Source organism: Caenorhabditis briggsae (genome assembly GCF_000004555.2).
Source record: "Caenorhabditis briggsae complete genome, chrIV, whole genome shotgun sequence".
NCBI classification, from domain to species: Eukaryota; Metazoa; Nematoda; class Chromadorea; order Rhabditida; family Rhabditidae; genus Caenorhabditis; species Caenorhabditis briggsae.
The window spans coordinates 8,141,595-8,212,119 of NC_013487.2; the positions used below are offsets into that span (position 1 = coordinate 8,141,595).

The 70,525-nt window shown below is 37.2% G+C and overlaps 12 protein-coding genes across 12 annotated transcripts in view; 6 read left to right on the forward strand and 6 right to left on the reverse strand.

Annotated features, from left to right (window-relative positions):
- Cbr-trxr-1 overlaps window positions 1-2,743 on the reverse strand; it is a gene marked incomplete at both ends in the record, with an annotated part of 2,870 nt that extends 127 nt beyond the window's left edge. Inside the window, 5 exons of the mRNA XM_002633019.1 lie at window positions 1-327; window positions 379-834; window positions 881-1,293; window positions 1,342-2,010; window positions 2,686-2,743. The exon at window positions 1-327 is cut by the window's left edge and continues 15 nt beyond it. Of these exons, the coding sequence (XP_002633065.1) occupies window positions 1-327; window positions 379-834; window positions 881-1,293; window positions 1,342-2,010; window positions 2,686-2,743 (1,923 nt within the window). The remainder of the gene's footprint in view (window positions 328-378; window positions 835-880; window positions 1,294-1,341; window positions 2,011-2,685) is intronic.
- A 612-nt stretch (window positions 2,744-3,355) lies between these two features.
- CBG05746 lies at window positions 3,356-7,616 on the reverse strand (the record flags this gene model as incomplete). The annotated part of the gene is given in 15 exon segments (XM_045235574.1): window positions 3,356-3,490; window positions 3,535-3,928; window positions 3,974-4,062; window positions 4,109-4,212; window positions 4,261-4,351; window positions 4,401-4,528; window positions 4,574-4,845; window positions 4,893-5,270; window positions 5,314-5,612; window positions 5,657-6,061; window positions 6,093-6,314; window positions 6,325-6,462; window positions 6,506-6,716; window positions 6,769-7,049; window positions 7,509-7,616. The coding sequence occupies 15 exon segments, from the start codon at window positions 7,614-7,616 to the stop codon at window positions 3,356-3,358; spliced, it is 3,255 nt and encodes a 1,084-aa protein (XP_045093161.1).
- Window positions 7,617-20,387: 12,771 nt separating this feature from the next.
- Window positions 20,388-25,649, forward strand: Cbr-prkl-1 (the record flags this gene model as incomplete). The annotated part of the gene is made up of 8 exons (XM_002633017.1): window positions 20,388-20,600; window positions 20,762-21,004; window positions 23,614-23,751; window positions 23,800-23,859; window positions 24,580-24,689; window positions 24,739-25,282; window positions 25,333-25,491; window positions 25,536-25,649. The coding sequence occupies 8 exons, from the start codon at window positions 20,388-20,390 to the stop codon at window positions 25,647-25,649; spliced, it is 1,581 nt and encodes a 526-aa protein (XP_002633063.1).
- A 4,941-nt stretch (window positions 25,650-30,590) lies between these two features.
- CBG05742 lies at window positions 30,591-32,279 on the forward strand (the record flags this gene model as incomplete). Its single annotated transcript, XM_045235575.1, has 5 exons — window positions 30,591-30,738; window positions 30,785-30,842; window positions 30,887-31,290; window positions 31,336-31,645; window positions 31,778-32,279. The coding sequence occupies 5 exons, from the start codon at window positions 30,591-30,593 to the stop codon at window positions 32,277-32,279; spliced, it is 1,422 nt and encodes a 473-aa protein (XP_045093162.1).
- Window positions 32,280-33,532: 1,253 nt separating this feature from the next.
- On the forward strand, window positions 33,533-35,116 carry CBG05741 (the record flags this gene model as incomplete). The annotated part of the gene is made up of 5 exons (XM_045235576.1): window positions 33,533-33,721; window positions 33,874-34,008; window positions 34,038-34,589; window positions 34,633-34,872; window positions 34,976-35,116. The coding sequence occupies 5 exons, from the start codon at window positions 33,533-33,535 to the stop codon at window positions 35,114-35,116; spliced, it is 1,257 nt and encodes a 418-aa protein (XP_045093163.1).
- Window positions 35,117-36,338: 1,222 nt separating this feature from the next.
- On the reverse strand, window positions 36,339-36,761 carry CBG05740 (the record flags this gene model as incomplete). Its single annotated transcript, XM_002633014.2, has 1 exon — window positions 36,339-36,761. The coding sequence occupies one exon, from the start codon at window positions 36,759-36,761 to the stop codon at window positions 36,339-36,341; it is 423 nt and encodes a 140-aa protein (XP_002633060.2).
- A 3,222-nt stretch (window positions 36,762-39,983) lies between these two features.
- On the forward strand, window positions 39,984-40,889 carry CBG05739 (the record flags this gene model as incomplete). The annotated part of the gene is made up of 1 exon (XM_002633013.2): window positions 39,984-40,889. One exon carries the CDS (start codon window positions 39,984-39,986, stop codon window positions 40,887-40,889), a length of 906 nt encoding a protein of 301 aa, XP_002633059.2.
- A 516-nt stretch (window positions 40,890-41,405) lies between these two features.
- On the forward strand, window positions 41,406-44,493 carry CBG05738 (the record flags this gene model as incomplete). The annotated part of the gene is made up of 11 exons (XM_045235577.1): window positions 41,406-41,659; window positions 42,157-42,451; window positions 42,498-42,639; window positions 42,683-42,772; window positions 42,814-42,985; window positions 43,026-43,265; window positions 43,307-43,634; window positions 43,676-43,796; window positions 43,839-43,953; window positions 44,001-44,229; window positions 44,251-44,493. 11 exons carry the CDS (start codon window positions 41,406-41,408, stop codon window positions 44,491-44,493), a joined length of 2,229 nt encoding a protein of 742 aa, XP_045093164.1.
- Window positions 44,494-44,635: 142 nt separating this feature from the next.
- On the reverse strand, window positions 44,636-46,824 carry CBG05737 (the record flags this gene model as incomplete). The annotated part of the gene is made up of 10 exons (XM_002633011.2): window positions 44,636-44,914; window positions 44,963-45,229; window positions 45,277-45,362; window positions 45,409-45,659; window positions 45,705-45,902; window positions 45,955-46,099; window positions 46,148-46,243; window positions 46,307-46,415; window positions 46,463-46,569; window positions 46,617-46,824. 10 exons carry the CDS (start codon window positions 46,822-46,824, stop codon window positions 44,636-44,638), a joined length of 1,746 nt encoding a protein of 581 aa, XP_002633057.2.
- A 560-nt stretch (window positions 46,825-47,384) lies between these two features.
- On the reverse strand, window positions 47,385-48,918 carry Cbr-npr-12 (the record flags this gene model as incomplete). The annotated part of the gene is made up of 7 exons (XM_002633010.1): window positions 47,385-47,441; window positions 47,522-47,620; window positions 47,701-47,800; window positions 47,847-48,196; window positions 48,247-48,486; window positions 48,539-48,793; window positions 48,844-48,918. The coding sequence occupies 7 exons, from the start codon at window positions 48,916-48,918 to the stop codon at window positions 47,385-47,387; spliced, it is 1,176 nt and encodes a 391-aa protein (XP_002633056.1).
- A 14,154-nt stretch (window positions 48,919-63,072) lies between these two features.
- CBG05735 lies at window positions 63,073-63,306 on the forward strand (the record flags this gene model as incomplete). The annotated part of the gene is made up of 1 exon (XM_002633009.1): window positions 63,073-63,306. The coding sequence occupies one exon, from the start codon at window positions 63,073-63,075 to the stop codon at window positions 63,304-63,306; it is 234 nt and encodes a 77-aa protein (XP_002633055.1).
- A 5,316-nt stretch (window positions 63,307-68,622) lies between these two features.
- On the reverse strand, window positions 68,623-69,656 carry CBG05734 (the record flags this gene model as incomplete). The annotated part of the gene is made up of 2 exons (XM_002633008.1): window positions 68,623-68,966; window positions 69,068-69,656. 2 exons carry the CDS (start codon window positions 69,654-69,656, stop codon window positions 68,623-68,625), a joined length of 933 nt encoding a protein of 310 aa, XP_002633054.1.
- Window positions 69,657-70,525: the final 869 nt, after the last annotated feature.

Consider the following 70,525-nt stretch of genomic DNA (forward strand, 5'->3'; position numbering starts at 1 on the left):
ATGAATTCCAATGAGACGATCGAAGTCAGCCTTCTTCGCTGCCAACTTCAGAGCAATTCCAAATCCTTGAGTGACTTCTCCTGCATTTGGAGTCAGAATATGAAAGCCGACGACTTTTTCTTCTTCGTTTCTCAAACAGATCAGTTTCAGATAGCAGTGATCTTTGTCCATTCGTTCGGGAATCGTGTACTCGAGTGGATTGAACACGTTGTGATAGATGATGATGTTTTCCTTTCCGTACTTCTTGATCGCATCTTCTTCGGCAAGGCCACAACATCCGTATTCGAGTGGAGTGAAGACAGTTGTTGGGATTTGTTCGTATTCTGTCTGAAAATTCAGAGTATACAATTGTTTCCAATTTTCTCGCTCAAAACTTACCAATTCATTGACTCCTTCAAAAATACGTCTCATCAAAACTCTTCCAGCTTGAATTGCGACTGGTGTCAATTCCGGAGTCCCCTCCAACACATCACCGATTGCATAAACCCATGGAATCGTCGTCGCCTGTTCACGTCTTCCAACAACCTTTTTGCTTTTTGCTCTCTCTACTCCAATGCTATCAAGTCCCACTTCATCCGTCACAGCTTCTCTTCCGATCGCATACAGAATCGTGTTGTATTCTTCCGATACTTCGGTCTCTTCACCAGTTTCTTCGTTCTTCTTCGGCCAAAATACGCGATATCTTCCCGCCTTCTCGTCGGTCTTTTCTTCGATTTGCTCGATTCTCGTCGGAACCCCAGATTCAAACTTGATACCATAGGCGATCATATGTTTGCGAATACGTTCTGCCATGTCTTGATCGAAACCACGGAGAAGAATCGAACGTACCATTACCTGAAAAGTATCAATTAAAAAAAAAATAGAAAGAGAAAAAGCATACAGTGACATCAAATCCTAGACCATGCAGAAATCCGGCACATTCCAGTGAAACGTACGATGCTCCAACGCAAAGTGTTTTTCCAGGAGAATACGGAAGTTGGAACAAATCGTCACTAGTGATCGTGTACTCTTTCACACCTGGATAATCTGGATACTTGGGGCGGAGACCAGTAGCAATTAAGAAGCGATCGGCAGTAAGTTTTTCGACTTTCTTCTTTTTATTGGTTGCAGAAATTTCGAATGGTCCGGTGAACTCTCCATAGGAATTGATATAAGTGACCGTCTTCTCTCTTAGCTGAACTCGATATCCCCAATTCAAAGAAGCGATATGGTCTTGTACAGAGTCACGCATATGTCCCCATTGATGTTCGATTTTTCCTTCTGGCAACTTCCATCCGAACTTTTTAGCGTCATCTAGAATCATATATTAATGCGTTTGAAAATTTTCTGAATACAACTTACGAATCGAGTGACCCAATAAACTTGCTTGATGCATCAACTTCTTTGGAATACATCCGACATTTACACAAGTTCCTCCGAGTCCCCAAGTTGTTCCTTGTGGTGAAGGCTTCACAAAATCCAGACAAGCAACTTTTTTACCGAGTCTTGCTGCTTCTTTGGCTGCTGCTAGACCACCCGATCCTCCTCCAATTACAATTAAATCGTACGTATGATCACGAAGCCACTCTTTCAAATAGTCTTGCTTCAACGCCTTCAGCTCCTTGAGTCCTCCAACTGCATTTCCTTTGATGTAGATTAGTGGCCAGGAATCGTGCAAAGTCAGATATTGGATTGCTTTTTTAGACGATGAGCTGACTTGGATTCTTTGAATTTCAGGAATTTCGAGAGGTTTTTCAGTCTCTGGTGGATCTTTCAAAGTTTTTAGAATAGACTCGATTTCCGAAATTTGCTTTTCCTCTTCTTCGTTGTTTCCAGAACAGAAAACTGCGAATTTAGCATCATTCGCCTGCTTCAACGCTTCCTTCAATGGAATTCCAGTGTCATCAACATTTCTTTCACCTGGTGGTGTTTTTGTTTCCGTCGGAGCACGACGCTTCGGCGGAGGCATTCCACTTGCCACTGCCCCCATAGGCGGGCTGTCACTTGTGGATTGATTAGCCGAAGCTGCTTCTGAAAAATCGAGATTTAAATATTTATAATTGTAAGCCTATAGTAAAGACAATGAAAGAGAAGACGAACTGATTATATCAGATTGCAAATTTTCAAGCTTCAGACGGTTTTGCACGAAAAATTGGTAGCGAAAAAGTGCCCAAAGCAAACATATCTGAACGAAAAATACTTGAAATTATTTCAATTTTGCGACTTTGATTTTGCGACTTCGACTGCGATTTTGCGAAGTACGGTTTTGCGAATTTAAAGGCGCATACTCAAAACTAAAAAATGTAGTCCGAAAATACAGCTGCGCCTTTAAGAAACCTTACGGTTTTGTAGTAATTGTAAGAAAAATTAGATGTTTCAATAATTTACTTTCCAAGACGCCTTTTTTGCTGATGAAATAAATGCTGATAAAATCAATCAGCAATCGGGCCGAAAAGCAAACAAACATCAGTTGACTTCGCGAATTTGTATTCAAAAATCATCAAAAACCCTCCGCTCTCACAACCGAGCATGGTTGCATTTTGTGACAAAAAAGGAAAAATTCAAGGAATTCCTTGATTTAATTTTCAAATAAAAACCTGATTTTCTCACACAGAAAGTATATTGAATTCATCAAAAAATAGTTCGAAAAATAGAAATCGATATTGCTCATGAAAGCTTACAATCAGACACAAACTACAAACTAACCATCTCCTCGCCTCGGATTCCGTTTGAAGCAACCGAATAAATCGGTCAGCGATTTCATTCCATCTGTAAATGATTCCTAAATTTAATAACATTGGAAAAACTAAACAAAAGATCAATAAATAAACAAATCAGAGACAACAGGTGACACATTGAACACAATATATGAAAAGGAGAAGGGAGAATGCGCAAACCGGATTCCTAGTCAAAGGAAGTTGAGGAAATTGAAGCCACTTACAAAGGTCTGAATCCCATGATGATGTTGCGAACATAGGTTTTTTATTAATATAATAATTAACAAATTTGTATTAGAAACACTTAGCAATAGCTTTTTAAAAGTAAATCCTATGTGCAAATGTAACTTGAGAACACCAAAGATAAAGCATTCATGTAACTTGTTTGCTCTTGACGATCAATAAACTGAAAAAAAGAATTCCTCATTTTCAACTATTGAGGAGGGTTTCTTGTGTTTGACGGGAACTAACAAGAAAATGGACAAAGAAACAAAGTTTAGTGGAGAGAACAAACCCATAAAAATACTGAGTCCTCAAGAATGCAAACAACTTTAGATGTCACACTACGACATCTGTTTCTGAGAAGTTTCTTGAATTGTTGACTTTAAAATCAATCAAAATTTATTTAGGTTTGGAAAATAAAGTTTTGAAAACATGGGTTAGCGACACTTGGTGGAGCTGTAGACCGATTTAAGAATCGGGAAGGATCCCCGTCCACAAATTCCAGTATAGTCGTCCCCATTCACAGAATTCAAAGCAAGTCCGCCGAGTTGTTCGCGTTGAATATAGCCGATCTGAGAAGAGAACATTAGTTTTTAGATTTTTTTTAACTTTTTACCTTGTAGCGGAAATCCTCAATAAGTGGAATATGAACAGTTCCATTGGCATGACTAGTGGATCCAGTCAGAATTTCATAGTTTTGCTGATAAACTGCTTTGTTTCCAACGGCCACACAAGTTTCTCCTTGAGTCATTTTAATCTTTTCGCCCTCCTTTTTTCCTTCTTGCCATCCAAATGGAGACAGTTCTAAAACCAACTTTTCTGGCTTCAATCCGAAATTCTTCCAAAGTTTCACAAATTTTTCTGTTGACGGGAAATCTGGGTTAGAAGTGTTAAAGAAGAATGGAAGATCCACTTGATTCTTATCAGTCATTCGAATGGATACGTGAGAGAGACGATTGAGCAATGAGATACTGTAGTAGCTTGAAGGAGTTCTTGTGAATGGGGAAAATCTGAAAATTAGAAGTTGGAGGATCGACTGTGACTCTGAATTTTACCTTGCAGAAAGAGTTCTATTACATCCATTTGATGCCTTGGTGTTCTCGAACTTCTTGACCAATTTTTTCACAAAATTGCTGAAGAAGATCTGAAAATTGGAAGTTATTAAGTAACTTCCAAATAGTGGGACCTACATGATTTCCTCTGCGAATCGCCTTTTCACAATCCAACTGGACTCCAGAGAACTTGTACTTTTCCATGACACTCATCACATTGTTGATAGCAGAAGTCATGTTATCTCAAACAAATATAATGAAACCAAACCTCGAGAGAAAAAATGTATTACCTCCAAGAATATGGTTGAGATGCTTCTCGGAATCTCCACAGGAAAGAGATAGAACCATTCCACATTTCAGCATCTTTGGGCGCATAGTAGTCTGTAATGTTTGGATAGCTTTTTTACAGATATCGATATTTTTTGCTCACCAAGTTTCTCAGAACCTGCTCCTGTTGTGAATCCTTAAAAGTGATGTTTCCACCCAGCGAGAGTTTGGCTTGCTCCACAACCACTTCAGTGCATCTCTCGTATGGAACGATATCGGTTTTGAAAAGAGCTGAACCATATGGTACATATCCCAATAGATTCCATCTTCACTTACGCATATTCTTTTTCAAATCGAAGCTGCAACTGACAACAAAATCGTGTTGAGCACACTTCTTGAAGTCGTGTTGTTTCAAACACTTCTGGCAGACTTGAGCACGGGAGAGAGAATCCAGAAGAGGGAATGAGGTACGGTTGTTGCAAACAGCACTTGGATCATCCTGATGAATATTGTGAAGAGCCAATCCGCCAACACCTTTCATGGAAGCCCAAACTGCTTTAATATGAGAGCTCAGAGTGTTTTCATAAGCCACCATTTGATCGTATCGTCTGAAATTTGAAAGGCTGAAATCTGAAAGGTCATCGATTAATCTAACCTTAAGTAAGGAACGTCAGCTACATCAACCCAATGAGTGATTCCTGTGCCTGTCTCTAGACTCTCACAAACCTCTTGCTGGCTATGAATATCAGACTTCTTCGATCGCAACATTGAAACGAAGACTGGTTGACCGAATGGAGCTAAAGCTGAGCTTCGCATATCAGCGAGAGATTGCATTGAGAGAGTAGATGCAGTGAGGGAGAGAACAATTTTAGAGCGAGATACTTTCTTCTCAGCCCAATGGTTGAAAAGGGATTCCCATGTCATTTTTGGATCTTTCATTGATGACGTGGCACGGAGTGGAGATGAGTGTCCGGTGAATGGAAGAGATTCTGAGTGAAGACGATGCGAGTGAAGGACGATAAGAGAGACGGTTCTGAATTAAGAGTTGTTTGCGATTCAATAGAGAAAGAACCCACTGATTCAGATGCTCATAATCATAGAAATCCGAAAAACTGCTCTGTGGAGTAGCTGCCACAACGAGCTCGAATTTCTTTTCGACATCTATCGTAACGATATCATCAATCAACGCTTTCAGATTCTTTTTATCAAAATCACTGGCCATTTGTTCCAAAGTCCACGAGATTTCGAGTCCATCAGCAGTAGACGCATACATAGATTTTACAAGCTCCTCAGCAACTTCCTTGCGACGGAAATCATTACCGAGAAGGAACTGCCAGACTCCAGTGACCTGTTTTGAACCAAGAGAAAGAATAAGCTGAAAATCTATTGTATATTTTATTCAAATGGTTCTAATCTAACTTTTGGAGCAATCTCAACAATTTTTGTTCTCCATTGATCAATTTTCTTAACCAAGCTCTCTGCTTTTTCAGCAACGACCACATTGTTCTTCAAGTCCAAATCAAAATAGTGAACTACGATGTGGCTACAGTAATCCGATCTCAAATTGTCAATTGGGAAGGTCTCTTCGACTTGTTCTGGATCCAAGTAACAGAGTCTTGTACATTTCGCTGGATTGGCTGGAATTGTGTTACGAATCAGTTGCATGGCTAGGCGATGAGCTGGAAGAGGATCGGTTCCACAGTCACCACGTGGATCGTCTGTTAGGGCATCAGAGATTCCGAATCCAGCGAACTTCTGTCCGAGGATCCATTTAATCTGAAATATACTTTTGAGTAGTTTCAATGATAAAGTCGTGTACCTTCTCTCCCATGGCTTTCATTAATGGCAGATTGACATTCATCCACATTTGTCTATAAACAGTGATCTCATTCATTGTTTTCCAATCGTATATCACTGCTCCTCTGGCTTTGCATGCATCTTGATAAGCTACTCGTTTACCAGCTTCCACAGCATAAATTCCATGAGAGATTCTCAATGGATCTTGTGATTCTTTGATCTCGAACTTCCATCCTCCTGCTGTCAGTCCAACTACAATACGAGCTGGAAGAATTCCTTCCTTGACGAGCCTGAAATGAAAAATGAAATTCGGGAAGAGAAAATTCAACTAACTCATCAACAGTTCCTTGAATCGTTTCCTCAAATGGAATTGATGTGTTCGAGAAAAGTGGGTTGATTTGAGTGATTCTAGTTGGCTCTTCGTTAGACTGAAAAAAATATTTGTTTTAAAAAGTTACTGAAAACCCTCACTGGAAGTTCTCCCATATCCAAGAAGATGTGTTCCACCAATGGATTGATCTCTTGGAGTCTTTTAACGGCTCCATAGCCGAAAACACGCCTTCCAGATAATCCAAACACCAACATCATTGATTTTTCTTCAGACATTGCTTCCAAGAATGCAGTGGAAGAACGGTATTCCAAATGGATTCCATCGAACATAACAAGAACTCCGTCGAATCTTCTGAAAGTGTATATTCCCATCGCCATCTACAGTATCCGAATTTTCAACTCACTTGCTCTTCACATGCTTCATGAGAGCATTTGCAGTTTTCGTGGCAACAACTGAGTCTTCGAACGGCGCGGTCCTTACAAGACGAATGAGAAATTTGGCATTCGGATGATACTCTCTCATTCTCAAAAATGTCCGGATGTTGTCCATATCGTATCCAGAATCTACATCCGTAACACTGTATTGAGGATACGGTGGATAGTCTTTGTCAATTGAAACTCTTCCATAGACGAGGTGAGTACATGTAGTGATGTTCTCAAGAAGGTTTGGGGAGAGGCGTTGCTTCTGAAGATTATATTTATTTTTTAGTAGCTGAAAGCATACTTGTAATCCGGGCCTTTGCCGGGCCTTCGCGGGCCCTGCCATAACTTTTTTCAGAATCAATTTTTTTGAACCAACTCAATCAGATATGATAGAGCTCCACGAGTACTACAAAACGGTATTATTTGGAATACTGTATTTTGTCTATGAACAGAGTTACGGAGCAAAAGGGACAAAAAAACAAGCCCGGCCCGGCCCGGCCCGGCCCTGCCGGGCCCTGCGAGAAAAGCCACTTTATGATCTGTAACTTTGTTCATAGATAAGATACAATATTTCAAATAATACCGTTTTGTAGTACTCGTGGAGCTCTATCATACCTGATTTAGTTGGTTTGAAAATATCGATTCTGAAAGAAATTATGGCAGGGCCCGCGAAGGACCGGCAAAGGCCCGGATTACAAGTATGGCTGAAAATAATGTTCACCACTGGTGGGTCAATGAAACAATAGTGTACTGGTCCATTATCCTCTACTAGTTGTCCGAGAATCCCTACAACAAGTAGGGAAAGAGAGAAGAGGATTCGAAATTCCATCCCTGAAAATTGAGAAAATGTTAGACAATGAAAAGATAAGGAAAACTAAGGAATCTTCTCGGATCCTTTCTTTTTATACTTGACTTTTTTCCTCTGATCGGTGAGAGCCGAAAGCGGCAGATAAGAAGGCGGAGATTGGCTTTCCTACCACATTGAACTTTTTTTTGGTTGATTGATGTGATTCTTTTGATAGAGCAAGATGATGGAAACCAAAAACAAGAAACTTCTCTGCAGAATAAAAAAGTTTGGCGGAGGAAAGAATCCATTGGCTCACATGATTTTTTTGTTCGAGGGTTGATGAATTTGATCTTGATACGATTGATAGAAGGAAATATCAGAAGTTTTGGGAAACTTCACATTTTAAATATAGAGTTTGAAGGGCATGAAAAAAACTGAATCGTGAGATCTTAAGTAAAAAAAATATGGAGACGTTTGGTGGTTACGAAGTACGGTACTTTTTCTTATTTTGATTAATTTATTTTTCGAGGTCTTGTAAATTCCGACTTTTGTTTTCCAGAAATATTTTCTTTAAGTATCAATTAATTCTTACCCAAAAACTGCTACCTATTCTTTAACAAATTCCCTCCTTTTGAACATTTCCATTGTTGCTCCTAAACATTTCATAACCACCCTCTTTTTCCTTTAACCTCAATATTCTTTTTGGTATCCCCTGGGGACCAATGTTTCAATATTCCGTATGTTGACAAACCCTTTCCTTTTTCTCTCTGACAAGAAACACTTTTGTCGCTTTTTACTTTTTAGTTGGTTGTCCCTAGACAGGGGAGAAGGATAATTCGTCATTTTTGCCGCCTCACAAGTTAGTTTTCTGTGTCACACGATTTTTCATCCCCCCGGTGTCACAATTATTTTTGCTGCAGAAGCGAAAAAGAGCAAGATATGAATCCACTGGGAGCATGGAAAAAGATGGGAATGAATTTAAACTGATCTGAAATACAGTTGCGTTGTAGCATAATTCCAACTGATCAGTAGGCTGCCGAAAACCTGTAATAGAAGGGACCCTAATTTTTAATTTTGAGCTCGTTTTGTTTGATTCCTGTCAAAGATATAAATAATTGTCAACGGATGAATGGTTTATCATTATAACAGAAGTTTTTTGTTCGTTGACTTTTTTTGCAATCTCGCAAGCCAAGAAAAATAAGCTCAAACTTGACAACGTGGGGCCCTTCTATTACAGGTACTACGGTAAATACAGAAGCTGATTTATTCTTTTAGTCGTACCTATGTTGACAAAGTTCCGTTTTTTGATCACTATAACATTTTTCATCAAGAAGATTTAAAAAAAACACCAACTCTTCCATACGACGGCGAGCCTTTTTTTTCGTCCGCGCCTCCTCAGCTGACATCTCAAATTTGAACCACTTTAGTATCCCATTTCGGTAATACTTGGCGTCTTTCCCCGTTTTCCCATACCTAAATGAGACATGGCATTACTGTCATCATAGAGTTATTTATGTGAGTTTGCAACAGCTGCCGTTGGTACATCGACAAGGAAAAGGGGACATGCCTCGAGCTTTTTAGGTTAACAACATGGTTTCTAAATTTCTTTTGTAAGATTTCCATTTTCCCTATTTATTCCATCCTGAAAAACATTGATGTCAAAAGACTGCTCCAAGAAATTCAAAGGACCACCCATTGTGCGAATTTGTTTCGTAACTTTGTATGTACACATCTCGTTAGCCGGACCACCAAATTCCTTGGGATTTTACTCTGGAGAAATCTGATTAGGAACATGACGGAAGAAGATGATGGGCGAGAAAATAGGGGGAAGAAGTTGCGTAATATATCTTTATGTGTTCCTCGAATTTTCTTGTGTTCTTATATAACTCCAGAGAGATTCAATCGAGATATTGTGGGAAAGAAATAGAATGTTTGAAAAGTAAAAATGGTTTTTCAAAATACTTATGATTCAGATTGCAAGGTTGCTGTAAAATGCCTTTCAAGTCGCAAACTTTCGAACAGTCTACCGTAAAACCTGTAATAGAAGATCCCCCTATTTTTTTTAACTTTGAGCCAATTTTTCTCGGTTCCCGTCAAAGATAGGAAAAAGTTGTCAACTGATAAATTGTATACCAGAATACCACAAATATTTTATCAGTAGATTTGTTTTTGATATCTTAAGAAGCCAAGAAAAATCAGCTTGAACATGACAGGGGCCAGTCTATTACAAGTTTGACAGTAGATAAACTTTCTTGCTTTGGTACATTCTGTGTGCTTGTAACTTTTTCTGATATTGTTAGCGTATTCGGTGCAAATCTTGGGTTTTTTTAACTATTCAAATACTCTGTCAGATTTTTGTAGTTTCTTGAGAATGGTTCACTTTAGTGGTTCGTTCTGGAACTTTGCTTTTTCCAAACTCTCCGCCCACTGTTTCCTAACAGATGATTGTCGAATACTCTAAACATTGGATGTTTTTACACTCCAACTTCTCATCGACTCTTTCATCTCATTTCTCGACCACTTCAGTTCGTTTTTTATGATTCGCCGCCACTTTTCTCATAATCTTTCGGACACCTGTGGATACTGCAGTTGGTCGAGATGAAGAAAAGAACACATGTGAGTGTCTTCTGACGATTTGAATTACAAAAGAATTCTCTATGTTGATAGTAGTTTGACTGGAAATCGAGAATCTAAAGTAAACATATTTCAAACTATTACCTTTTCCTTTCTCCCGTCCTCATCAATTCGCTCCGCCCCATCAACTTTCTTCGTCTTTTCTATTCTATTTTCTCCTCCTTCTTTGGTTCAGGATTTTACTCAACAAAAAGTAGTTCAAATTTGAAATCTTTTTTCCGTTTCCTCTTTTCTCTTCAATTGTTTCCGCGCGTACTTTTGCCGCAAGGGACTCTTTTTGTCCTTTTTGTGTTTCTGGTCTAATCAAATTTGACTCTTTGACATGATGAGTTTTTGATGATGGTTTTGTAAAGTAACCTAAATTTTATTTTCAGAGAACCTGCCTATCTACCGTAAAACCTGTAACAGAAGGTCAACTTCTAACTTTGAGTCAGTTTTTTTGTTTGCTGTCAAAGATATGAAAAAGTTGTCAACTGATAAATTGTTTATGATAAAATTCCAGACATTTTATCAGTTGGCACATTTTTTATATCTTGCTTACGAGCCAAGAAAAATAAGCTCAAACTTGACGGTGTGAGGGTCCTTCTATTACAGGTTTTACGGTAGTTTTGCTTTTCTTGAACAGTAAACTTTACTCCTTCTGCTCTATTTTTGGAATCATTTGATTATCTGAACTGGGCCAGGTCTCAAAAAACATATGCATGACCTATTCGAACACCGAGGTTCCTAATGAAATGTCATTCTCACAGTATTCGACATTCCCACGAATCGTCGCTTGGGAAAATGAGTTTTTCATCAATCTATTAGGTTTTTGTGATCTCCCAAATTTTCAAAAACCCTATTCAAAATTTGTTTCATACGATAACTCATCTTCTGTACTTTTCTGTCACAATTCATCAAGAGGGTAGAACCGCCTATGAAATACGATCCATTGTGCCGATGGTTTTGCACAATGTGCATCTTCTTCTACCAACCAGAAGGCTTGAAAAGAGTGCGAGGTTTCGCGCGTGTGCTCTCTCAGCTGAATATGTGCGTGTTATTTGTTTATCATTTTCGGTGCAAAGGGGAATCCGAATGCAAATGAGTCGTTTTAAGTTTGCATAGTTTGCATACAGGCAGCTCACGCGTCGTCATGCAAAGGAACAATTGTGTCTTGTTCGCCGCCAACTGACTGTTTCTTTCAGTTTTTGTTTTTTGTCTTTAAGAAGCTTTCTCAGTTTTGAGCTTTTTATGAATATGATCGTCATTAAATGATTTTACAGACTGATTCAAGTAAAAATGGTTTTCTTAATAGCACTGATATCATCAAAGCTTCCGTTAGATCCTTGAATTTTATTGGGGAAATGGCTCAAAGTTCAATTCATTCCTGATCCATCGAGCTGGGAACCATTAATAAGATTCGCACCTTTTTGACTATTTCAAGACTAAATATTTTTGACCATTCAGAATGTCAATTTTTAACTACCATAAATGATCTAATAGATCACGCCCTATACGTGCTCATCGAGCTCAAATATCTCGCTTCCTTCAAAAGATATAAAAATCTGTCAACTGACAAATTATTTATCACAATATCACCAACAATTTATCAGTTGACAATTGTTTGATATCTTTTGAAGGACCTGAGATAATTGAGCTCCGTGTGCACGTATAGGTTCTATCTGGTATTCAAGACTGCTCACTGTATCCGTTCTGAACTTTTGATGTTGAAACCCTCGAAAAACGTAATTTTCAAGAATCTTGAAAAATGTTGCAAATTTCTCACCTCTCACCCCCTATTTTCACTCCAACTCCATAAATGAAATATCAAGTTTCACAGTGCGCGCAGTCGCAAATTTTATGTGCAAATTCCGGATTTCGAGAACTGAAGTGTTTCTTCTTGCATGGATATTCCCGCCATTCTCGAAATGATGAAATTGAAATTGAAATCAAATCTCGTTCTTATCCCGTCAAGCTATCGCAGCAGCCCGAGAGGCGGCAAAGATAGAGTAACATCAGAGAGATGAAAATGACCTTCTCAAGAGTCAAAACTGTGTCGGTCACTTCAAAAGAGCTCCCCTTGATCTTCCTTGCGGTAAATCCGCGCGGAAGAGAAAAAGAAGAAGAAGAAGGAGAAGGGCATGGCATATCCATATTCATTATAAAATGTTGACGTATCAGATGGATTTATTAGTAAGTTATACTCCCCATATTGATGATTAGAATCTGAACACTTTCTCTTGGCGAAACAATAAGTTTGAGAGTAATTTGACAACTTTGGAGGAGAAAAGTTAATTAAGAAACCTTGAAACAGGATTAGATCTCTTTCTGCGATTTAGGCCATTGTCTCTTTCTACTCATAAGTTATGATGTATGTGGGGACGCTTGGATTGCTAATTAGTGTTTACAATGTGGTCCAAAGTGTCCATGATCGGTTATGTATGGGCACAACAACAGGTGCCTCCAAAGCTTCCGAACGCTTTAGAATTGAGAGAGTGACGATGAATTTTAGATTCATTTAGCTTTGTGAGTGGGTAACATTGGATCATTCTTCTGGAAACCCATTAGAAGTTCCAATATTCTTTTCACTTTTTCGTTGTTTTTTCTTTCTTTCCAACTATTAATTTCGGAATGATGCAGCCTGAAGGAACCATAACTGCCAGATGTGTGTCTGAGGTTTTGCTCCCGAGGAGCAAGCATGAGAGCAACAAGCAACAGATGCTCTAAAAGAGCGGACCATTTGTTTTGTGAGTGTATAAACGTCTCAGTCTCTAACTTCAGAATATATGAACAATCATCATTCGAACCGTAGGAGGGAGTGAGGGTGTGATGATTTTTAAACACTCATTCCTTTCAACAAGAAGAGAGAATGAATATAGTGGAAATGTGTGTGTTCGGAAATCATTCCAATTTCCGGTCAAGTTCCTGCTTTGTTGCTCTAGAGAAAGAGTTATGAGTTATGATAGGAAATGAATCATTCTGCGTATCCGCATAGATAACAAAAATATACATCAGGAACGCTTCGACGAGTTTTCTCATTATTCAAGTTTCTCTGTAGCTAGTAGTAAGTTTTTTCCCACATACTGTATGTGACATACACTATCATAATTAATCAGAACTTGGTAATTTATATTTCCCTCGGAACCAGTGGGATCTGTTTATTGTTAAAATAGTGGGAGATTGTTTGACTTCAATTCTTCTGGTCTCGATGACATAATTTTTGGAATCGATTTTGTAATCTAGAATACTGTATTTCCTCTAATAGAAGCCCACCACAATCGTCAGTTTTGAGCTCAATTATGTCGATTCCTGTGAAAGATATCATAAATTGTCAACTGATAAATTTGTTACCATAACATTTTACCAGTTGAAAAAATTTTGATAGCTTTAATAGGTATCGAAATAATTGAGCTCAAAGTTGACGGTTTGGATGGATTTCTATTAGAGGAAGTACGGTATAACGAAATGGATTTTTGAGTTTCTATATTTATCCTTAAATTCTTCTAAAATCTGCTAAATCTGAACAACCTTCTGTTCTTCAAAAAGATCTAGACATCAAGTTTTCGACCTTTTCCGTTCTTCCATTTCCATCTTCAACTTCTTCTTCTTTTTTGTCCATTTTCTGAATCAGAAACCTAACAAATATAAGAGAAAAGAGGGCATGTGTCTATGTGTGTGTGTGGCCGGTAATAAATCGTCTCTAGGAGGCCAAAAGAGAAGGGAAGCGCAGGACCAGCCAAAACATTCAAGATAAAATCTTCGGAGGAACGAACGAACACCCCGCACGGGTTGCGGAGTAGGAGGCGTCTGCAATGAATCCCTCGTTTTCCATGTTTTATACATTTTCGACCTATCCATTTAATTTCTCTTGTTTTATTCACTTTTAATGTCCTATTAAGAGTTGTGTAGTAACGCCTTTAAGAGTGACGCTTCGAGTCAAAATAAACTCCACTGAAAACTTAAATTCTGAAAATTTCTATGATGACAGAGTTTTGCAATTTTACAAATTCGTGCACATTTTGCATCAATCCTGATGTTTATTGTTGGCTTCAAAAAATTCTTTAAAATCTTATTAAAGACATTGAAGCAGAGATTTTTCTTTCTTTCCAGACATTATCTTTCATTGTAAAACCTTCGAGCCAATTTTCATAGGTCCCTGCCAGAAATATTAAAAAAGTGTCAAATGATAAATCGCTTATCGTAATATCAAAAGTTTTTTGTCAGTTGACATATATTTAATATCTTGCATAGGAATAAAAATAGTTGAGCTCAATCTTGACAGTGTGTGAGCCCTTCTATTATAGGTTTTACAGTATGTACAAACTTCTTCTTTATTCCTTCTGAGAGCAATCAAAACAACAGAAAAACATACTTTTTAGAAATGGGTTGTTTTCTTTTCTAAAGAATGATGATGATGGGAAGAGATGGGTCTTAACATTTTTGGGGTGGTTCCTTTTTCTTTGGTAATCTTTTCCCTTTTTTCTTTCTGTTTCTCAGGTTTCTAAAGACTCTTATTTTTCTGGTTCATTTTTGAAACTCTTCTCGACTTCTTATTTTTCCATTTTTAGATATATTTGCTTTTCGAACACAAAAAAAGCAACGAGAAAAGTTTGTTTTGAAACATTTCTTTCCTTTCCACAAAAAAGAAATTTGAATGAGAATAGATTTGGAATTTGAAAAATATTGCCTTTTCCTTCTTCTTCTCCCTTTTTGCACACTTCTTTTCTTGCAGCTTCACACCGTGCGCAATAAAAAAGCAAAATTTTATTTTTCGCCGCAACGGAAAAAAAATTACGATGCTTCCCCGCTTTTTCACTTTTTTTCGCGGCGTAGTACTAATGGATACTGTATCAATGGTACTATCAAAATACAACCGGATCAGTTTTTTAGAATACTTCAGAGTTCTATGAAAATTCTTTCAAATGAAACCATTGATGTTCAGAACGGAATTAAGAATTCCGGCCATTTTCGGAATCAAAGGTTTTTGGACTATGATAATATTATGTCAAAGGCTTGGAAAGTGGGATTCCAAAATTCCAAAAATTTCAAAATCTGGATAATCCAATAATTTGAACCTGGAATTCTCGAAATTTTCCTTAAATTCGGAACATCCCTGAATTGAACGTTTTTTGCCTATATGACCTTATTTGGATTCATTTCAATTGTTGAATATGAGACTTAACCCCTCTTCTTACCAGAGCTGACAATGTTAAAGAAATTCCCGTAGAAATTCCCGTTCATTTTGTCTTTTGAAATTCTATTTTTCATCAGCAAAACAATTTAGATATTGGATATTTCCGTTTATGTTTTCCATTTTTTGCAAAAATAAAAATAAGATCTCAAGTGTGAATTTCTCACGATCTCATTCAAGAGCATCTTGTTTTTTTTGACAATGGATATCCATTTTTATTCATGTTTTGCCAGTACAATAGATATGGAAGAAGAAATTCTGAAAATATTCTACGCCAATAAATCGAACCTTGTTCAACTTTCCTGCTTTTTGAACTTGATCGTAACCCTTCCATAATACCCTCATCTGATCTGGCGTCAATTCAAACGATCGTCCGTTTACTTATCATTTTTCAATTTGTACCTGAACATCTCATAGTCTGATTGACACATTTATCATTCCTTGACAAGGTGTCTCCTTCTTCATTCTTCTCGCCAAAACTCTTCAAAATTTCTCTTCACTGAAAGAATAGACACCAGAGAGTCGAAAAGTTTAAAACATATAAATTTCGGAATGAATGAATAGAATAAGTGGGTCTTTAGAGGACCCTCCTCCAAAATGTGATCAATGTGTCATTCAAATGAGAAGAAGAAGAAAGAAGTAAAAGAAGAGGAGCACAAGGAGAAGAAGAAGAAGATGGGGAGGAAGAAAAGAAGAATTGTTACAAATAAATCTATTTGGATTTCTATTTCTATTCGAGACCTAGTTGTGTCATTGTTCTTCGTATATGAATTTGCCAAGGACTCAAGCACTTCAGTTTTTTTTTGAATAATGAGCAGTTTTTTGCCCAACTTTGTATTCCGAGCTCTCTTGGTTTTGGTGTCCCTAACAAACTCGTAGAACTTATCAGTTCGCTGACTATTGTCGCAAACCGCTATTGTTTTGGATTGAATTGAATCTGTTTTGAGTGACACCGAGTGATACCGTACTAAATGAGTAATAGGCTTGTTTTGAAGTTTAAAATTAAGACTACTTCGAACCAATGGTCTTGTTTTTTTTTCAAACATTGGTTAGTATAAAAACTGTGAGCGTTTGCAACATGTACTCTTGAATGGCTATAATTCTGAAGTCCTAGCAAAAGTTCCGGCAAAACTTATAGAGCTCTGCTAGTTATGTCCTACAAATTTTGCTAGATTTATTTTTTGTTAACTACCGTTAACACTCTAATAGAACGCCACCTCTAGCCTGTGGAAGAAATCAAAACGCAATCAACTGCCAAAATATTGGTGATAACATGACAAACATTTCGTTAGTTGGCTGCTTTTTGTTATCTGTTACAGGAATTGAGATGTATGGACTAAAAGCTGACTGTTTGGGTGGTGTTCTGTTAGATTGTTTTGTGAATCAGTTGTTGTAAATCAGTTGCAGGAAGGAGTTAGGAAAATATGTCTGTGTAGGTCTCAATATGCATTAACTTTAAAAAGTGTTAAACGCCATAATTCTGAAAAATCAAAAAATACTCAAAAATTTCAATTTCCGAAACTTTCTAGTAGTGGAGGAAATCGCCGACTTTGTACTGAAAGCGGTTTTTGGTTCTGAAACTGATATCCCTCGGCTGGAAGTGGCAAACGGAATTTGAAAATTTGTGGAGTTTCTAGATAGTCCCTTTAATCTATTCTGAAAGTTCAAGTCTGCAGTTACTGTAAAACTTGTACTAGAAAGTACTTCTCTTTTGACTTTGAGCCATTTTTTTGGGTTCCAGTGAAAAACATCAAAAAGTTGTCAACTGATAAATTGTTCATCATAATATTAGAAGTGTTTTGTCAGTTGATAAATTTTTTATATCCTGTATAGGAGACAGGGAGAGTTCGCTCAAAATTGACAGTGTGTCTTTTATTTCAGATTTTACGGTATCCCTCTTGAGTTTGCTTTTTTTGTCAACTTTCTATTCTGAATTTTTCCCTTAATGGATATGAAAATCAGCAGGGGCTGCTGAAATTTCAGCTTCAAAGATTGCTAACTTTGATTACGTTATTCAAACTTTCTAGACAGCTCACGAACATTCAAATTTATCACCACATTTTCATCAACAAAACGACAAAGTCAATATCATAATACCATCATTATACTCTGACTCCATCTTTCCCTCTCCATCACACCCTCTCATTCTCCCTATTTTCCGTTTATTTATATACTATATCAACTACTTATACGGCGAAGGTGAGGGTGGAGAGGGATCCGTCTCCTATCACAATGTGTTCTTCCTCCAAACGTATGCATACAATCAGAGAGTCCCTTCTCGTTCCGTTTTGGCGGAACGTATAACTATACCTATACCTCTTTTTATTATTTTTTATTGAAAGGACATCGGAGATATAAAAAAGAGTGTCATCATTACTCATGATCATCGATTCCCTTTTTTCTCTTTTCTTAAAACATGTGTACCTTTTTCCTAGTTCTGATTCTAAACTTTTGACATTTTTTGAAATTTTCTTGTTCATAGTTCAACTTCACACCATGTGTTCACTCTTTCTCAATTTTTTAACGGTCATCGCACATCACATAACTTCTCATAACACCAGAAATTCCTGTCTTCAATCCTTTTTTCTCATTTTCCTATCTAACGATTTTCGCTTGAATGAAACATGCGAGACGTAAAAAAGCATGAAGAGTGAAAACTGTTATGGGAACCAAGATCTTTCCAATTTTCTAGGTCATTTAGATTGTCAAGTTTAGTTTCAATCAAAGTAACTTTTTGGAGAATGGTTTTAGATTCTCAAGGTTTTGTAATAGAAAGAATTTAACCCATTCCAAAGTGCAAAAATGTTATTACCTAAAACATAAAAATAATGTTATTCTCTCTATTTTTATTCCCTGGGTCTTCTCATGCACACCATCCCGGCTGTCTTCCGTGATGCGAGGTGTCGGGGTCGCCACCCGCACATGCGCATCATCATTCTGGCACCGGCGCAAAAAAGTGTCAAAAACGATTTATTGTCTTCTCATTCGGGGTCGGTCCCCCTTTGTTTTCATTTCCACGCTTCTTTTTTCTCGTTTCGGTTCGAGGTTATGAAGGTCATTTGACTCTTCGTGGGCCTAAAAAGATTGTAAGGAGGTCCTGAATTTTTTGGTGATACTTTCAGATCTGAGGATTTTCTAGAACAACAAAAAATCACACCATGAAAATTTTCGAATTACAAAAAGATTTTCCTAAACCTTCAAACTGATTTGTAGTGAATTCTTCCAGTTTACCGAAAAACATGTATCAGGAGGGTTCATTTAATAGAAGAGCCCATATCAAAATGCGTTGTTCGGAAAATTAACGATTTTATGATCTCTCAGAAATTGGTTTAAATTATTTTTTGCTCAAAAATTCTCAATTTTCATAGAATTGGTAGATTTTTCATGAAATTCGAACAAGAATTCACCGAATTTTCCAATGAAAAATTTTGAAAAAATGGTTGTAAAAATAGAACAACCCCTGTAATAGAAGAGCCCGCCAGAGGTGCCTTGGAACAATAGAAGAACCGGCCCTTTCAATACAGATTTTACAGTATTTGCTCAGAAATATTTACATTTAATCACAATTGAGGAAACATTATTTCAATTTTTCTGTTGTTTCTCATTATCAGAATCATTATGTTTTCAGATTCTTTCTAATTTTATACCAATTTTTTCCCCAATTTTTCGAGAAAGCAAAATAAAGAAACATTTATTAAAAACCCGACCTAGTTTCTGAAGTTCCCAGAAGTCTGTTATTATTACCGCGCATCAATCATCCATCCTGTAAATTATCTAAACTCTCATCTGAAACTTCAAACAAAGCATCTAAGGCTACCGCTAACTTTCGATCTTACGTCTTTTCTTTACCTCGATTAGGCGAGAGGACCATCTTTGGTGTCTCTCGAGGGACCATAACCTCTTCCCAAAACGATAACATCTTTAGTACCGATGTATCATAACACCTGTCACCCATACGCACACACATACACAGATAGACCCTTCTCGACCAGAGAAGGGTACATAAACACATGCGGTAAGAGGAAGAAGTAGGCTCCGCCCCATTCTTCTGCTTCTTCCTGCGTCTCGCCCCTCTTTTTTCTTCTGATAGAATACCGAGAGGGATCCCTGTAGCTTTTTCGAGGTTTCCATGTGGCAGTTCCGGGGGACAACGCCCAAGATTTGGTTCCACTAAAATCTTTGTTTTAGAATTTTTAAGTTTTCTCATTTTGACCATTCTTACCGCACGACAAAGTGCATGACTCATTTTTTGTACGATTTCTGCGCATGCACTATGTTGCATACATATTGAAATTTTTTCTCATCAAGTTTTTTAGAACTTCCTTTTGAGACTTATGGTCGTTTTGCGCAATTTCTACAGTCTGATGGGCCATTGGTTTTTCATTAAGGATGTTCCTGAACCCTTTCTAATTCATTATAATGTTCCACTGTCACTTTTCCGTCATTACCGGTATAATGACAGAGACAAAACGGGCGGTACAGACATACAAGGCCATATCAAATTAGCATAAACACACGTCCCGATCTTTACTATACCTTTATTCTTGTTCTTCTTTTTCCAAACGGGACGTCTTCTACTTTCGTGGGTAGAAGGGGATTTCGGAAGATTTCTCTAATTGAATCAACATTACGACGTCCTTTTTGTGAAATGTGAAATGAAACGGTCAGATGTCGAGTGCTAGTGTTAGCGGGGTGGATATACGGGGCGGACCGGTCTAGTTTTTAGTGTTGGTGGTGATGGCTTTGGCAGAGTGATTGACATTTTTATTTGGAAGAAAAATAGAAGGTTAGACTAGGAGGAGACTGGTCTTTTTTCTCACTTGCCACTTAAACACACCCTTTTTAAAAAATGGATTTGCATACTTTCTGTGTTTTTTCTCCCTGAAAAGTTTCCCCCAGTTTCTGACTAATCACCTATTTTCAACTACTGTGATCTTCACTCTTATCTCTTTCTCAAACTTTTTCTTTTTGCTCTTTAACTCCCTGTACCTTAACATTCTAATTTTCAGATGAGTGACCGCATTCGGCGTCGTCGTCTGGACCCATCAGAGCAACAGTTTGCTCCACAGTTCATCTCTTCTCGTCGTGCTCAGGGTGGCCTCTCACCTGCATCCAGAATCAGAATCGCTGCTGATGCGCATCGTCACTCAACTTCTGACGATGACAGTGGATGTGCCTTGGATGAGTACGCGTGGGTGCCAAGTGGTTTGAAACCGAATATGGTGAGTTTTTCAAATTCGAATCAGGACCGAGAGGTCATGAAAATACCTGTAGCCAATTATCGTGTTCACAACCTGTTGTTCATACAAAACACCCTAGACAACAGATGTTTTTTTGCTGATCCCGTAAATTCCCTTTGAATTCAAATTTCATCTAATTACAGGTCCATGCCTACTTCGCTTGTCTCCCGGAGAACAAAGTTCCTTTCATTGGATCAGCTGGAGAGAAATGGCGGCAGCGTCAATCTCGTTATCAACTTCCACCACAGGATTCAGATGTCAGATACTGTGAAGACTTGAATGCAGAAGAGGCAGATACGTTAAGGATGTTTGAGAGAACTCGGAAGACGGAATGCCTGGGAAGCGGTGTCGTACAGTATGCTCCTTTCGATACCAAGTGTGAGAAGGTGTGTATTTTTTGCTATTGGGATCCTTGGTCTATTGATCAAAGAATTTTCTTCCGAAGCCTAATGACTGATATTTGACCCATCAAGCGCTTGAACCAAACCGTAAATCTTGGCCAAACTGTGGCGTATATAGAACCATAAACAACCATTTTCTTTTTCTTCTTTTCCGCACCCTCGAAAAGTCATAAATCTTTATGCGAGCGCCGTCTTTCCGCGCACCATCTCTCTGCTATGCTTATGCTACAGAGATGCTCATCATCATCTTCACGACTGCTTCTTTTTTCTTCCCCTTTTTGACTTACCGCCGTTCTCCCGCCCAAAAACATCGCGAGAGAATAAACAATGACGGAAATTGGAGAAAGGTCATGCTCATTAGAGGGAACCGTCTGCTCGAAAGCAGATAGTTCCACTTAGAGAGTGCGGCAAAAAAGTTCTGAAGAAAAAAGAGGAAGAGGTTGTTGACCTCTTCTTACGAGGAAGCCAGCTGCACAGGTGCTAGTTTAGGGTGTGTTGAAGGACATGAAAAGAATGGGAATTGTTGTGTGGAAGATGGGAATAATAATGAAAATTATTAAGAGTACCGTAATTGAGAGTACTGTAACAGAAAAGCCCCCTAGCTTTTAGGTTTGAGTAAATTTTTCACAATCCCTGTCGGAGATATGAAAATGTTGATAGTCAATAGTCAAAACTGAAGAACTTCATCATTGATCTATTCTTGAATTTAAATGTCTTGAGCTATTTTACCCGCTTAAAAATGCTCTTTCTTAACTAGTTTATAGCTTCCATTCAACCAAAAACAATCACATATTTCTTCTCCATTCCAATTTCCAATCTCAATCCCCAACGAACCGGCTGTCTGCAATCATCATCATTGCAACATCTCAATGCGTTCCAAAACGAGAGTCATATAGACAATATGCAATTATTGTCAAATGTTCATCCATCTTTCTTACTGAGAAGCTGTTTGGGGATGGGGAAGAAGCAGTCACTGCTAATTACCTATGCATCGTTACATGTTTATTAATAGAGTAGGGAAGAGTCAACCACATTGTTGTGGGGCTAGATTTTTGATGGGATTTTGAGGTTTCAAAGCAATGGATTCTATTGTGTTGAGCAGAGGGAGTTTCTCTTGTTACATAACAATGTTGCATCCTGTGATCACTGTAATGTACTCCCTTGTCCGACTGCTCACTTGAAACGTCCGTCGAATTATAATCTGATTAGAGTGTCCCCCGTGTTAATCTAATCCCGTCATGGGTAGATGGTAGGTAGATCAAACAAATATCCGCCTAGCGGGTGAGGCTTTTTGATCTAAACATACTCATAAATGGATTAACAGGAAGAGCAAAGAGAGAAGTCAATTACAGGGTTTTTTAGGGAAATGAGAATGAACAGATGGTGGTCTTCTTCCTGTGAGGAGTATCATGATACCATCTCATCAATCACTTTTCTGTGAGAGAGGAGAGAGTGTCTCAGTGGTTTTCGCGCATTTGATACCCTTCCCTGCCCAAGTATTGGGTTCGAAGGCCTAAATTAGGAGAGATGGAACATCTGCCTTTTGTAAAAATGGTTCTGTTTTCTGGATTGAATGTGTCACTGCCAATTGCTACTTCTCAACTAATCGCGCGTGTCAAGAGGATTCCGGGTGTCTGTACTTGGTTGTTGATAGTTAGGAGGACAACTACTGCTAGCAATTATGAACAGGAGAATTATCGCGAATCTTGGAATTGGGGATAAACAAAAAATTAGAGAGTCAGGGTGATGAACTGATTTGAGAGGAGTGAATCAAAACCACGACTCCTGGTTTCTTCTCATTTTGAATTATTTTACATCATTATCTTCACTAGTAAGACCTTCCGGGTGTCTTTTACCCGTGGTCTAATCCTTTTCTTATTACGAAACTTCTTATGCATTGTTGTCTGTTTCTTGTCACATTATTTAACAGAGGTCTTATCGACCTACTGTCAAGTCTGCTAACAGTAAGCAACAGAATTTTCAAAAGTCGGACTCGTATTATTACGAATAAACTGTTAATCCCGTATTAGCTGGAGATTGTAAGACGGTCAAGAAGCAGAACAGTTGGAGACGCCATCTTGTATTTACATAACTATAGAAACACATGGAGAGAAGAAGAACTGAGACGGCTGGACACGGGTAAGGGCACTTGACCATATAATGTTGCTACTTATCGTGTAATCTAGTCTTTCTTTGCACTTCTAGAAGACACCTGCCGGTCCCAAGATCCGACGAGGTTGATGGATGGATAATGGGGGCAAAGAAAAACGGGGGAGGGAGTTGGAATCGAATTTAACTGTGATTATCCTACTGTCAATTGGTTTTTGAATCTGGAAAAACGCAACAAAAATTTTGTGTGACAGATTGAGATTTGATGATGAATTTGAATGGCACGTCACATTAGGGAGATAGAAGATGTGTTCCCTCCGAAGATGCTTATCGCCTCGTTTTCATTCGAAATGGAAACACAAATTAGGGGAAAGAGGAGCCAACACAAATTAGGTCCCAGAAACTAGTTGTGGAACTGAGATTGTATCTTGATAGAATTGGGAAAGGGGATTTCTAATTTTTAAGAAATCAAAATTAATTTTCAGTGTCCAAAGCGAATTGACGAGGGAGAGATCAGTGTGATGGCTACGAGAACTCAAAAACGATATCATCCGGCTTGCTTCCGATGTCAAACTTGTGATGTACTTCTCGTCGATTTGATCTATTTTGCCCATGAGAATCAGGTAAGCTCCCACGAATTTATAATGACGGATCTGTATCCTCAATTTCAGATCTTCTGCGGCCGTCACCATGCCGAACAGATCAAACCAAGGTGTGCAAAGTGTGATGAGGTTTGTTCTTTTTTTCTCATTTCCCTCTCAAGACCACCATCAGCAACTTCAACGATTTTTACGGATTATTACACTGTTTTGCTTGAGTTTTCGATACATCTGGTGGTGTGTGTAGAGCAAGGATTTTTATGATAGGCGATTTGGTGAAACCAAAAGTTTCTGGTGTAGAGGAAGAAGAATCGCAACTTAAAAAATAATTGTACTAGGGTACAAACAGACGAAAACGAAAAAAAAAATCAAGGGGAGTTTAGGAAATGGGTAGTCTTTGAGCTTTATCAAAGTGAGAAACCCTGGAAAATACCGTAAAGCCTGTAATAGAAAGGGTCCTGACTTTTAACTTCGAGCCAATTTATCTCGGTTCCTGTCAAAGACATGAAAAATTTGCCGACTGATTAATTGTTTTTCATATTAACACAAAAATTTTATCAGTTGATATAATTTTTATATCTTGCATATCTGGCAAGAAAAATTCGTTCAAACTCTACAATGAAGGGGTCCTTCTTTTGCAGGTTTTACGGTAAGAAAGTGGGAAAATTATCATTTCAGTATGAACAAATAGTTTCTACTCTTTATCTATTTTCGAACTTCTGGCTCCCACTCAATCATAAATTTGACCTCCTAGGTTGCTCACTTCCAGATGTTCCGAAGTCCCAATCCTGGTTTCAAATTACAAATTTTAATCCAATTCCACAACATGTTCAACAAATCTCTATTTTCCAGGTCATCTTCGGGGACGAATGTTTGGAAGCTGAAGGTCGTTCATGGCATTTTCATCATTTTCAGTGTGCTCAGTGCAATGATGTTCTGGCTGATCAAAAATACATGCAGAGGTTTGAACTTTAGTTTCTCACACCATATTCTAAAAATTAAAAATTCCAGAGCCAACAAACCAGTTTGTCTGAAATGTTTCCATTCCTCATCATCAACCATTTCCTGTACAACATGTCGTCTTTCATTCTCTTCTGACACTCCACATATGTCACAAGGAGATCTTCATTGGCATGCTTCTGCAGAATGTTTCTGTTGCTGTGTATGCTCGAAGAATTTGCTCGGAGTCAAGTATTCCAGAGTCGGAGAATCACTCTTTTGTGGTTACCAGACATGCGGTGGTGAAGATGAAGAACTTCTGGATGAGGACCGATTAGGCTCTCCTCATAGGAAACTTTCGCAGAAGTCAACTCGTGTTGTGAGAATCCCGGCGTCTCCCAGAGTGGCTCCACGTCTTCCACACATTGTACAGCAGAATCAGAGCTTCGGGAATGCTACAATGCCGATTCAGAAGCCAAGTATGGTTGTACAAGGACAACGTCCTAAGCCACCACAAAGAGCTCCACCACCACCACCCTCGGAGAATATCTACGAGACAGTGCTTCCATGCTCTTCAAACAATAGCCCGATTTTCGATAAAAAGTTTTCCCATGATGTGAGATTTGGTTATCACCATTTTGAACAATTTGAACTAATGATTTTCAGATGGTGACATCTCCAACACGTCGTAACTATTATTCAAAAACACCTAACCAGTTATCAACTGGATATCCAGACATGGACGGATACAGCACTTCTTCATCTGACTCTGATGATGAGCAATTGTACATCTCGAATATTATGGCTGCCGCTTCCTTGAGCAGAGTAAGTTTTTTAAAGCTTTGCTGAAATTCAGAATATGTTTTCAGGTTCCTCCAAAAGCCTCATCTAGAAAATCAAAGAAAAACGAGCCAATGATGATGTCAGGAGGGGGTGTCCGTATGGCAAAAAAGAAGAAGAGTTCTAGATGTACAGTATCCTGAACTCATCCTTTTCAAATAATATTTTCCCTTTCCATGTGATCATGTGATTCTTTTCTTAATTTTAAGTATATGTCTTTTTTCTTTTCTTTCTTTTTTCGTACGGTGAAATGACCCATCCTTTCTTTTTTTCAAACACTAATAACTATCAATATAATCTACAACTTTTGTTCCATAATTCCCATCCCATCCGAACCATTTTTCACTTTCCTCTTTACCATTATTCCTGTATTGTATCAAATTAAATCCTTGTTTTTTTGGAGAATACTAATAAACGTATTGATACCCATCATTGTTCTGAAATCAATCTGAAATTTGAAACTCCAAATCTGAAAATCTGAATTCCAGATTTTTCCTAAATTAACGCTGTAGAATATTCATCTAAAAGGACATCTGTCTACCTAATAAAATCATTGATACGGCTTCAGATAAAATATATTTTATTGACTCGTCTTGGATCATAAAATATTAGCAGGTGTGTTATAACTCACAATCAGGTGACGCAACCAGAAAATTCAGGTCAAACTCATCTCTTCTAGGCAGATTACACACCATGTTAAACACAATATAAAAACCGTAAATACTGTAATATGAGTACTGTGGTTCTATTTTTCAAAACTTATCTGAAAGTGTGATTCAATATATCCTCTTCTTCTTCGAGGTGGTTAGAAAGTCTAATGCCAAAATGGACCGAAGATTTTAAAACAGACTGATTAGAAGCACAAACGAAATTAACAAAATTTTCGGAAAGAAAGAATCAACAAAGTTTTAGGTGTGCTAGTATCATACAACATTTATGATATTTGGCGAATCTTTTGATGTAACTTTCTCGAGCCCATAATGAAACCAAAAAAAGAAAAACAATTCCAGGGTAAATCATTTATTGAAAACATTTTACAGAATTCAAATTTATGACCAAACACTCTTGTTTTTGACCACAGTTTGAGTTATTATTGTTCAGGGGTTTGACAACTTTTCAGAGCAAGTATTATTTTTTTTTAAAGATTTATTTTCCAACTTCGAGATATGACTGGAAGGTAGGGTTTCCATTTGGGCGGGTGAAGAAGCGGGCTACCCGCTACCCACCCGGGGGCTCCCACCCGCGGCCCCACGCGGCCCCCGCAATTAAATGCGTGTGAATTTTAATAAAATTTTTAAGGATAATCACGTACTTTCCAAGAAAAACTGAGTTTCTCAAATCAAAAAACTACGAAAAAGATAATATTTTCCTCACGTAAATATTCGCGGGGGGTCAACGGGGGGCCGCGGGGGGGGAGCCCCCCGGGTGGGTGCGGGCGGGTGAATACAACGAGCAAAATTATTTTTCCCACGGACAACAGACATCCGGCAATGGATGAATACATTTCGAAAAAAACTCGGTTGCAAATTAACGACGGAAATGGAGCTCATCCAGCTTCCGAGCGAAAATTTTGTTCAATGGACAACGGACCACGGACTGTCCGTGCATCTCTGAACCGGAAGGACAACGACAAGAACGAGGACAAAAAACGTCGAACTCTAACAACATTAAGGATAGCCGAAGGATGAAAAGCGCGCGAAAGAAGAGAAGAAAAAATAAATCACAACAAAAAAGAAAGTTCACAAAGTTCTGAAATGACGATGCCGACTCGATGTGTTATGTCCAATGACATTCGGAACCTGAAATTAAACATATTTATGACGATTTTCTTTACATTATCGCTACCCTTATGAATTTGCATGAAGATGTCTGAAGTCATCAATGCAGCCGGCGTTACTGGAATCTGGTATTCTCTGCAATAGTAATTATTCGAAATTTCCGGAGTTATTTCAAAACTCGGGGGGTACGACGTGTTAGAACTTTTTTACATAGGACTGCTACAAAATAGAACTGCGTGAAATAGAAGAGCAAAATAGAACTGAGCGAAATAGAACTGCTACAATATAGAACTACCCAAATTCAAGTTATAGCTTACTCCAGATGAAAAAATTTTCTGAAAAACACATTTTCTTCCAGTTAGGTCCAATACGTGTCAAATTCCAATCGATTCATGTCATATATTACCCCCATTTCTAAAATAATGAGTTGTATTTTGTAGCAGATCCATTTCGCTCACATCAGTTCCATTCCGCTCTTTTCTATTTCACGCAGTTCTATTTCGTGGCAGTTCTATGTTGTAGCAGTTCTATTAAAAAAAGTTCTGACGCGTCGTACCCCCCAAAACTCCCGTTTCATTTTTGAAAATGACGATTTTCACGATTTATTTTATTTTATTTATTCATTTCTTCGTGAAAGCATGACACGCAAAAGTGAAAAAAGGAATATCCTAAATCGAAAAAGTCGAAGATTTTTTTCTTCGTTTTAAAAAATTCTGAATCCCCCCATTAACTGAAAACTCAGGGAATATTGGGCAAGCAAACGGCAAGTTGCGAGCTATTTTGGCAAGTTGTTGAGCAGAATCAGCAAGCTGCAGGATGAATTAGCAAGTTGCTACTGCTTGCTAACCTTGTTCAAAGAGGGTGGTACATCAGCAAGTTGCCTCATGCATGAAACAGTTTTAGCAAGTAGCTACTTGCTTAACGTGAAAAGAGCAAGTTGCCGATCTCTTGCTGCGTTCTGATGACATTCAAATGTTCTCGGTTATTGATTTTACTTTTGTCCTATTTTATCCTATTTTCCGCTTGTTTTTATTGTTTCTCAAACTAACTTCACAACAAAATGGAAGGAAAGCTTGGAGGTAATATCAAAAATGTGTATTGTTCGAAAAAATTAATATCTTTTCAGTTTTGGAATCACCCATATTTCAGAGCCGAGAAATTGTTGATGACGATTTTCGAAACTATATACTATTACATTAAAAAACGATATCATTGAAAATTTTTGTCTGAAGAAGTAGATTCGTTAGGAAAAGAAGATTTCAATGAAGGTGAGTATGTTTAATCATACTTATTTCAAACGGCCGATCAGTTGAAGAAACTCTTCATAGTCAAAACAATATTCAGAACTTTTTTCAGTTATCACAGTATCTCTCACGACCTTTGCAACAAGCAGACTATGAAGTTAGATCATGTTTCGAAAATACTTGACAAATAAAGTAAGAAAAATTTTTTCAAGCAGTTCATCAAATCTTATTTTCAGAAGTTCCTAAGAAATCGTTTATGATGCAAAACGTCGAATTTACTTGAATGTCGAAATTGATAGAAGTTTCTATTAAGATACACATTTAGGAGAGCTCAAAACGCAAAGGAATGTCTACGTCTTTGCAAGAAATTTCCTCAGATTCTTGAAAAAATTTTTGCATTTAATTTGAACATTGTCCCAGTATCTCTTTATTTGCACCCTCCACCTATAGTTATTTTCTCATTTTTCATACTTTTGTTTTCTCATATTGTTTCTTTAATAAATATGCTCAGTAGCTTAAGTGATTCGTAATTATGAAAAAAAGGCTTATTTCGGCAAGTTGCCATCTAGATTTCCTGAAGAACGGCAACTTGCTCTATTGTCGAATTAAAAAAGTGACACCTGAGAATTTGAAAACTTTTGATTTTTTTGATCTACGAAAAAGTGCGGCAAAAACGTAATATTTCAGATTTCCGCCTCGTTCGAGCTACTTTCGCGTTTAAGTTTAGTTTTTTGCTGAAAAATAGATTCTAGAGATGCTAGCGATCATTTTTATATCAAGAAATTTCAAAATTTTGATCAGAAAATCCCACTAAATTCACATAAATAAATTTTTTATCTACAGTATCCGTTTTCGCTCCGCCCCCTCGTAAATCGACACGAGCGCCGTCTCCGAGATTTTCAGGTGTCACTTTTTTTAATCCGACAATATGAAAAAGCAAGTTGCTGACCCGAAAAAACTGCTTGCCGTTTGTCAGCGGCAAGCAGTTTTTTCGAGTTAGCAACTTGCTAATATTGGGCAGCAACTTGCCGAAAAATTCCCTGAGAATATGAGGGAACTTTTCATTGTGTTCCGCTACTTCTGTCATCTTAACGTGAATCCGACTAATCCTTAGAATGTTGCACCAAGCACCAAGCAGTTTCTGCCACTTGAACATCTGAAATTAAATAACGATTTACCTTTTTTGCTCCCGAATCCTCGATTTCCTCGAAGATAGGATTTCCGAAGCCGGGAAAATTTCGAAACTTGAAAAATTTTTATTTTCTTACCTTCCATTATGTTCCGTTGCACCTATGGTCCTGATTTGAATCGTGCCAATCCCAGCGCTGGAAACTGTCCTCGAAGTCCTCGAAATTGGTCATGACGTCCAAACATCCGCTGCAACTTGAAAGTTTTGAAACTTTACCAATTCCCGTTTTCTCACCTTTGCCTTTTCCGTTTTCTTGATTAAAATTCTGTACATCCTAAAAACCTAGAAGATTCTGCAAGATCCTGAAACTTGAACGTTGGAAACTCAATACTAATTTTCCCGTATTATTCTTAACCCTGGGCGTTGCCCTCATTTTGTTAGGCTTTCACGGAGGTCACATTATTTTTAAAGAAAAGAAGGAAATCACGTAAAAAATGGTATGACATAATTTTCTGAACATCATATGACTCAACGTAAAAAACAGAATCAATTGACACTAGAAGCACAAATTGAGTCCAGTGGTTATGAACCAGCTGTAAAACTGTAAATGGACCATTCAGGAGATTACTACTTCACTTTCACTAAAACCTCACACTTTTTACAACATCCTTGCTTTGTTATTTTGCTGACTAAAAGCTGCATCCTGGGAAAATATCTCACAAATGACACTGGTTTCCTTAAATACTATTTTTTTTTCTTCAAGAGAAAACGAGAACAATGTTCAAGAATCGACAGGTTTTTTCGAAAAATTCAATTGGCCTAAACGATCCCGATTGCTTCAAAATTTTTTCTTGAGAAATCGAAAAGATTTCGAGATCCGATAGTCTGTATAAAATCGAGCTTTTTGATCTGTGAGTTCAATTCTATTTTTCAATGGAACACACCAGGCTATTCTCTGATGGAGAACCGATTCGCTCTGAAATTAAGACCAGTGGGAGGAGTACTATAAATTTTGTAGTTTTTCTTATCATTTTTTGGATTTTCATATTTCTGATTGGATATTTAGTTGGGTCCAGAACAGGTATATCATCTAACGTTTCAGTCATATCTATTAATTACAACTTCAGAGGAACCACTGAATGAAGTTACTGTAGTACACTATGATCCATATATAAATTATGACAAGTGAGTTGCAAAAACATAAATGCTGAAAACTATCCTTATTTCAGTTTTTCCTCTGTTCCCATTTGTCGTGTTGAGAGTTGGAACAACAAAACGACAAAAAGTTTCCCATTCTACGATCTTTATAGATACTTTGCTGATAAAAAAGTAACAGGATCTGAAGGATTATCCGATGGACAGCTTCGTCTTTTAACTGCATTTCTTTATGAAGGATACATTGTAGTAACGCATACAGCTGAAAATCCCAAAGGCGTAGGAAAAGGTGTTTACTGTTTTTACTACGATTGCAACCGAAATGAACTCCCTGGTACAAGATTTCAATCGTTTGTCTTTCCAATGACTGCAGTTCATTGTCCAAGACGAGAGGGAGCTCAATATGTTTCGTTGGGTTTCGAAAAGGAATTGTCACCCAAAGAAGAACCAATTCCTTTATTAAATCGAATGTTTGAATGTAAATTTTTAAAATTACAGATTTTGGAACACTGATGCTTTTCAGATCCACCACACGAGGTCGGAGTATGTGTTGGTCAAATTTATGGCGATGAGAAGAAATGGTTAGAGATCATTGAATACGTAGAGCATCATAAATTAATGGGTGCTAATATGTTTTATTTCACTATTCTGGAAATGGATGGGTACACTAAACGAACAATCGAAGATTATCAACGACTCGGACAAATTGAAGCAACATTTGTAAATATAGAATATGAAAAAATTAACTGGCTTTTTCATATGATTCAAGTTCATGTAAGACTTTCACTATTTCTACATTTGATCTCATTTATTTCCGGAATGTTTCTTCCGCAGTAAGTTTCATTCAAAATGGGTAATTGGAATCGATATTGATGAGAGATTGGTTATGACAAAAGTACCATTGCTGAGCTTTTTGAAGTAAGATCAAATCTCAAACCAAAATTCTTCCCACCCTGTATTTTTAGTCAGCAGGATCCAAACACATGCGAGATTAATTTCGGGATTCGTCGAATTCAGAAAAAATACGATGATCCTGAAAAGTATATTTCTACAAACTACACTCGTTCTTCTCTATCCTTCTATCGGAATAATTTGACAATAACACATCGATGGGGAGCTTTCAAATCACTCTTCCAGCCAGCGAAAACTCATGCAATTCACTTTCATTGGACTATCCGACAACATGAAGGATGTCGTGTAAAGACAGCAAAACGTCAGGAAGGATACATTCGACATTACCGAACAACTGCCTCTTCAAGTCTTTCTGGATCTTGGATTTCTATTTTCAAGCCATACAATATCACACAAATGGACCCAGAATTTTCCAGAAAGCTGGAAGAACGGGTTATCCGTAAAGTGGAGTACCTGTATAAACTTCATCCAGTGTTTTGTGAATCGATTGATGAAAAAATAAGGACACATTTTCCGAAAGATTTGCATTGTGTTAATTCTACTGTAATACTGTAATGAAACATATAACAAGCAGTGAATTTCAAAAGTTTTAATTTTCACATCAAAGTACTGAAATTTCAAAAATTTTTGTGAGCCACGTGAATCCTTTGAATCTCCCAAAAGATGGACCGTTAAGTTTTTGGGAGCAATGTGTTTTTTCAACAAATATAACAGAAATATTAACACTTTCTGAATATTTTTCTAAAAATTAAAACTTTTGAAAATCACTACTTGTTATATTATTAAAAATTGTGTGTTTTTTCGCTTAATCTCTGAAACTGATGACGCAGTCACTTTGAACAGAAAGTTCAGAAATTTTGACCAAAAAGGATGTCGTGGACCGGGAATTAAGAATTTTCGGACTTTTTGTATTGTTTTTTTTTCGTAGAGTTTTTGCTGTCAGAGCGATCTCAATGACTTTATCAATCTTTCGAAATAACGATAGAATCTCCGAATTGATCCGCATTGCAATTGGGTTCATTTTGAGTAGGAACTTTTTTTAATTGCCAGAAGCCAGACAATGTGAAGAAAAGTGGAGAAAAAACGAAGTATTCCTCTGAATGCAGTTCTCTGGCATTTTCGGAGCAATTTCTCGTTTTCTGTGAAAAACTTTTCCAGATAAAAACATTTTTTTATACCATTGACCGTGAAAGACGGTCCCACAGCGACAACTACAGTAACCGAAAAAATAGTTTTCAGGATTTATTTTTTGTTTCCAGTCGATTTTTTCGACTTTTAGGGAAAGATAACAGGAAAATCGACAAAAAGATAGTAAAAAACAAGGAAATAAATTACAAAAAAAGTAATTTTTTAGTTTATGGTTGCTCTCACTCTGGGATCTTTGATCAACTAGCTCCAATAGCGCTCCAATATAACAGTTCAACTTTGTGATCTTCTATGTCGGATGGATTCGGATGATCTGAAGCGATAATGGACGGAGTTTACAGGATAAACTGAGAAATCTTCTTCAATCTGAAAAAATAATAGGGAGATCGTAAAAATTTTTGATCTACCAAAAAAAATTTCCCGCGCGCGCTTCTGAAAGTGAGAATCGTTTCCTCAATTCAAACCAGTCATTCTTCTTCTTCTTTTTCTCGTTTAATGACACAATAATCTTTCTTTGTTACTGTTCTTTTTCTTTTGATTTCTCCTTTTCCCAACCCAATCGTTTTCTAATTTTCAGCCTCCATCCCTCATCCTTAAATCTTCTGTAAATAGTTTCCTGTACAAATACAGTCAACTTCTACTACTAACAAATTACTCGAAAAATGATGCTCAAAGCAGAAAAGGAGCCATCCAGAAGGCGGCAACTCATTGGAATTCTGATAATTGGACTTGTATTGCTAACCACTGGATGTCTTTACAAACCGCTTCCCGAAGGATTTACGATTACTAAATGGGATCGAGTCGTGATGCATGTCGTTGAGCCGGCACTCCGAGTTGCATATTATTACCCGGTTGGTTTTTATTTCAAGCATTTTTTGGATTCGTAAACTTATAATTCTAAACTTTCAAACTTTAGAACTTGATCTATTTTTCTCTGTTTCAAGGTTTTGAAAAATCGAGTTTTCACAGTTCCAAGTCGTATTCGAACAACCATTTTTTTCAGAGCCGAATGTTCTCGAAAGCCAGCGACATGATCTTCTGGACACGTGAAACACTGAACGTTCTCACCAAGACTCTGGGAATCTTCACAACCAATGATCAACTAGAAATCAAATGGCACAATTGGAATGGAACACCCGTCAAATCCTATCGCCCGTTGGACAACAGAACCACCCCGACGGAGCTGTGATATTCATCCATGGAGGTGGATTTGCACTTGGCAACGTGGATATGTATGATTCGTTGATTGGAAGATTAACGGTTGAGATGAAAACATTGTTCATTTCCATCGAGTATCGCCTATCCCCAGAAACTGTATTTCCTGGAGGAATCATGGATTGTGAAGCAGCCATCGACCACTTCTTCAAGTATGCACCAAGACAATTTGGAGTCAACACTTCGAAAATTGTCATTATGGGAGATTCAGCCGGTGGGAACTTGGCTACAGTAATCACACAAAGACGGGCAGCACGTCAAGCTTCACCAAAATTGGCTGGCCAAGTTCTGATCTATCCACTTCTTCAAATGGCTGACATGCAATCTATTTCGTACCGATACTTTCGTTCCAGACTACAAGGATATGCTCTTGTGGATCCAGAATCTGTGGCTTTTTATTACATGTTTTATGCTGGAATTGATATGGATGAGAAGGCTTATTTGGTTCCGAGTGTGACTTCCAATGGACATATTCCAAGACGTCTCAGACCTCATGTTCAGAAGGTACGCTTGAAAACGCTCTCCATGTAAACCAGAACACTTTCAGATGCTCTCCCATAAATCTGTCATCGAGTCGGTCCACAACTATAAGAATCACAGTGTCTCTGAGATTTCAGAAGTAGAATGGAGTGTTGAGGCACAAGAGTTGCTGGAGCCGTTTTTGGCAAATCCAGACTTTTCGCCGTTGATGAGAGAGGACTTGTCGAATCTCCCTCCGACGATGGTTATCACATGCGAATTTGATATTTTGAGGGACGAAGGACTCATTTATGCGCATAGATTAAAGGTGAGCTTTGAATTTTTTCCCCCTGAAGCTTACTATTAGCTATTACAATATCTATAAATTTCTATTTCATTAAATTCTAGTTTCATTCTTAATTCATTTCCAGACATCCGGCGTCCTAACAAAAGCAATCCACTATGAAAACGGTTTCCACGCAATGCTCAACTTCCACAGCGAACTCCACGAAGCCACAAAAGCAGTGAACGACATTGAACAATGGACACTTGAAACAATTGCTCATGCCTGAATATCCTTTGCCTACCGTAGTATTGTCTAGTAGTTTGACGTTTATTGCTTCAAAAGCATTTATTACCGAATTCATTTTTTTCGAATCTCTTCTGTCACATCTCACACTTTGCTTGTACATGCTTTTTGATCTCTTCTCTTTTCATCTTCTTTTTACAGAATGAAATTCATGCATCTTCTCTGAGCTCTCGCCACAAAGTCAGAAACAAGTGCACTGTAGTTTAAAGGCGCATGCATGCGAGCGTTCAAGAAGGATTTGAAACGAAAAGTCAAAATTCTGTTCAATTATTGTTTCGCGACGAAAAAGCAAGTTTGAAACCTAATATTTGAGAATTATTTTTAAACCCGATGACAAACCGATGACAAACCGATGAATAAGAACAAATTTTACATAACTCGTCTTTGAAGAATCTTCTCTGCAAAAAAAAATAATTTTTTTGCAGAATTGGACGCTAGCGAGATGTAATCCTTAATTTTCAGAGAAAAATTTCAAATGATTCACTCTGTATTTTTATTTTTACAATTAGGATAACTATTCCGATCATGGCCAATAGAAAAACGATATACTTAAAAATAGATTTTATATCTTTCACGATGAGCTCGGATTCTGAATCTTACAGCTGAGAAGGGAAACAATTTGTTTCATTACTTTCTGTGGTAATTCGAAAAACAACAGATATTGAATTTTATATAATTTTATTATTAGAAACAAAAATTAGAAAACAAAAAACAGAAAACATTTAACGGTACTTGGTCTGGTAACGTCCTCTCTTGGCTTTTGGCTGCTCTAGCTCCTCCCACAATCCACTGGATTTTGCTTTTTGAGCTTCAGCGATTCTTTGGTTTCGAGCCTCCATCAACATCTGCTTGACACTCTTCACTCCTTCTTCTGCTTTCTTTTCGGCCTCTTTCTTCACTTCACGTCGTACCCTCATCATTCTCTCCATTCGATCTTTCTCTGTTTTTTTCACTTCTGGCGATGTTTTGGTTGGAGCGGAAGTTGGAGCATTCTTGAAGTTAGATGAAGACGTGGTGGTCACTGGTTTCGATCTTGGCACAAACTTCGCTGGATTCGTTCTTTTGGAGGCAATCAGTCCCATCAGTTCGTCATACGAAGGCGGCGAATAGGATGACGTTCTCTTTGAGTTGAGGACGAGATCAGTTCTTTTTTGTATCATGGTGTTACGAGATTCAGAAGGAGTGACACGACGTACGAAATTCTTTTAATGTTGAACAGAAGTTGGATGTATGGATGGCAGGCAAGAAGACGATCCAGTCATATTGCTTGGCACTGGTTGAGAATTCTTCGGCTTGGAAATCGGTTCGGTGGAATTTGTAGAAGATCCACTAGACGAAAATGATTCCATACTCCAACCACGCTTACGGCTCTTCTCATTCGCTTTCATTGACCCCTTCTGTTCCATACTATTGATCTTTCCAATCACTCTTCGCGCCATATTTCCGACTTGTGGACAATGAATGTATCTGGTAACCAACTCCTCGATCTTCTCTTCCTTCAGCATGGAGAGCGGGTAGTTTTGTTCCAGAAGAGTCTGGAGACCGGAAGGCACTGGGTTGAGGGCAGAGTCCAGATCGTAGGCGATGACGGCCACTTGATCACACATATCATTGTCAGTGAAGGACATATTGTTGAGTTGTTTTTGAGTTTTAGGGATCTGGAAAAAATACGATTGGATAAACGAATTAGAGGATGGTGAAGAGAGAAGAAGAACAATATTAGAAAATATTCTAAACTTTAGAAGACTTGATTCTGAGGGTACAGGCATCTAGAAAAAATCGATTCGGTAGAAAAGTACTGTAATAAAGTAAAAAGGAAATGGGAGAGAACCGGATGAGAATGAAGAATTAATGACTAACTATCCAAAAATATTTCCTACGTTAGGTAAGGGGCGGGGCTTAGCTAATCATTAGGCTCCACCTCCAGGGGAAATTATGGTCCCTGGGAAAGTGAGAGAAATAGTATGAGAAAAGGAGAGTGAGACAGGGTCAAGAGGAATAGGGAGAAGTAAAAGATAAGAAAGACAATGGGATGGGGGATCCAGATATCAGAGAATTTGGAAATGTGTGGATATTTTATATAGGAAAGAGGATATTTCAAATGTTTTCAAATGCAAAGTGTCGACTATTTCAAATATTTAGGAAAAACAGAGATGTTAGAATCTCAATGATCCAAAGTTTATTACGCTGTGTTACTTTTTTATCATTCATATTGTCTAATGAGTAAAAAGTAAGGTCTGGAATCATATAAAAGTGCGTTGAGTCTCGGGATGTTGAGGATTACTGTAGTAAATGATTTTCGAAAATACAATAATCTAATTATTAGCTTCACACTCTAGAATCTGAACTGTACAGAGAACAACCGCAAATGGAAATCTGAAACTTGAGAATTTATCTGAAAAAAAAGTCCAAACGATGTTTAAACGAGTTAAAAAACAACATCAGAGTTTGGATTTTAAAAAGTCCTCATAACCCTTCGACCATGTGGCCGATCCTTTGAAATTCCAAAGTTATTTTTCTTGAATTTTTTCAATTTTTCAATTTGGAATTTTTGAGTTTCTGGTGATCCAGTTATTTCAATATTTTGTTTTAAAAACTACATCAGGGAATACCAAAGGGATCCTTCGGGATTTTTGAGTTTGAAACTATTTTTTTCTCAATTTTCCAACTGATACTGCAGATGACTGTGAGAGGATTTCTTTATGAATACTACCCATTCTATCTTCCACTTTGTACAATAAAATGTTTCAATTTTCCAGATGAGACGTATGTAGATGGCTGCGAAAGATTTCATAAAGTACTGAATTTTTTGTTCCATCGATCTTGGGTAATAAAAGTTTACGACCATTGTTGTTATGGTTTGGTCTAATAATAAGAACACAGTATTATTTATGACTGTAATGAGTGTTTTTTGACATTCAAAACATTGTATCTACAGTGCAATTGTTACCTTTGTAATCTCTCATTCTTCCCAATATCCGGTCATCAAACTCCCAGTTTTCAGAACACTAATCTTCATATAGTCTTAAAAACCATACATCAATTATACAGAATAGTAGGTCAAAGTAACAATCAATGTTACCATCTGGTTCTGGCTTCACCCTATACCAATGTTCAAACGGAATATGATGAGAGTGTAGATGAGGTCCTGGGAAATAGGTTGAGAGGACTTGGCTAACAATGAAAATGAAACTGGAATATCTTTTTCCAAGGAGCACAAGTCTGTCTACATTTTCATCATATTCCGTCTGAACATTGGTACAAGGTGCAGGCACAACCAGATGGTAAAATTGACCGTCCCTTTGATTTCTTATGTATTCTATAATTGTTATATGATTTTTAAGACTAGGTGAAGCTGAGTATTCTGAACACTGGGAGTTTTATGGCCGGTGATCGGGAATGTTGAGGGATTTCAAACTTACGAAGGGTATTATTTATAATATGTTTACTTTTGGTGGATACTCTGTTTCGGATACTAGAAAACACTCAGTACAATCATAAATAAATCGATAAAGTTTCCTTATTATTAGCCCTAATCATAAAAATAGTCGTAAACTTTTATTACCCAAAATCGATATAACAAAAATTTCGGTACTTTACAAAATCTTTCACAGTCATCTACATACGTCTCATCTGGAAAATTGAAACATTTTATTGTACAAAGTGAAAGATAGAATGGGTAGTATTCATAAAGAAATCCTCTCACAGTCATCTCCAGAAAAGTAAAATTCTGAAGCTTACCAGTTGGAAAATTGAGAAAAAATTTCAAACTCAAAAATCCCGAAGGATCACTTTGGTATTCCCTGAAGTGGTTATCGAAACAAAATTCTGAAATGACTGGATCTCCAGGAACTAAAAAATCGAAATTCGAAAATTTTTTAAATCAGGAAAAATGACTTTGGAAGATCAAATGATCGGCCACATGTTCGAAGGGTTGTGATGACTTTTTTGAATCCAAACTCTGAAGTTATTTTTTAACTCGTTTGAACATCGTTTGGACTTTTTTCAGATAAATTCTCAAATTTCAGATTTCTGAATTCTTCATTTTTTTAGATTTCCATTTGCGGATGTTGTCTTAATAGTTCATATTCTAGAGTGTGAAGCTAATAATTTGATTACTGCATTTTCAAAAAGCATTTACTACAGTAATCCTTAACATCCTGAGACTCAACGCACGATTATATAATTCCGGGCCTTACTTTTTACTCATTAGACAATATGAATGGTAAGAATGTAAAACAGCATAATGAATGTTTGATCATTCAGGTTCTAACATCTCTGTTTTTCCTAAATATTTGAAATAGTCACCACTTTTTACGTTCTTGATGGTCAAGTCCGGTCTGGATTTGTGAAAAAAAAACATGCATTTGAAAACATTTGAAATATCCTCTTTCCTATATAAAATATTCAAACATTTCCAAATTCTCTGATATCTGGATCCCCCATCCCCTTGTCTTTCTTATCTTTTACTTCTCCCTATTCCTCTTGACCCTGTCTCACTCTCCTTTTCTCATACTATTTCTCTCACTTTCCCAGGGACCATAATTTCCCCTGGAGGTGGAGCCTAATGATTAGCTAAGCCCCGCCCCTTACCTAACGTAGGAAATATTTTTGGATAGTTAGTCATTAATTCCTCATTTTCATCCGGTTCTCTCCCATTTCCTTTTTACTTTATTACAGTACTTTTCTACCGAATCGATTTTTTCTAGATGCCTGTACCCTCAGAATCAAGTCTTCTAAAGTTTAGAATATTTTCTAATATTGTTCTTCTTCTCTCTTCACCATCCTCTAATTCGTTTAACCAATCGTATTTTTTCCAGATCCCTAAAACTCAAAAACAACTCGACAATATGTCCTTCACTGACAATGATATGTGTGATCAAGTGGCCGTCATCGCCTACGATCTGGACTCTGCCCTCAACACAGTGCCTTCCGGTCTCCAGACTCTTCTGGAACAAAACTACCCGCTCTCCATGCTGAAGGAAGAGAAGATCGAGGAGTTGGTTACCAGATACATTCATTGTCCACAAGTCGGAAATATGGCGCGAAGAGTGATTGGAAAGATCAATAGTATGGAACAGAAGGGGTCAATGAAAGCGAATGAGAAGAGCCGTAAGCGTGGTTGGAGTATGGAATCATTTTCGTCTAGTGGATCTTCTACAAATTCCACCGAACCGATTTCCAAGCCGAAGAATTCTCAACCAGTGCCAAGCAATATGACTGGATCGTCTTCTTGCCTGCCATCCATACATCCAACTTCTGTTCAACATGAAAAGAATTTCGTACGTCGTGTCACTCCTTCTGAATCTCGTAACACCATGATGCAAAAAAGAACTGATCTCGTCCTCAACTCAAAGAGAACGTCATCCTATTCGCCGCCTTCGTATGACGAACTGATGGGACTGATTGCCTCCAAAAGAACGAATCCAGCGAAGTTTGTGCCAAGATCGAAACCAGTGACCACCACGTCTTCATCTAACTTCAAGAATGCTCCAACTTCCGCTCCAACCAAAACATCGCCAGAAGTGAAAAAAACAGAGAAAGATCGAATGGAGAGAATGATGAGGGTACGACGTGAAGTGAAGAAAGAGGCCGAAAAGAAAGCAGAAGAAGGAGTGAAGAGTGTCAAGCAGATGTTGATGGAGGCTCGAAACCAAAGAATCGCTGAAGCTCAAAAAGCAAAATCCAGTGGATTGTGGGAGGAGCTAGAGCAGCCAAAAGCCAAGAGAGGACGTTACCAGACCAAGTACCGTTAAATGTTTTCTGTTTTTTGTTATTTTTTAATATTTACCCTAATAATAAAATTTTATAAAATTCAAACCCTCTCCTGTTATTTCCATTCCCATAGTTAGAAACAGAGTATGTTGTCTTTCTCTTAGTCGCCAAACTTCCGAGGTTTTCGAATTAAAGTATTTCTTGACTCTTTGTCAATATTTTTTACATAAAAACTAATATAGGCTTAACACTTTGTGGTGCAAGATGTCTAATACATATCATCGAGAATACTCTGAAAACTAATCTAATAACAATCAGCAGTCCATTATATGGACTTTCAAAAGTGTCATTCTAGAATCTTGAGAAATTCTAGTGTTGAGAAAGGTCTAAGGTGCAAAAAAAGGCTAAATGTTGTTCCGTGTATCTCTAGGATCTCCGTTTATCTCTATGATCTCCGTTTTCAAAAATTGAAAATAAAATTCGTTGTTTCTTTCAGGTGTCTAGAGACTATAGAAAGATGTTCGATTCCATTTGTTAGATATTTTGTTCAGAGAACTATGACCACCTCTACGATCTGTATTCCTACTACAACTTCTCATAATTTTCCGTCGTCGTGTATAACTACAGTTTCTATTCCTGAAGAAAGTGATGATTCTTCTCTACTGCTCAATCCAACTTTCAAAAAGAAGAAGAAAGAATTGAAGAAGAAACGACAGGATTTACAAGGAATCAGAGGAATTGCAATACTGTCAGTCCTTTGTTTTCATTTCTTTCCAACAGTTTTCCCGAATGGATATTTGGGAGTTGATCAGTAAGTTTCAAATTTCAAATCGTCTCAAGCTTTAGGTGCTATTTAAGCTCAATGATCTCCGTTCCTAACGGACATGTGCCAACAGATAAAACATTAGTGACATTGTGATAATTAATTTCTCAGTTAAAATTTTGTTGTTATCTTTTAAAGGAACCTGGATAATTGAGCTCAAAGTATACATATAGGGTGTACTGTATTAGAGCATTTAAGGTATCGGCAGAAGACTGAAACTTTTGCTAATTTTTGTTTCTCCTTTTTCCCCACATCTGACTGAATATTCATTTTTTGCTATTCGTATATCAAAATACCCGAATATATCGTCGGCAAAAATCTCTAGCCGTTTTCCAGTCTAGATTTGAATGTTCAGAATCAGATATTGTATTTTATCTGATTCTAAAGGTTTTTTGAAGTCTTGAAGGCAGGCATATTCGTCTTTTGAAGACACAGTTTGTTTCGTGGAAATTGAATGATATAAAAACCAGTCAACATATTTTCAGGTTCTTCGTACTATCCGGTTTCTTGATGTGCATGTTACTCCAAAGATCATCAAAAAGTTTAACCGAGAAGGAGTCAATCCAACTGGTTTCAAGCCTCAAATTAACGTTTCAGTTTTATTACAAACGATTGAAAAGGATATTACCGCTATATCTTCTAGTCATTCTGTTATCATTGATAGCTTTAATCAGAATATTTCCGGATACTGCTTACGAAACAAATTTGGAATCCGGCAGAAAATCTTTGTTGTTTATATCGAACAGGGTTGCAACACAGGAAGAAGATTATTTCACAATGGTTTCAGTTTCAACTTTATCAGTGGTTCACTCATTTCTTTTTTCAGCTGGATATCGCTATTGACATCTTCACGCATACATGGTCCCTCTCTGTTGAAGTTCAGTTCTATATCATTGTTCCGATTTTGTACTTGTTTGCATATAAATGCTTCAAAGAAAATTATCAAGTTCTGTTTTACGGAGTTTTTGGTAACTATTCGGTTAGTAACTAGTCTATTAATATTAGATTCAGGTTTAATATCCTATTGGTACTCCATATTTTTATGCTCTGACAACCAAGCGTTCAATAGTATGTTTGCCAGAGTTTGGCAGTTTATGATTGGTAAGGAAGACCAGCAAAGGAATCTGATTGATATTTTTTAGGAATGATCACATTCAAAATAACAGATTCGAGAATATCTCAATGGAACGAGAAAAATGGAATATTGCAATCCAGTTTCGTGGGAAAAATAGAAAACATGCTAAAATATTTGTTGATTTTTGGCATGATCTTGATAGTGATGTACTCAAGAGAGCTTCCCGACAAAGTCTTGAGGTTCGAAGCGTTTTTGAAACTTTTGGAAAAATAGTTTCAGACCATTTTTCACAATTGCGACGGGAATCCTGATAATGATACCTGAAAATAACAAGATGTTATCATCTCGAATTCTGACATATATTGGTGATATCTCATATTCTTTGTATCTAATTCACTGGCCAATGTATGCTTATTGGAAACTGGTTATGAGTAATAGTGCTTTATGGAATTGTCAACTTGGGTTGATTTTTGTTCTCGCAGTTTTAATCTCAGTGCTAAGCTATGAATGTTACGAAAAGTAATATATTTTCTTTTGAACAAATTGTATCCTTTGTTCAGATGGTATCTCAAGCTATCTTGGTTCCCAATGATTTCAATCTGTTTTATTCTGTTTTTCATAAACGTTCTGGCGCTGAACGAAAATGAAATCGAAGACTGGCTAGCCAATAGACAACCTGGAAACTTCAAAAGACTAGATGGGTTGAATGGAAATAGAACTTATAATTTTGGTAGTTTCAGTAGCTCGCGCCGTACAATGAGAACCTGGTTTACAGATGAAGCAGAGCATCTGAACAGCAAATGGTCAAAAAAAGATATTAAAAATTTAATACATGCTACTTGTGAATACGAATCGGGACAAGGTCCATTTGGATGGTGCAGTCATAAGGTATGGATCTAGATAATGTTTCAAAGAGCTTCTTCATTTAGAGTCTGAAAGGAAAATACAAGGTTATGATAATTGGCAACAGCTGGGCTGCAAATCACGCTCGAATTATCTATGAGGAATGTGGATACAAAGCGAAAAGTATTCTACAAGGATCTGCGATCGGTAAGTTTCTGGGTGGCATGAGATATCATCATGATTTTTAAGGATGTGATCCGTTATACGCGTACAACTACGGAGGACAAAGATGCAAAGATAATGTGAAAATATTTGAGAAGAGAGTCGCGGCAGAAAAACCAGACTATGTATTTCTGTTGTCGAGGTGATTAGTTTCAAAAATACAGAGATGTCGAGATTTTCACCTTTCAGATTCATAGATATATCTGATAATGTAAATGCTACAAATGTGGAAGATGATCCAATTTACCAATCCATGAAAAATCAGACAGAGAAAATTATGAAGCATGTCAAACACAAAATGTTCATTCTGACTTCAATACCAGAGATTGAACATGAAAATGTTGCAAAAATAGTGTCAGTTGTGAAAAGTGGGAAGGATCTAGTGAAATTTGATGTAACGATTTTTTTGATCTATCGAGTCAATTAATTTTTATTTCAGAAGACCTTTGTTCACACATCTCCAGATTCAGCACGTCGACGGCATGCCAAGCTTATCGAAGAATGTAAAAGATGTGTTCCAATAGATTATAAACCATTGTTATGGAATACCACAACAGAAACATGGAGATATTATGATGTGAAGAATAGTGGATTGAGTTACATGACTCAAATCGATCATTTAACTTATCATGGATTGGAACTTGTTAGACATCTTTATACCAGTATTTGTAGGAAATTGTAAAAACATTCATTTTTAATAATTCGGGTCCTTATGAAGAGTCTCAAAATAAAATGGAAAATACAAACTCGTACAATCATAAAAGCATCAAAGTACATAAAGAGAAATATCTATTTCATGAAGTGATAACTGGAGTTTCCATTTTTCAAAAGTTTTTTACAGTGGTCCAATCATGATCGTTCCCATCCAATTGAATATAAAGGTGCCTCTCATTGGGTCCAGTGCAGCAAATCTTGCCAACAATACATCCAGTAAAGAAGATCAAAGAAATCAAGAGCAGACTGATGTACATATAGGGCAGTTGATCATGATCGGATATTTCATTGAAGAATCTTGCAGTTGGAACTTTGACACTTTTTGATTTTTTAAAGGCGGTTACATTTCTGTCAAACTCCACCATTTCTCCAAGGAAGTAGTTGTTCATCTAGAATATATTAATTGGGAAACTTCTTCCCCAAATTATAACACTGACCTTTCTTTCAAATCCATCTTTCATTGTTGGTCTTGCTCCGGTGTTTTCGTTCCAGTAGACATCAAAATATGACGAGTTCTCCAGATTTGTTTTGATGAAACCATTCCCGGGGTTTCCGTACTTTGCAAAGTTAACGAACATGTTCCTATACACTTCTGATAAGTGAGCTTCGTTTTCATCTTGTTCAAAAGAATGAACACCAAAAAGATATGAAAGGTCGTCAGTGTGAGATGCATGTTTCGGGTAAGAATACTCGTAGAGGTATGTCTAAAGAAGTGTGATCAACCAGGGACAAGGAATGTTTTTAAACTTACCGGAACCTTATTTTCTAGCAGCTTGTTTGTTTTCAACTGTGTTTGAGCAATAATTGCAAGGGTTTCGTCGGCATGTCCCTCGAAATCTAAGAACATTTGAAATCTACTTTTTCCAGTAAAATATTAACCAACCGAAATTCTTTTTTTTCTTGTCTCTTCTATACTTTTCATCACATTCCTCATAGTTTTTATATCCCATTGCCTTGGAGATGTCATGATATGCCATGAACTTATCAAGTTCTAAAGATGTGCATCCTACCATTGTTGGCATCTTTTGTGGCGTTTCGAATAGTTGAGCCAATGAAACTTCCTGGATAAGAGGCTCTCGAATAATGTGACCATCGTAAGCTGGGAATCCAGCGTCTTCGAGAATTCGTTGGATTCTGAATGCAATAAGGAAACTTGCAGGGATGGTTTACTCAACTAACCTGAGCAATTCCAACGCATCTTTCTTTTGCAGACATTTCATTACTAAATAGTCATGTTGCTTTTCAGAAAGTTTTTTAGTCAATCCTAGAGGGACAGAGCAGTTGGCATGATCCACAAATCGTTTTGTCTTCTCAATTTGGAGTTCAAAAGTGTCAAAGTACAGTACTGTGGACATACTCACAGACTTTTGGAAAAGACTGGAAATACATATTATTTTTAATTTTCAGATGTTTCTTTTGAAACCCCCACCTCATATCCCTATTGACTTTCGTACTAAACTGTAGTGTAGAGACAACATGTGCACCATAAGAATGCCCTAACAATGTAATATTTTTGTTGCTCCCTCCGAAGTGGTGAATTTCTGATTTGACGAATTCCAAACCATGAACAATGTCTACAAGTTTCTAGTTTTGAAAATCGAATTCGATGATGAAAAACGTACCGAATAATCCAAGATTGTTTGGAGCAACACTCTGATCTTTCACAACGAAATGTGAGAAGATTCCAAGACGGAAAGCAGGGATAACAAGAACTACATCTGAAGGAAAAGCGGGATTTATAAGAATTTAAAAATCGAGTTTGATGGTTATAAGTTTTGTACCTCGACTCGCAAACGCATCAAAAATGACGGTATCATTGAACATGACAGCAGAATCATACAACATTTCTCCGCCATGAATATAAACTATAACTGCACAATTTTTGGATTTCTGAAGTTCAATATCGAATTATTATAATTTTCAAAAAATAATCTTACTAAACAATTCTCAGAAGTGAAGATATTTACATGAAGACAATCTTCGTCCACCCATTTTTGAGGACTAGAAGTAGTAGAAGAGTTGGACATGCAGGCTGGTCCATATTCTGAAATTCTTCTAGTAGAAAGAAACATCTTCATATAAAACAACTACCTTTGGCATTCAATATTCCTTTCCATTTATCCGGTTTTTCTGGTTTTTGAAATCTCAGTTTTCCAATTGGAGGTTTAGCAAATGGAACCTTTCTGAATGAACGGAAATTTTCAACATCCGTTCCCTCAACACTGCCGAACGACGTTTTTACTATTGCCCCATCAGCAAATAGTATAAGACTAAGTATAGTAATTAATAATTGTTGCATACTATCTGAAAATTGGCTGGAATTTATATAATGAAAAGTTAGATAAAAATAGTTTCAACGAACAGAAAATTGGAAAAATCATGTAATGCGTACTCAGCAGTATTCCGTTTATGAAAACCGAATAGATAACGAACGCAACAAAAAAAACAACAGAGAAGAGAGCAGAGACATAGAATGATAAGATAGCCGTGACATGATGACATATCGATTCTAGGAAAGTGCAATGCAATAAAAATTGGTTAGGCCAAGAGTTCACCTTTATGAAATGTGATGAGACTTCTTTCCTATTTCCTTTTATCCAAACTCGTTTTGGTGTAGTTTTTCCTGAAAAGATTTCGCATGTTCACATTCTCATAGTGTCAGGTTTCAGATAAATACTTTTGTTGTTGTAGAAGTTTAAAAAAACAAATTCATTGATTTTTTGGCAACATTCAATAAAATGGAACATTGGAGAGTGAGAGTTTGGCTGGACACCCGAAGAAGTAAACAATAGCAAGAGATTATTAGATAGCAAAAAATCGACCCAAGGAAATATGGACAAAATGAAAAACCGAATCCCTTTAAACATTATCACCGCGTTCGTTTGGACGTGTAGTAGTTGAGAATGGGTCGCGCATCTGGAAATGTACGAATACATAATTTTGAATGGGTTATCGTACTATTCCGAAAATTCGAAACTTCAAAAATAAGAACTGACCAAAGTGACATTTTCAGCTTTGGATGTGGCGGAATAAGCGTACACGTTAGTGGCAGCTGTACCCGTAGTGGTTACATAACATGGACGGAATTGGAGAATCTGTAAAATGGAAAAGTTAGACACCATCCTAAAAAATCTAACTTTGGCTATTTAAACTTTTTGAAACAGTTCGCACTCACCATGGATTGCAAAGCGTTTCTAAACGACTCGTTGACTAGAGCATAGACAATTGGATTAACACAGGTTGAGGAGATTCCGACTAGGTGACAGAAGATGTACCTGAAAATTACTTATTTGTAAAAACAAATTTCCCAACAAAACATACATATTTTGAGAGTAGTTGATGATTTCCAAACCATTCAAAACATGATAAATATTCATCGGAGCCCAGCAGACTGCATAGGTGAGGACCAACAAGAACAGCAAAAGGAGAGCTCTTCTATTACGGTTCTGCATTTGCATTCTTCTAGTTGTATCTACCGTTCGTGACACTTTCGATCTCTTCTGAATAGTTGAGCCGATTTGGAAATAGGCGAATGCCAATGCAACGAGTGGAAGAATGTATTGGATGGCAAGAACCACAAATGTGTATGTGGTTTTGGAAACGATAGCGTTGTCCCATGCTTCTTGCATTTCGGCACAGATTTCAGGAACTTCGCGATTACAGTAGGTTAGCTGAAAAACCATCAGATTCAGTATTTCGACTTTTTATAATAATTTATTACCATCTTCGGTGTTGCACGATCACTCCATGGATCAAATGGAGCAAGTTTCGAGCTGACTGCTAGTGCATACGGTAACGCGACCATAATGGAAATGATCCATACGAAAACGTAGCACAGAAGTGGAGCGGTGGCAGCTAATCGCCATCGGACTGGACACAATGTCAGAAGAACACGATCCATTGCAATGAAAGCAAGGGTCAGGGAGGAGACAAATGTGTTTACTGCCTGGACACCGGCGAGCTGAAATGATTTCAGAGTTTAGAAGTTTGTTGAAACATGTTGCAAGACTTACAAATTTACAAGACCAGTCTCCAAATGGCCAGAATAAATTAAGGCTAGTATAAAGTGTGACAGGAGCCGTGACCACACAAAGTATCAGATCAGAGAATGCCAAATTGACAATGAAACTGTTTCTCAAATTTCTCAAGTTCGCAGTTCTGGCGAATGCGAGAAGGACAATAAAGTTGGCGAGCGCTCCAAATGAGCAAACAAGTCCATACATTGGAACGATTGGCGATCCATCGAAATTGATTTTGTAGAGACTATTCTGAAAGTTTATAGCTTATGGAAATGGTCAAAATTCGATTGAAAATTTACTTGATAATTTTGCATCTCTTCGAACCAATCGCAATGAATTTCGGTCCATTCTCCCGTAGAGTTAGGTGGTTGCATACTGGAACATTAATATTATTGAAATGCTTCAGGAGGCAAAAAAAAATAAAGGAATTTAAATAAATTTGTAATAGAATGTAAATATATAGTTTTTTTTGTACTATTAGGCTTCTTGTATTTCAGGGATATTTTCAGAAAGGTGATCCGGAAACTGCCTGGATTTCTGGTAAATTAACATTCATAAAAAACAAGACATGATCCCAGGAAAAAGTTTGACACGAATTAGCAAAAAGTGGAGAAAAAGGGAAGCAGTTAATGACGTGAACTAGGTTTGACTGGAGATGAGACACTGACTTTAATTGGTTTAGCCCTCTCGTTTCTCTCCTCTGAAATGGAAGTTAGAAGGGAAGAAATTGGCGAACTTTTTCGCTTTTTTCGTTCATCTCTCTCTTTTTTACTTTTCTAATAGTTTTTAGACACCCACAAACGGAAATTATTTCGTATTTGTACCCACCCGAAAAACAGAAACAAAAAGAGACAGAAAGGAAGTGAGAGGAACGGGTAGAAGGGGAATTTGAGCCAAAAAATGAAAATATTCGGGGAAAAACATAGAGTGCTATATGACATTAGATATCCGATATCCAGTTGTCTAGAAGATATCTCATTCTTATCAGAGCATAATTCTGAAATCCAGATTTAGTCTGATGAAAATTGTGGATGAATGATTTTTTAAACTGCACCATACGTGGGCTTGCATATTCGGATTATTCTAAAAAGCTCCAGAGTCAGACATCTTTTCAAAACATCTTTGAAGCTTGAACAAGGAATAGAGATCACAGTTTCCTAACTTCTTGAATGTCTAATTTGTTTTGGAGATGGATCGTTGACGCAAAAAAAGAACAAAGAATATACTCAAAAGTGTTTATTTTTTCTTCGGAATTGGAGATCAAATTCAGTGTTTTCTTATTTCTAGAAAATTAAAATGCAAAGAAAAATCATTCGAAACAAAACTTGAAACATGCGTCAGAGCCAGAATTTTGGTTCGCCTTTTTGGGAAATTCGTCCAAAATTCATATTTTGAGAGCGGAAGAAACGAACCGCTTCCAGCCGTTCAAAAATTCAAGCCTCGCTCTCATTTTTCGAGTATGCATTGAATTTCTGATGAATCTGAAAGGTCTCTACAAGTTCGATTTTAGTATCAAAGAGTTGTTTTTCAAAAAGCTAGTATTCTGAAATAATGAGGAGTAGATGAAGACTATTTCCACAGAATTGGTCACTTGGAATAGGAAATTCTAAACTCTACAATCCAAAAATCGTAGAAAGAAAGAAAGCAAAAAGTGGTCTAGTCAAATTTAAAATTCTTGCGTAGAAAGGGGACCACTGGATTCGAAATGTACAAATTATGAATTGAAAATCAGTGAATTGGATATCCGGTCCTTAGTTCTATGGGATTTTTGGGATTCCTAAACCCCATGAATTCTACATATGGAATCCACAATGGGATTCAGAATGGGGTTAACAAATAGCTTTATTGTTTTCAGGAGAATCGAACCTATTTCTAGTCAGTAGTCAACTCAATTTTACGCCTCAATTTTGATCTGGCCGGTTCTGAATCAATTAGAATGGTGTAGGAGAAAAGGGTGGGAACGATGAGGATAAGAGGCACAAGATGAGGAAAGAAGAGGAAGGCGAAAAAAAACGGACGATGGGAGGGCGAATGAAATTTTAATGAAGAAATAGTCATTCGAGCACGAGCTAGAAAGCCGTATGAGATATGTCAGGTTAAGACGGCTATGTTGAAAACCCAAAGCATAGAAGGTTGGGATTATAATAATTCTGATTATGGCGAAATTGAATCGGTTGATTTGAGGCGCTAATAAAGATGAAGAGCTATCTGAGAGCTTTTTGTCAAAAACAATCAAAGCGATCGAAAGCTCAAATCGTTCAAAAATATGGTTTCCGTAAAAGTGTGGCCCATTCAATTCGTTTCTCTAGACATCGGCTTTTGATCGGTGACCGAGTCGACAGATCAGTTTTCAAATTTCGGCTATCTCTCCCTGAAATGGATTCCTTGTCTTCCCACTTCTATCCATTTCATTTTCAGCAGTGCGTCTATAAATGACGTGTCTGGACCCTTCTCGAGACGCGTCCCGAAAAAAGAAGCGGAACTTTTGAAAACAACAGAAGATGTACGAAAGAAGAAGAAATTAAAGACGAGGTTTTGGTGTAAATGTGATTTTATCGGGACCAAAGAAATCTCGGATCTAATTGTATTTCTCTTTTTTCCATTCCAACCAACAATACATTCAATTGACGTCGTGACGGTGTCAGGGGGTAGAGAAAAAAGAAACCGATCCAGTGTAGTTTTTTTCTTCTTCTGACTCATAGAGAGACAAGAATAGAAAATTAGGAGAAGAAGAAGAGGGTCCAAGTTTTTATATATTTTCGTGTTATTGTGTTATGTGGATGCTTAGAGAATGAGAAGGAAGTCTTATAAATTTTTTGGGATGACCCAAGGTCCAAGACTCTTTTAGATTCGGGAAAAAATAATTAGAATAGAAAATGAGTTGAATACGGGGATACAGGTCAATTCATAGAAACTGGAACGAAATTATATATCAAAAAATGAAAAAAAATACAAGGAAATGGAGGTGGATGATGTATATTGAATTAAAACTATGGCTTCATTCTCAATTTTTCTAAAAGCAATAGTGATGTGTAATAGCTCAGAACACAATTTGATTCAACTTTTATGAGAGACAATTTGAAAAAATCCTGTGATAGAAGAGCCCCGACACTGTGAAGTTTGAGATAGTTTTTCTTGGCTCTCATGAAAGATATAAAAATTTTTAACTAATAAAATGTTTGTGATATTATGGTAAACAATTTATCAGTTGACAACTTTTTCATATCCCTGACAGGAACCGTGATAAGTTGGATTAAAGTTGAAAAGCAGGGGCTCTTCTATTACAGGTTTTACGGTATACTCTTTCTTTTTTTGAAAAAAAACCAAGTGCTGTTGGAAAACAGGGGCCATATGCAAGAAAGTGGAAAACTATTTTCTGAAAGTCTTAAATTTTTTCCCATTAAAAAAAGATAAAATGTATTCTGGGCTAAAAATCACTAAAAATTGATAAAAGAACTGTGAAAATCCTTTCCAGACTTTCAGAAAACGATTTTCAAAAAACCGGAAAATGGTTTTCCACTTTCTTGCATACGGCCACAGGAATACGTGAAAAACGAAGAAAAAGCATGGAAAATCAGTAGCTGAAACCTCTCGTTTTAGACATGTTTCATCCATCTTCTTCTCCTTTTTTCTCTTTCCGTATCTTATTTCTGGACATCTCAAAAAAACTTTTTAAGATGAAGCGATTGATATTCGAAAGTTGTTTTTCGTCTTTTTTTTTCTTCACAGGAAACGCCGTGTTCACTCTCGGTACTTCTTATGAATCCTAATCTATGATTCTGAACCTTCTTACTCTGACTATCTTTTTTTTTAAGTGTTTCAGGAGGCAAAGTTAACTGGGACCCAAGGGGTTCAAGGTACAAGATCGAAAAGGGGGGGGGGGGAATGGAAAGAAGAAAAACATAGCTAGATAAGGAAACATTGAATAAGAAAATTGAAAATTGAAATTGAAGAAATTGAGAAAAACGGGCACTGAGAATTCAATGCGTTTCATTGTTACCCTTCTAAATTTCTATTTTCGCTTCTATTTTTTTAATTTTACAACAATGTGCCTTCCTTTAAGGTTATAAAAAACAAGGAGGAAGTGGAGATTATTGAAAAATGTGTGTAGTCAACAGAAAATAAATATTAAAGAGACTCTGAAAAAACTCAAGGGGCTCAATTTGTCGTGGATACTAATTGAAACCAGGTAGATGGCACCGAGATTGGTACTCAAAAACAAGGGACTCCAGAGGATTAAAGATTTACGTATACTCAGTATGTATAATACTTAAAATCTGACATTTTTTGTTTTTTGGGTTAACGTCAGTATTTCGGGAAAAATCAAGAGATCTCCGATATCCAAACTCATGAATTTCAGAGTCTAGTTCAACCAGGTATCCTCTTCTAAAAAATTGGAAGGGTTAAAAAAAGAGTCTCCTCTCGATTAGCTGGTCTTCATAGAAGAAAACGAAGAATGAGGAGGATGTCGTCGTTTTCGGGCTTGGAGTTTGTAGAAAAAATTGAATAGAAAAGGTGAATTTGGAGTGTTTCAACAAAAAAGAAATGTAAGAAGAGGACAAGAATAGAGATTGAAATGAAGAGAAAATGAGAAGAATGTGGGTGGAAGGGAAATGCCAAGGAAGTTTACTATTAGGTTGAAAGGATTTGGGTCTACTGGACCCGAAATGCGATCAGGTAGATGGTTAAAGACCTGAAGGTACTTTGAAGTCTATTTTGTCTCACAAAAAAAGGAAAACCATCCAAGAATGAAGAAAATGAATGACTCCAACTCCTTTTATATGTATTTTTAGGGATCCGCATCCTACGCATTTCGTACAGTAGAATCCCATAAGGATGTAGCTTCCAAACCCCTTTTTGATTAAAAATTTTCCAAAATTCAAAAATGCCGTTCGTTCCCGAATGTCAGTTGACATTTCCCGTCTAGACGCGACTCATCCGGTTTGTACGAATCCAATCTTTTTGGAATAAATCTTCAGAAGAGAAGAACAGCTGACACAGTGGTTTTGGAAGGTCGACACAGGAAACAATTGTGCATGTATTTAGGAATCGTATGGTGGGGAAGAAAATGGGAAAGAAGAGATAGAGAGAAGAAACAATTTAATTTGCATATCATCAGGGAAATGGAATAAACTAGGCAAGAATTGACGGGACGGTGTTATGGTTTTTTACAAGTTAGCTCGAGATCAAACTACCAATGGATGAACACAAAGAAACAACCAACAATCATAAAAAACCAAGAAACCCATCTCAAAAAAGGGAAACGAACGACGAATTGTGATTATGGGTTTCCAGTAGGTTCCGTGTCAATCAAACAAAAAGATCAAAGGATACTCTCTTTTCAAATTCTGGTTTTATTTTTGGAGACGAACCATAGGTTGTATGCAAAAAAAATGAATGGAAATGAAACTGAGAAATGCTTTTCGGAAAGCTTCAACATGCTATAATGTGTGAAAGATGATTTATCGACAGAAGATGAATTTCAGCTTTTCGAAAAATACTTCCCGACTTTTAGAAAACAAATTTCCGCAAATGGTGATACCGTAGAGCCTCTAATAAAAGAGGAACACACATTGGTAAGTTTGAGCTGATTTTTTTGGCTCCCATGCAAGATATCAAAATTTTGCCAATAAACAACGTATCAGTGGACAAATTTTCCATATGTTTGGCAGGAACCCAGATGAATTGGCTCAAAGGTGAAAGTGAGAGACCCTTCTATTACAGGTTTTACGGAATAAATACTTACATACCGTATCAGAGGGAGAAAACAACTTACGTTTTGTGTACTGTCATTTTTGTGGAACCGATGACCTATATGAAGAATTTGGAGTTGAAAATGCAGATGAGACAGCTGGTGGTTCTTACCTGAAATATTGAGGCATGATGCTTTGTATGAAGTTACGAATTCTAGAAAAGTCAGAGTATCAAACTGATTTCTTCGAGCTACTCGAATGTTGTGAGAACGAGACAGTGGGAATGTTTACAGCATAAATAAGGTAGATTTGGAAAATCGAGTGGGCAGTGAGAAAGTTACTTCAAAGCCAAGATAAATAACTAGAATGAATTTTAGAATTTGTCAAGTTAGTAATGTCGTCCAATCAGTGTATCGGGACATGAGCATCTAGTTCATAACCTAAAATTGTATCATCGAGTTATTCACAGATAGCGAAATTCAGTATTTTGCTAATTCATAGGCGAAACAGAATCAGCTTTTTGTGCTTCTTCTTCTTCTGAATACTCCCATTCCAAGCGATTGACATCGATATCGATCAGACCTCTTACTTCAACAAGAAACTATATTTTCCAATCATATTTTCTTCTGAATCTTGACTTATTTTCACGGCAGTTTTTGGACAGCTGAGTTCTTACAAGTCTGGTCCTACAGGCTCCGTAAACATCTGTTCCATTATCGGTATGACTAATAATATTCGAGTGACGCACGGGAGCAAAAAAAAACAAAGAACGACGAAATGATAGAAGATGTTAAAGAATTAAAACAAAAGGAAATCGCAAACACAACAAAAACGTAAGGAGAATAGTAAAGACAGCTCTTCTGAATGAATAGGAAATGTCTTGTGGAATGAAGGAAACAGGAGGGGGCAGTCAAGGATCTTGAAGGGGAGCCGCCTTGCATACTAAAGACACCTACAGATGTTTTTTGTCAGTTTTCAGGAGATTGTGCTGGAAAACTGACTTCAGATTTCTAACGCTGAAAATGAGACAGTGAACAATTAGGTCCTGTGCGACGAGTATCAAGAATAACAACAGAATCTGCAAAAAAACAACTAAAATCAGATCAGATGACATTTTCCCATCGTTGGGGTAGCTGAAACGAGAGAATAAAAATCATGGAATATAAGAAAACGTGAGGTATTGTATTCTACGGGTCAGGGAAGCACGAAATCCAAAAAAAAAACAATTAGATGGAAGTCGGCTGATTTCACAGAAACTGTGAGCTCTTATATCCACCAAGATTATTCTCATCGGTGTTTCGGTGGGCGGTTGGAACATTTTTCTACTGGTGATGATTACTAGGTTCACATCGTTTCGAAAGCGAGCACACCGAGAGAAAGCACCACTCGTTAAAATCTCCAAAGAGAAAAGCAACTGAGATTTGTGTGGGAGAGGAATGTGGCGACAAGGACGAGAAAATGACCAATGAGTATAATTTTTTGATGAATGTAATGAGAAAAAGAAATGACCACGAAGACTACTCCTGAGGGTTGGATTCAGGGATTTTGGTAGTTTTTCGATGCAAAAGATTGTTATTCCAGGGAAACGAAGCTGAATAATTCAAATTTGGTTCTATGTATTATTTGTGATTTTCCAAACGGCAGAAAAATGTTATTGAGAAGAGTGGTCTGGTTTTCTGTGATTTCCGATTGGTTCACTAAAGTAATTCCTTCTAAATTAAAACGGCGATGAACATTTTTTTTTCAAGATGAGAGAAAATAGAAAGAAGGGACCAGAAATTAGAATGAGACAACAAATTGTGAAAAAAGGGGGGGGGAGGTCTGAAATGTATATTCTTAGGTTTGTTTTCGAAATTTGAATAGATGAGGTGCTTGTTTTCGCAAACACCTAGAAAAGTTTGAAATTTTCTGATGCGTCAGAACAGTTTCCTGGGTGGTTATTGGTCAGATTCTACACATGAATTTCTCACACTTGCCAAGCAAAGATTGGTTTCTCAAGATGTTCATTGGTCTCAACTTTGCAGACAATGACTGTCTCTGATTAGGCAAACAAATGTAACACGGTAGATAAAACAAAAATTGCAACTGGCCGGACCGTTATGTCTTTAAGAAAAATTGGGTGGTCAATAAACAAAAAAGACATTCTGCGACATAAAATGCAAGCAAAGAAAAAAAATTATCGTTAGAAATAATTTGTTCAGGAAAAATCCTTTAAAATGCTGAAATTTCAGATTTTTTCCAATTGTAAAAATCCCAAGAACACTGGGCAAGTCATTCGAAAGACACAAGAGTTTTGGGATCATTGGGGTTAAAACCAATTTACGGGTACAAAGTATTTAGAAAAATTCGAATTTTGTAATGTGGGTTCTGTACCCCCGAATTTGATGTACCTTCCGAATTAAAACAAAAACTACCGAAGCGTTGATGATGTGAACTCAGATATGGCAGTCAATTCATCTCATTTTGGACAGTGGATGATGAAGCAATTACCTACAGGTCTAAATGACCATTTTACGACCCACACAAAAAAATAATGGCACAAATAAATTGAAAATGTAATATATCTAAAATGCGATTTTGAATCTAACCCGGATAACAACATGACTAGATGTGTTTTGTTCACTCACAAAAAAAACAAAAAGAGTGAAAAAGACCAGCTCCGCCCTTTTTTTTTTCTTTTACCCGCCTTTCTACTCTTTTGGCCGGATGAAAAATGCTTGATGAAGTTTGGAAAAAAGACTAGAAAAAAACATAAACTGGATTACTGTGTAGTTCAACTTCTTCCTGAAGACATGAAGAAAAAACAAAAAGAAGGGGAGTTTTTAGAAAAAACAATGGGCACGTAGACCATCATTTTGCATGTGTGTTTTGTTGTTTTTGGGAAAAAAAACGGACTCCTGGAGAAGGATTGATTAATTAATTGGGTATTCCGAAGCTAATAGAGTTTTTTGTTTGAGAGAAAACTCTAGAAAACGGTAAGAGGAGACTTATCAGGAAAAGGTTTGACACTTCACACTTTTAAAAATTGTGATAGAGTGCAAAAAGTGGAACACTATGCATGAAGTCATTGGATACCTTTGCTCTTGGAGCTATTACAAAAAATGATGAGGACCGTCAAGTGCTTGAAAGAAATCTCTCGTTGGCTCATAAAGCATCCGAAAGATTGACATTGTGACTGACAAGCTTCCTCTCAAAATGTCAGATGAAACTTGAGACCTCCACCCCTTCAGACCCTATCTTTTTTGTCTCGAAACTTTCAATCTACAAAAAAAAACAGAATCCTTTTCTTTGTTTTCTCTTTTGTCTAGTTTGACACAAGGTTCTTCGTCTACGTGGTTCCTCTCCAAAACACACTTTTTCGTCGCTTCTTTCTCAGAAATTGATGGACTCCTGGAACATTTTTTGCAGATATCTGATGAACAAACGAAAAAAGGGGGATTTCATAGAAATGAAAAAAAAGATGGAGAAGAATGGACATTGATACTTTCAAGTAGCCGTTTGGCCTTGAATGGAAGTGGGCGTTTTTTGAAGTAAGCCCTGAACTGAGGCTTGAAAATTGATACTGTTCAACAGCTGAACATCCTCTTCGCGTCGAAAACATCCTCTCGGTTTTTAAATGAATTGATTCAAAAAAGAAAATTCTCTTGAGAAAAAGAAATATTCTCTTGAGAATAATTCGGAAGGTACAAAAATTTTGGGATCATTGGGGGTATAAAAATATGAACTTTTAAGGAATCGAATTTTGTACCTCTAATTCTTTGTGTACTCCATTGTACCCATTAATTGTCGCTCCCTCTAAACTATTAGCATTTTCTTGAACTGAAACTTTTAATCTTGGCCAGAAAATGGAAGCTTTGGAGAGTATTCAAAGAATTTTCACTTTTGAGAAACAAAGAAAAACTAAACAAAAGGGAAGCCTTTTTTGAGATAATTGCACTTTTTTAAAAACTTGAAGGATCACCGCAAGGTTTTTGACTTTTCTCAAAAAGGAAATGAAAGTCAAAAAATGAAGAACTGGGTGACCAAAAACGGAAAAAAAGTGATGAAAAAATGGGTGAAAATTGGAAGAAAGTGCATTAGAATATTTGGAGAAAAGTGGATGGACAAAAGTTCAATCATCAAATGATTATAGGGAAAAAACGAACTTGTTCTATTGCTCTTGAGAAACTTAATGGCGGGAAAATGGAATATTGAGTGCTGCTGCTCTAAATTTGTTTCAATTTTTGATTTTTTTTGTAACATTCAAAGATTGGTCTGATTAAATAGGAAGTTATTGAGTATAATCTTACAAAAAATTTTCAGAAACTCAGCAGGTGATTTCGGAGGTATTTTTGTCACTATTTTAATGAAATTCATGCCTCACAGACTTTTGTGTAACTTGATGTTTCTTTCCATTAATTGGTTCCACCTAGTTAAATTGTAAGAATCGAAAAGGAATTTTTGGAGTTTGTCAGGTTTATAAGAAAATTACAAAAATCATCCGAGGTGATTTTTAAAGTTATTTTTTGACGAATTCAACTTGGATCAACAATTTCAGTTTTGTATAGTTTTCAATCAACGAACAAATAACAGGTGATAGCATTTTCCAAAATAGCTTCCTCTCAAACCGGAAACCAAGAATACACCAACACGGAAATTTCCAATAAAGGAGCTCTGCCAAAAAAAACACATCTTGCCATTTATGTCCCCAAAAAAGAGTCTCAATTGTTTTATTGTCCACTTGAGATGCCAACCGCCTCCATTAATAATCCATCAAAAACCTCTCCGGTCCAGTGACGTGGCATAAGTAACTGAATAAAAGGAAAAAAAGCAAAACAAGAATAAACGGAAGGATGCGAAATTAAATGGAGCTCTGGGGTGGTCTCATCTGGTTTCGTCGAATTTCAAATTTTCCCAAAATGGAATCTCTTTTTAATTCAAATTTTTTGTGTGTTAGTTAAACTAGTTTCAGACATCAGTACTTTCTCTTCTGTTTTGTTTACACTTTTCATGAGATTTTCGGGTGCTTAGCCAAAAAAAAAGGCGGAAGAAAACACACGTGTTCATTTCCCGAATGGAGACACTGATGATGGACTTCCTGTACGCGCCCTCAAAAAGTGTGTTGTCTAGCGGATAGATGAATCAGTTCACAAGGATTTTCAGATTATTCACAGGATGTTGCAACATACGCCGATTAGGTGCCGTGTGACAATATTTAGGAGGGATGTTTGTCACTAAAAAGGAAAGAAGCTATTTAGTAAATTGTTGTTCCGTTCGAACCTAGAAAACTGGAACCACAGAATAAATGTGATTTTTTGGAGGGGGATTCCGACTAAAAAATTGTACTGCACCGAAATGTTCTCAATTTTATATATTTTCCTAGTATTATTATGATAAATTAACAGAAAAACCAAAACCTCCGAAAAACGCCACTGAAAAAGAAGTTTGCGAAGTGGGACGAGGATTTGAATTCCCGCGCAATTAGACATCTAGGCACTGCCGGCGGGCCGCCTTTTACAGTTGCAATATTTCCGGGTATTTCCGCTGTTATCGGCACGTTAAAAAAACGTTAAAAAATCCCTGTCCGCTACCTACAGAAGGCTGTCAGTCGCCGCGGCCTAGATTTCTCACTGAGCGGCAACTTTAATCCTTGTTCCTATTCGCAACCTTTTTTTTTGAAAATCTGTTGCATTCCAAAGCGTTTTTCGGGTATTACTGAATTTTTTTGTAATGATATTGGTAAAATTCGTTACAGGAACATTTTGGTGCTATATCAATTTTTGGTGGGATCATAGTTTATTATTTTTAATGAAAACTTTTCTCCACTAGCACGAACATAGAAATTTAGGCCACTAAAAACAAAAAAAGATTTTCTCGCAGACTTTTTTCCTAGAAACCATCATCTGTCAGCAAAACACCGGTGCTCAGAGGTCTTATGTCTCACAGGCGGATATCTTACGGAAACAAGCCATTTGTGAACAAAGCAGTTGACGTTTCTTCCATTTTTTCAAAGGAAAAGTAACTATTTCTTGTGATGAAGTGCTACGGAAATTGTTAGGGAGAAAAAAAATGAGGGTAAGGTATTTGATCTAGGAGGGAAAGCAGTCGAATCTCAACTAGGGGAGAATCTAAGATCAGGGGAGGGGCATACAATGAGAGGGTTTCCTTCTGAAAATAATACAGAGGAACAATTACGTGCAGTCTGCAAAGTGTATATGGATAGACCAATAATTTGAAGAGAAGAAGCAGAGTGCAAGTTACTCCATTCTACTTCTCACTGGGGTGAGAAAATGGATCACGAGTTTTCAAAAGAGAAAAAATAGAAAACAGGATTCAATTGGATGAGTCATTTGACAGTTGTGAAACTTTGAATGGTCCAGAAATTAGTATATTAATTCATTTTGTATTTTCTAGGTGCCTTTATTTCTACTTCCGCCTCTTTAAATCTGCAAAAATCATTTCCTGCATGTTTAATCAAGTCTAGACCTAATAATTTGCATGGTACTTTAAGTATTGAAATTGATAATTAATAATATTGCAAAAAAAACATGGGTAAATTTATACTTTACATCACTGGAAAAATAGTTCCAATTGAAATAAAGAAGATGGATAATTATAAAGAAAATAAAAAATTGATAGTAAAAATATGGAAAGTCATGTGTAGGAAACTAGAAAAAATTAGAAGAAAACTCATTTGAATCTTCTTCAACCCTCTCCACTTAACCACGTCATCAGGTCCGATTTCAAGAATAATGATGGATTCTCATATTGCAAAAAAAAAGGAAAATATTCTGGAAACAGATCTAAACTAATTTTTCATGAAACTGCTTATAATTTCCTTCATAAAGTTACGGGCCGGTCCGATGTTTAAAAATTTTTTAATTGATTCCAAAATATTAAAACAAAGTTATATATTTTTATACCTTCTAAAGAAAATAATCCCACTCTCTATGTGGAAAGTAAAGAAAAGGACCGGGCCGGGCCGGGAAAATTATTGATTTAGTCCGGCCCTGTCCGTTTCAAGTATAGGACAACATAAAAACAAAACCCAGTTAATGTAGCAATAAAAATGAAAAAAAAAGCTATAGGAAAATAAAAGTAATTGTTCGACCAGGTCTTGAAAGAAAAAAAAACTGAGTAAATCAAGTTGATTCCTCAAAAAAATAAATGGACTGCTAGACAAAATGACCTGGATTTAGATTATATTGTTCTGAAATCCAATGGTATCCTATTCAAAAATAAATATTTACGAACTTCCGGTTGAACTGTTGGTTTCGTTTGGTAATTCCGGTTGACAGAAGTACATTGCAGAATATCAGACTCATGTAAAATCGTCTAACAAATTTACAGATGAGCAAAATAGTGCGGATAGTTTCAAATGAAATTGAGGCAAGAAAAATTGTATTGGTGCTTTAAACAAGATCACAGACGTCATTATATCTTCCCTGAAATCTCAATTACATACAATAAAACTTGATTGCACTTGATCGAAACTTTTTAGTGTCCTCATAAAAACCGATGACATTAATGAAAGGAACCGACACATCAAACAGAGGCCGAAACATCCAATAAATCAGTTCCAGGTTGAAAATCCAGGAAAATAAAAAAGTTTGGTCCACTCGGCAATTGATTTGTGTACAAGAAAAGAAGTCAGAGAGCGAGACGGCAGTAGATCAGAGTTGGCGGATCATATATCGGAGAGGTGATATGAGAGAGAAAAAGAGAAAGGTCAGCTGTCATCGGCTTTCGAGAATCCATTGACTTCTAAGATTTTATGACAAATGTGTGCCACACACTATGACAATTGATAGTGGAAAGATGAAAATGAAGCTGTCCATCAGTCCCTCACCTAGACTAGTGTTATGGAATTTCAAAATGTACGAGCAATGATAGCCTTCTTCCAAGACACATACCGTAAAACCTCTAATAGAACGACACCCGGATCGTCCACTTTGAGCCTATATATCTCATTTCTTTTGAAAGATATCAAAAAGTAGTTAACTAGTAAAATGTTTATCAGGATATCAGCAACATTTTACTAGTTAGCCACTTTTTGATATCTTTCACAGAAAATGAGATATATAGGCTCAAAGTGGACGATCCGGGTGTCGTTCTATTAGAGGTTTTACGGTATGTTTCTCCTCATTCTATTGATCGATTTGAAAAGAATATCAGAAAACAGCCATTGCTTGAAAATTCCAAAGTATGCAAACTGCTCAAAGGAGATCAGACTTTTTCTAGCGCTTGATGAAAACCTTCTGAAGTAATTCTTTCATTTTTCAAAATCAGAACTATTTCGACTGTTCACCTGTATTTCGTCTGCTTTGTGAACTAATAAAATATGTCTCAACCAATGAATTTCCTTGTTCTGAGGTACTGTATTCGTCAGTATCGACAGAATCGGTAGACTTTTTTAAACTTCTGCAAAACGTAAGCATTTTTCACAGTCGCCAAAAATTTTATTCAGAACATCTCATCAAGTACTGCCCAAACTGCACTACATAAAATCATTCAAGTTTCCTCGCGACACGAAAAACTTCGAGTGGCCGAGGAAGGGGTCAGGAGATCTTTTTCAGAAGTTTCTTCTAATTTTCGAAAACTCTTCGATCAAAAAAATGCTCAACACCGAGAAAGTGTCTCACTGGGAGATCAAAATATAGTACTCCACAAAAGTATAATTCCACCCTCAGTTTGTACTGAAATACTTATTTAGGTCAATATTCGTGAAAAGGTGTCAACATGAAAAATAAATTTCTCCCTTCACAACCGACGCGGAAAAAATTCTGATATCGGAAAAATTCCGCTATCTTTCCGATATCATATCGTCGCAGCTGTTACAGAGCCAAGACAATTAACATGAAGAGACTCGGAGTTGACCCACCATGTAGAGTCCTCGACCCAAATGAAGAAGTGCTTTTGGCTGTCTCTTGCGATCCTTTTGCTTTCGGACAAGAGGACACCAACAATGACCGTACCACCGTCGAATGGTCCAACACTCTAGACGGCGCCGCCAAGCAGTTCCGTCGTGAATGGCTTCAGAAAGATGGAATGGTCCGTCGTAAGAATCTTCCAATCAACTACAACCCATAACTCTGGGGCATCCTATTTTCCGACACGAATTTTTCTTTTTTTTAATTTTTTCATTGAATTTTGTAAATTTTCAGATAATCCAGCTGAAAAAGTTAGGATGCGGACTCGAGTATGCAATTTTAAAACGTTCTTCCCTAGTTCCACCTGTATTTTTCATATAGTTTTGTTGTAATCGACTGGTTTCTGTAACCTTTACTGCTGAAAAAATCCAAATTATTTTTTTATCGAAATGCGTAAATTGAGAGATTCAAGATCTCGATTCTCATCAAATCCCTCTTTTGAACTAATCGTGTTTTCCATAAAGGCAATCAGAACGACATTTGGTCACTCTGTTCCGCCATCCACGAAAACGGGGGGCGTTTCCCCTCTCTCTGCACATTTTGCAATTCATTTCTCATTGCTTTCGATATAAATATTCTGGAGAGAGAGAGTGAGAGAGACGCAGTGAAATATACAAGTGCTCAGAATACTGCTTAACGGGAGCATGCACGCCTTCAGAAGACGTGAGAGTGTGTCTTATTCCGGCTGCGTCTCTTACACGTGGTTTTCTTATTTCTAAATATTGTTATTGTTTATCTTTGAATTTCGTTATCAGCTTGGAAAAACAAATATTCACTGGATCTAGAAGATCTTTTGGATTAGAGTCTCAAAATTGATGTTAAAAATTGAAAATTTTGTTTTATGTTCTATTCTCCAAAATGTTCCACAAATGTTCTGGGTCCATTTTTCAAAATTTTGATGAAAACAAGTAGTTCTCACTTTTCTTTTCCATTGTATTTTTCCTGATGACTCCTCTCCAATTATCTCGAATCATACCTGTTATTTTGATTACTCATTCCCACGGGAGTCCTTTTTCCAACACGTCATTTCAGATGCCTGGTCATTCTTCTGCTCTTCTTTTTTTTCAGAAGCCACCCAAGACTGACCATGAATACTTGTTCGTCTTTTTGTTCTTTACTTATTTTTCCTCGTTTTTCCGAATTTCTGAAAATCCCTCTCGATTTTCCGTAATCTCTGACACTTATGAGCCGTTTTGTGACGTGAATGAGCAAGCAAAACGGAAAATGGAGAAGAGAATGAGGCTCGATGAATACTAGTAGTTATCCAGTCATTCAACAAGATGGGCGTTTTCGAAAAATGTGAGATTTGAAGATGAGTTGTAGAGTTCGGACCTACATCATTTTGTAGGTTTTCGGCTCGAGGTGTTAGAGAAATTTTGTACTTCAGAGCTAGATCCAATTTTTTTTGGATCATTCGAAGAAACAGTAATTGTAGTCATTCTTGAAAATTTTCAAAAAATTTTACTTCAAAAAGGTTTTTTTTAATTTCCTGAACTACAGGAAGCAATTTCGATTAACTGGAAAAATGTCTAGAAGAAATCGACTAGCTACTACGGCTGTTCAAATAATCCTATTTTTCATAAGTTCTTCTCGTCTTAAATTCTAAAATCTGAATTCCTACTGTTCTACAGTACTCTTTCTATGTTTCTTCTGGTTTTGAATATTAAAAAACTACCAATTTTCTTTTCATTTTTCATATGGGAAGAGGAAACAAGTTGTTAAGCAAAGAAAACTGAGTTTTCTTTGCTTAACAACTTGTTTTTGACACTTTTTTCTTCTTCAGTCTTGCTCCTCCTCCTCCTTCTCCCGAAAAAGTAAAATAGAGGGTGGGAAGATGAAGAAGAAGAAGAAGACGGGAAACCTTCAGTCGTTCCTTCTTTCTTCAAGCTTCATTCCGACTTATTTTCAACCACTTGTTCTTCATGTTTTTGCCCAGATTTTTCGTTTTCTTTTTCTTTCTCAATGATTACAGGAAGAATAGTGGGAACTCATAGAAAACAAGAATAAGAAAATCGCCTATGCACAAAACGGAAAAACATTCATAAAACTTTTACGAGCAACGCAAACGAAATCGATCCTAGTCAGTCCCAAAAATTTTTTTGTGGGACAGACTTCTTTTTTTTCTGGAATATTCAGTTAGACCTAAAATTTTCGAATTGTGATGCTTATTTACAATACAGTTAAAGATAAATTTTAAAAAACACATCTAACTAACCCATAGCTTTTGGGTCCACTTGGAGATTCTCCCAGCTCCGCAGAATGGCCAGTCGGAAGACTTCAAAGACATCAAATACCACCAGAACCATTAAAAACAAAACAATTTCAAATCAATCAAATTAGGTCAGAGTAGGTCATACAATATCAAGAAAACGTGAATGTCATCCGGGAGCACTCTTTTGAGCAAACAAGAAGAAAGACGAGAACCCATTATGCACATTCGATTCTCTTCTTCCCCCCGTTTTCCGGCTGTCTTTCCCCTCGAATCCATGCTTCTACACACTTCCACTTCCTATTCACACGAATCCCTTTTTCTCATAACTTATTATTTTTGATTCGCTTGAGATTTTCAAAGTTAAGAACCTTTTGAACCTGTCGGACCCTTCTGGTTTTGCAGACGGAACCTTATGTTGGAGCCGGTGGAATCTGAAAATCTTGGTTCACTATGAACCGCTTTGATAAAATTCTCAAAGTCTCTTCAAAGAATCTTGATACACTTGAAGATTAACTGCTACACTGTAAAACCTGTAATAGAAGATCCCCTAACTTTGTTTATAAATTTGAGCCAATTTATCTCGGTTCGTGTGAAAGATATAAAGCTGTTAACTGATTAATTATTTATGGTAAAAAAAACTTCTCAGTATTGGGGCCCTTTTATTACAGGTTTCACGGTACTTGTTCTCATGACCACATGCTAATGACGTTCCAGTATTACTAGATTTGATAACTCATTTATACAGGTACCGTAAAACCTGTATTAGTTCCGAGGTTGCTCTGAAGGACTCTTCTATTAAAGGGTCCCTTTAATTGGAGGGGGTCCTTCTATTTTTCCTAGAATTTTTTCCAAGATAAAAAAATCGGTGAATTTTCGTTCAAAATTCATGAGTTGATTAATTCCCCCGAAATTGAGCAAGTTTTTGAGTAGAAAAAGCTGTGTTTCAACTAATTTCTATGAAATTGCGGAGTTTCTGGAATATTTTCCACTGAAAACTTTCGAAATTTTTAATCTCAAACAACAGCTTTGAAAGAGGACCTGTCTATTTTTCCAAGTCCCGCTAGTAGGGCCCTTCTATTAGAGGGGCTCTTCAAATAAATGGGCCCTTCTAATACAGGTTTTAGGGAATTCGTGTGTCATGCACGAGTATTCGGTTACACGAAACTGCTCATTTGAAATTCTGCAGAAGTTTCCGAACGACGTCATCACTACTTTTCTATTAAAAAAGCAAGTTTCCCATCTTCCATTTTCCAAAAAAAAAACTACCATATTTTTTTCCTCATTCGAAAAAAGTCTGGAAAAAGGGAAGCTGTTCAAAAATGCGTCCTCTTCTTCTCGTTTTTTTTTTGCCGAAAAAACTTTTTTCTATCATCTGAATCTCCCTTCTGTCCCAACTATTTTCAGTTTCTCTTTGAATATATAATCCAGTAGTGATGACGAATGGGATGGGGAGAAGAGAGTAGAAAAAGAAGTGCCACCCAAAAAAGGAAAACTTTTTTCGGTCCATCTCACTCATTTTTTGAAAGTCCTATAGGAATCATCTTTAGAAAGGCGCGAAATTCAAATATCCGCCATTCGCCTCTTCTCATTTTTTCCAACATCTTCTATTCAATTTCAACCTAGTACCTATCTTTCTCTCCTGCAGTTTTGAGTACATTGCATGTCCAAAGGTACTTGTCGCTTTTTGACCCATTTCCGCTCATTTTCCGGCTTCCTGCGCACGAAAATCTCTGAGCTCTGAGGCTTTTGCTCTTTTTTTCTCTAACTCAATCCTTCCCCTAATCCACTGTCCTTGTTGATATTCAATCTTATCTGAAATTAATGATTTCTCAGTACATATACTTTTCCGGAAATACGCATACATTTCCTTGCATTAGTGTAATCTGGATCTTTCTCATTAAGAGTTTTTTTCTCACTACATTTTCTCATTTCCGATTCCAACCGCGCATCCTTTTATGGACTTTTTTATGCGCTCTCAGATTAGAAGCAAAAAACACAGGAATATTCTAGAAGGTCTTGAGAGAATACTTGCAATTGTTAAAGGTAGAAGATATTCCGTTAGTCATTGCCAAAGTTCTTCTGTACTTTTGGATTGATCTTAGTCCCGCGAGGTTCAGAAAGATTCGAATGATTAAAACCAGGTATATAAAACTTTTCTCGTTATAAATCATTCCGCGGACAACCAAGTTTTAATTAACTTTCCAGTCGCCGCTCGAACTTGTGGAGCACATGACTTTTTTGTTAGACCACATAAGATTGTTTTGATTTTAATATTCCAATGTACATAGAGCTCTCCTAGTTCTTGGGAAATTTGAATTCAAGGTTTTCTACCTTGTTGTCATTTTTAATATTCATGATGAACTTAATTGCCAGTTGAGACATTGCTTTCTCTTTTACAGACAAGCAGTACAAGCCTCATACCGTAAAAACCTGTAATAGAAGGAGTGCGACATTGCCAAATTAGATCTCAATCATCTCAATTTCTATGAGAGATATCAAAAATGTATCAACTAATAAAATTGTGCTGATATTATGACAAACATCATATCAGTTGACCAATTTTTGTTATCTCTTATGAAAATTGAAATAATTGAGATCAAAATGCAAGGCCCTATAATAGAGTGTTTACGGTATCTCGATGAGTGGAGAAAATATTAGAAAATTTTCAAATTATAAGGTTTGTTAAGCTATTATTGTTTGGAAAAAGTAGAGTTAACAATAAGACACAGACAGTTTATCAAAAAACCTCTCTGCGTCTCCACAGAATATGCGCTATTTAGGTTTGCCGCTTCGAGATACCTTCCGTATACAGAATGCAAAAAATACTCCCTTACTCTAATTTTCCAGACAACAATAATATCACTATATCAGTGAAACATCTTTTATATGTACTTTGCGATTGGTTGACATCCCATGTTACTCTCTTTAAAGCTACATCTGCAACCATGTTCTGAAAAATCCGAGAATGCACACATTTTTAGGAGTCGTTGCCTGAGAAACGGGATGAAAAGCCTAATCAGGTGTCTTGTTGTCATATTCTCATATTATTTTCGTTCATTCGTTTTTCATATTTTTGATCAATGTGTTCTGTTTTTCTCGGTTCTCTTGTCGAAATTTGCCGCTACAAAACCAGCCAGCTGATTGTACGCATACAGGGTGGCCGATAAGTATAGGACGTTTTGAAAGTGCTCCCATTTTTTCAATTTGAGGATTTTTCGAGAACAACCTTTATTAAACAACAAAAAATAAGCAGAAAATTTGATTTTACAAGAGAAATTCGAAGTTGGATCCACGAGCTTTGACACAGGCTCTCAAACGTTTCTTCACCGAATTGACAGTGCGCCGCAGGTATCCGTCGTCGATCGAAGCCCATGCTACCTCGAGAGCGGCCTTCAAGTCATCGACAGTAGCAAAAACTTTTCCCGCGATCTTCCCTTCCAACATGCCCCAAACGCTGAAATCCATCGGATTGAGATCCGGCTGGAAGCAGGCCACAAGTTCTTGTCCAGGAATCCAGGAAAATGCGCCTCCAAGACGGCCAATGTCGATCTCGAGCCATGGGACGGTGCCCAGTCTTGTTGAAGGATAAATGGACCACCAGCAAAGTGCTGAGTGACCCAGGGTAACAAATTATCCATCAACACAATCTTTTGGTACACCTCCGAGTTGATTTTCACATTTCTTTCAATGAAAACCAACGGAGTTTTACCGGTTGCCGTGATACCGGCCCAAACCATGACACTTTTCGGGAAAAGGCGGTTATGGGCAAGACGACGTTTCGGAGACATGCTGTCATCCTTTGACAATAACTGTCTCTGGTTTTGACGGTTGGGAAGAGGTTCAATAGTGAAGATCTTCTCGTCTGTCCAGATAACGTCAGAGACGCGGCGCACTTGAAAGTGCTGGAGTAATTTTCGGCATTTTTCGAGTCGCATCGCTTTCGATTTGTCCGAGAGGTACTGTCCACGACGTAGTTTGTAACTTTTGAGCTTCAAGTCGTTCTTGACAATCGATTGGACAGTGGATCGGGCAATTCCAAGCTGTGACGCCATCCTATTGAGACTCAATCCATCATTTCGAATGATCCGTTTCTTGATGATTGCACGAGTATTCCGGGTGTTGACAGAACGTGGACGTCCGCTTTTTTTTACTTCAGAAGCATCTCCTCGCTTTTTGATAGCAGCGACAACGTTTCGAACCGTCGAAGACGAAATTTGAAGGCGTCGAGCGATCTCAGCACTTCCGAGGCCTCTCTTGAACAAGAGTTCAATGGAAGGACGATGAGGAGAACTTTTCATAGCTCGGCGATATGGAGAAGTGAGAACAAATGACTGAGAAGCTTACTTATATAGTCTCTGGACTTTCGAAAAGTTTCGAAATTTTTCGAAAATATCCCTTGGCACCGTGCCAGGGAACGCTGAAAGCGAGCGTCCTATACTTATCGGCCACCCTGTATACTAGGAACACACGAAAAGCAGCAGTTTTTCAACAAGTGATTGATAAACTTCCACCATCAGGTCTCGTAATGAAAATAAGTTCAGTCACTTCTTTCCAAAGAAATCTCCGAATCCTGCGCCGCTTTTGTCCTTTTCAGTTCCGAATAGAATCGAGTCGCTCCCCCCCCCCCCTCAAATCAGCACATCGACTTCTAAATCAAATTTTATTCCGAAGGTCTTCTTAAGAGAAGAACTTTTGAAGGCCTGCGTCTCATTACTCTCTAGTTCTTTTCCTTCTTCTCATCACCAAATCTGCCGCCCATGTGACACTGACTTGAGAGCCAATAGGAGGCCTTCACTACATCCGGGAATCCTTTTGAGGACTTCTTCTCAGAGACCTCTTTTACACTTTTCACAATGAGAGGATAATAGGGATGAGAACGAGGGCGGCTTAGAAGTCCTAGCAGTGTCTTGAAATCGTAGAGAATTCAAAACTCCCAAGCATCTTGAGAATCGAAAAAAAAAGTATTGTAGGATCAGCAAGGCCACTTGCACCCATGGCTCGAACTACACAGGATACTCTTGAGATTTAAAAAATTTTCTTTTGACTTTTTATTAGGTACAAGTGACGATTGCATGTAGAGAAAAAGGAATTGGAGAATCCATCAAAGATTCTCAAATTTCCTTTTTCCTTCTTTCTTAGTTACATTTTCTGCTGCTGAAAACACACA